The following is a 72089-nucleotide window of genomic DNA, read 5'->3' on the forward strand; positions in this document are numbered from 1 at the left end:
AACATAAATTCAATTAAGTCTAGGGTTGTACATCGAGTTGAGTCGAGGTGGACCAAGCTTGACTTAACTTGTCCGTGCTCTCTTCGATCTCAAGTTGGCCCTCGAGATTACCAATGGAGCTTGCTTTGACTCGTCCATGCTCCCCTTGATCTTGAGCTCGCTCTCGAACTTACCGTTCCGGCTCCTAGCTCCAACCCAACCCTCAAACCTTTCAATTTGCAAATCATAGAATTAAAATTCCAAATCTAAATTTTGGGATTTGGAGTTTTTCTATTTTTAAATAATTAAAATTAAAAATTAGATTTAGAGATATCTTACTGTTGAGAGAGAGAGAGAGAGAGAGAGAGAGAGAGAGAGAGAGAGAGAGAAGTGAATCTAGTGGGTGCAAGTTGTGCGGCTAAGATGCTGAGTTAGGCAGACGCTGCCGAGAGAGAGAGAGAGAGAGAGAGAGAGAGAGAGAGAGAGAGAGAGAGAGAGAGAGAGAGAGAGAGAGAGAGAGATGAGCTTGGGTGGGCACGGCGGGTTCGCTTTGTAAAGGAAAAGATAAAGAAAGTGAAGATAGGGCCTTTAGTTTTTTTTAAAAAATATATATTATATTCGAGCCAAGTTGAGCTAAGCTTGCGCTAACCAAGTTTGGAATCAAGCTTTGAGCTTCAAGCTGAGCCGAGTCAAATTCCACTTTTCTTAACATCGGCTCATTTTCAAATGAGCTGGGTCATATGAAGCTTGGCTCACCTCGAGTCACCGTTCAAGCCAAGTCAAACTGAGCTAGATCAATCTAAGCCAAGCGAGCTTTTCAAGCTAGCTTAACTCATGTACGGCTCTAATTAAGTCATTAATTTTCAACATTGGCCTCATTGAACTATTCAATTTTATTTGAACACAATCGGAGAATGCATCTTCAATATCGGTCCAATTAGATTGTTGACCTTCAATTTTAGGCTAATTATACATCATTTTCCTTTAATATATGTCTAATCTAACTATTCATCTTTAGCATCATTTGAATGGGACCATTTAGTTTCGACATTAGTCCATCAGTGAGTCAGGCTTTCATTATCAGCCTAGCTGAACTAAGCAATGACAAGGACTATGGATCAAATCGTGTGGTCCATATGGAGTTGGACTCCACCATGTAGACCCTACAATTGTCCAAAAATAGAGAAGTAAGCTTTAGAAGCTAAAAGTTGTTCGAAAGTATAATCTAATTTCAAAAGCTAGCCAAACAGTATGTTACCAATTGCTATATTCTATTCAAAAGTTGACAAGATATAAGGACTTTTGAACAAAAACTCACTTGATGAAGTTGCAACCAAAAATACCCAAAGCATTCCCCATATGTAACAAAAAATGTTACATATTCACCATATACGGTCATGATTTTAGGATTGGACCAAGTTGTATCAGGCTCAGTGGGACTCAATCCGGTTTGATACAATGAGTCACTCTAGCAAGTAGGGTTCGTTCAGCTTTCGTTCAGCCCGGACTCACGCAAGTCTCTTGATTACCTACCCCCCATAGACATGGAAGCAGGTATAAAGTGTAGGACTCCACAAATATTTGAATTGAAAGATCCTCCACATGTGGCACCTTTTTCAAAGTCATACGGCTTTAAGGAGCCAAGAACAGTATCTTACCTGATTTCGATCGTACGCGGCATATAATAGGGCAAAATCTGGATCATTTGCTTGTCATAAATAGGAGATTTTTGTTTGTTGCAATCTGACTAGGCCACATCATCACACATTACACTGAATGTAGCAATACTGACAATGTTAATGATGACATGGACTAATCTGGAGCAAGAAAACATGAATTTTCTGTTTATGATGAGTAGGAGATCTGACACAAGGATGAACATGATGAGGTCGATCACTGTCTTCCTCAAAGATAACTACTTCGAATCCACGGAGCTTCTCTAGACTCCTCGCAGAGACTTCTTGAATCCACTATGAAAAATAAAAACTAGAAATAATTCTAAAAAATTGAAATAAATTTATTGATAATTGATAGCTGAAATAAACGAGTCTATAACCCTTTAAATAGTGATACCAAGACTTGAAAGAAGTTTAAGAATTAAACTACAACTAAAACTCCCTAAAATTGGTAACTTAGTAAATTTACTATTTATATTAAGTGTCCTATTTGACTTGACCACATTATTCTCCTAATTATTCTAAGCACTTTTCATGTGACACAACTCCAAAAGCCCAACAGATGATAAGTTACAGTGAAACCAAAACTTATTAAAATTAGTACAAAAAGGTAAATAAAAGGGAAAATCGATTGTCGATTTGATGGAATCTCTCAAATTGGGCATGGGAAATACAGCATTACCAGGTTGGTTGGCTAAAGTAGCTTGTCCTTCCCCAAAATCAATATGGTACGTAGAGCAACTCATTCCAGTTAGCAAGATATGTCTGTTTTAAGGTTCTAATGGTCTTGATGACTTCCGCCTCCGATCGGGCCTTCTCTTGTCCATCTTGGTCATGAAAGTGTCCACGACCCGCTCTACATCAGAATCTAGATTCAACAAGGCATGACTTCATGAAATTGGACTAAGCCTTGTATGTGGGTCGATACAACGAAATCCTTTTTTGGCATCAAAACCTAATATCCCTTACTGGGTTACTTAAAGCTTACATGTTGCTTGAGGGCCTGGATTCATCACATGAAAAATGAGTGTGGGGATGTGTATGGCCCAGCCCCACAACATGTACCAATGGCATACATAGGAGAGGCCTTCCTGCCCTAAGGTAGGGTTGGGCTGAGCACTAAGGCCAATGGCTGGACCCAGGTCTGTGTTTTTGGCTCAATTACTAAATGGGACTGACTTGGGCGTGCACTGGCCTAAAAATCTGTTGATTATGCCTTCGATAACTTATCTTAGTTTCCACTTATTTAGCACTTATTTAGCATATATGCATGTTTGGTAAACAGCCTACTTATTAGCCAAAATGTAGAAAAGTTTATTGAAGGTTTCGACATCACATGATTAGTTTTTAGGTCTCTTATACTTTCAATCTTTTCTTTCAATTTATATTTTAAATATCGTTCATTAAAATCTCTTTTAATTTTTACGTATTCAAATAAGGTCTACCTTTAATATCCACCATCCATCCCGTGATAACAATCTTTGATGTGGACTATTTATTATGTTGGCCCTCCTTAGCCTTGTCTTCAATGTTATTCATCTGTTTTGTAGGGCCTACCTTCGATACGGATCATCCACCTTGCAAGGCCCACCTTCAATGTTGGCTATCTATCATGTGAGGCCACCTTGGATGTGAGTTGTCTATCATGTCAGACATTGGATATAAATAGTCCAACATGCGAGTCCCTCCTTTAATATGGATTGTCCATTATGCAGGACAAACTTTGAAGTGGTGCACCATCATGTAATGCCTACCTTGGATGTAGGTCATTAACAATAAGTGGCCAACTTTTAATATGGATTGCCCATTATTTTGGGGCTCACCTTGATGTGCGTCATCGATTATGTGGGGCCACTATCAATGTTAATTGTCCATCATGTGAGCCCACCTTCAATGTTCACCACCCATCATGTACCCACCTCTGATGTGGAGCATCCATCCTGTGGGCCCCACCTTCGAAGTGGGTTGTCCATCATCCAGATCCTGCCTTGGATGTGGAGTACCACTCATTATTAGAGGTTACCTTTTGATGTGGAGTTGTGGACTATATATTATGTGGCGCACACCCTAATGTGGGTCATTCATCATGTGGGGCCTAACTTCAATGTCCATTCTGATCATGTAGAGTCTACCATTGATGTCAGTCATCCATCATGCGGCCCCCACATTCGAAGCGGGCCGTCCATCATGTGGGCTTGCTTTAGAAGTGGGCCATTCAACATTAGGGGCCAACCTTTAATGTGGACCATCCATTATGTGGGCCCACCATGATATGGTGCCTGCATTTTGGGCATGATAATTAGTTGGGCTTGACTAGGGCTCTCATCTGATCAAAGGCCCAATAAGTAGGTCTGGCTGGGCCTATGTTCTTTAACGCTAACAAACTGATTATTTTGACGGTGGGCCTAAAACCGCCCATTGTGCTAGTTACATACCAGGGTTACTTGCGCAAACTGAGAACAATGACCGTGAAACTTTCATGAGTTCTAATCCGTCCATCAGGTATGCTGCTTCATGTTAACCATTGAACCCAAAAATATTGATAATCCGAAACTCAGGTAAGCCACAGTACAGAAAACAATTAGAATGGAAAGCCTACCATTAGTTTTTGATAAGGCCCACCATGGTGTTTATATGCCACCCAAAATCCATTCATCTGATGCGGCTCATCACAAAACTATCAAAAATCACAGTATTACAAAACTCAGGTGGGCCATACCATGTGAATTTAGACGTTTCAGGTATAACATTTCTGGAGTGGCCCACCTGGGTGTTGGTTCAGCCTGATTTTTGGGGATCAAGGCCAAAGAAGGGGTGGTGTATCTGATGGATGGAGTGGATTTCATAAATATAAAGTCGTGAGCCCCACATTATAGGAAGTTTCCCTGGTAGGGACCCAAGCCACGCAAGCATTTTCAGCAGGCCCAGCACAGCCCAAGAATGATTGGAGCTGGTTTGGGCCTGAACTCCTGTAATTAGCCTATTGTCTGGGCTTGGATCTAGCCCAGCCTGGCCATTGCTCCGAATGCAGGAAATGCTGAAATATTATTCTACTGTACAATGAGAACAAGGGTATTTGGGCATCAGCCTCATTATTCCTTACATTTGGAAGCAACACATGAATCAAGTTGATTTTGAGTTTCTATTCATCCCTTTTAAAGTCAACTTGATTCAAAACACAAGCTGACCACAACGTAAGTGAATTTACGTTTTTCCCCATGATAATGGTATTGCTCACATGAGTTTTGTGCTGGGCTGGGCTGACATCTACACATGGATGGAGTAGATGTCATATAAACGACATGGTGGGACCCCACAGTACTCAGGATGTTTTACCGGCTGCTTAGTACAAGTTAATTACAGAGGATTTGCTAGCAGCGCCCAGAATCAAATTTTGAACACGCATGGTCCAGAGGCCCACTGTGACCAGTTCAAAATCCAGGCCAAAAACAATAGCAGCCTTTTCTTTAGCTCAGGCCTCAAGTTTGAGCAGGTCGAGTGCCTCTGCCAAAAATATTGATTTTGCCTAGCCCAGGCCTGGCCCATTGACAGACTTACTTAGATGATGTAGAGCAAGTCGCGGACAGTTTCATGGCCAAGAAGGATCAGAAAAGGCCCAGTCGACGACAGAAGTGATCCGGACCGTCGGACCTTAGATCGGGCGTATCTCGCAATCTGGAATGAGTTACCTGACGTAAAATATATAATTTTAGAGTAGAACGAGCTACTTTAGCCAACCAACCCTGCTACGCCGGGTTATGCAACCCAGAATTGCGAAAAACCCCTGAATCGACGGTCGTTTCCCTGCTTTAATTTTGTTTTTACTATAAATAGTAAGTTTTAGTTTGATTATAACTCTTCATTTGTCGGGCTTTAGGAGTTGCATCCAACGTGAAAAGAGCTTAGAATAATTAGGGGAACGGTTTGGTGAAGCCAAATAAGACACTTACTATTTTTGGCCGAAAACCTTGCACACTAGTAGACATCACAACCGTCTATAAATAGTAAGCTTACTATTTATAGTAAGTCATGGATTCTAGGAGTTTTAGTTGTAGTTTGATTCTGATTTCTTTCTCATTGCTTGGTACCCCTATTTAAAGGGTTGTGAACTCATTTTTAGTCATCAATAAATCAATTTCGAATTTCTTAGAATTTATTTCTATTTTCTACTTTCTTTCCTCGTGGATTCGAGAAGTCTCTGGGATGAGTCCAGAGAAGCTCCGTGGATTCGGAGTAGTTATCTTCATCACATTCATCCCTACGTCATTAGACTAGAACAACAACACCAGTGCGTAAAACATATACATGGAATCCAACATTTTGTCTATTTAAAATCCACTCCATCCATCAGGTGAGGATCACTGTTGGGACTGTACATACAAAAAATAAGTCAGGTTAAAGACTCATATGGGCCACACCAATGAGAGAAATGAAAATTTTCTACCAAAACTACTATGTCGCAGTGTGGCCTGCCTGAATATCGTATCAGGCTGAATTTTTATCGTCTCTATCCTGGTGAGTTACACCTGGTTAATAGATTTGATGAAAGACCCACACCAGGTGGCCCCACATACAAACCCATGGTTGGCATCCCATCCCATCTCTATTGTTATATATGGTGGGCCAATCTAAGTTGTGAATCTATCCTATTGGCATTAGGGCCTAACTGCAAGTATAGAACCTGACAGATGAAATAATAGGTTTTATGCCCAAATATCGTATCAGGCTGAATTTTTATCGTCTCTATCCTGGTGAGTTACACCTGGTTAATAGATTTGATGAAAGACCCACACCAGGTGGCCCCACATACAAACCCATGGTTGGCATCCCATCCCATCTCTATTGTTATATATGGTGGGCCAATCTAAGTTGTGAATCTATCCTATTGGCATTACTGCATTAGGGCCTAACTGCAAGTATAGAACCTGACAGATGAAATAATAGGTTTTATGCCCACTTATTTGATTGAATATTTACCTAATAAAACAAGTGTTGTAGAGGATTTCCATCCATCCTAGCAGGACACGATCCACTACAGGAAAAGGCAGTTTTACTGGCGCAATGTTTACCCGCGGCCATCTATAACCGCCGGTGATAATGAGAATCACCGGCAGCCGTCCAAAAATGCCCCTGATTTTAGTGTGTGGCCGCCGGTTAATGTTAGTTATAAAAATAAAAATAAAAATAAAAAGAAGCATGATCGTTTTTCATTTCCCTCTATATATTCCTCTTTTGCAGCTCTCCCTTTCTCATCTCTCCCTCTCGTCTCGTGTGCTTCTCCCATCTTGGATTTGGACTTTCTATCTCCCATCTTACCTCCAAATCTCATTCTCGGGTTCTTAGATCAGATCTAGAGCTACTTGCGGACGTGGTCATCAATGGTGAAGAGAATAGAAGAAATCTGAGGAGGCACTTGAAGGTATTCTCTTTTTCTCTCTATTTTCCTCTTTTGATGGCCAGAAATTGGGCAGCAACCATGGCAGCGGCAGCCATGTCCGCCACTGTCCATGGCTCCCTACATGTTTGAAGAAATGCTTCAACCAATATTCTCGATTGGCAAAGCCACATTGGCTCATACATGTTTTGCTTCTTCAATAGTATATGCTCTTGTCAATACATTTACGATAGGTTGGCGATTGAGCATAATCCCTCCTGTTGAAAGTACACATTTATGATAGATAGCTTTAAGGCTAATGAATGAAAATAATGGAAGGAATTTGCTTCTATTCTCCAAGAGTTTTGGGCTGTCTATGGTTTGTATTTCACAAATTATATTTAAGCCTGTGAGTGGTAACTCAACCAAAATGCACCACAGATAGCTTGAAGATAACGGACCCTTTTTTAGATGGATATCTTAAAAACCTTATTGATTGGACTATCCTAAATATCCAGTTGGTGACCCGAACAAGCTGATTTTTGGGCTATATGGTCGAATTGTTTCTATATAATGGAAGACATTTCAAAAATCAAGTCTATATAGCGAGCCATGATAAGGATTATGCATGGACCAGCTGCTACACTGATCAGATGATTGTAGCCATGCATTTACTGGTCATCAAAAGGATGGCTGAAAAGAATTGACGCCTTTGATCCAATTTTACTGGTAAAATCTAATGGTTACGATCATTGACTCGGTGTGAATTCTGGGATGTTCTCCCAGTGCTATTATGACACATGCCAACTATTTTTTTTTGGTTTCTGAGCTTCCCCTCTACAATCTGGGCTCTTTTTTTTTCTTTTTCTTTTTTTTGTTATGAGGTGATTTTTCTCTGATGTTCAGTGACAGTTTAGAGGTAAAGAGTTGTAGAATGAGCTCCTTACAATGCACGTGTGCTGTATATACATACTTCTAAGCAATTTGAGTCGAGCTACCATCAGGATTTTGTCACTTGGTATGGGCAGATTTAAAGGATTTAAAGTTTTGTTTCAGATTTAAAGGATTTGCTGGACACATTCAATCTGAATGGATTGAGGGTATGATTATTTGTTGTTGTTGGAGATCTGGAACACTTTTGTCTGTTCTTTTGCTGCAGTGGATTGGAGCTCTTTTCAAGCTCATGGGCTGATTGATAGAGCTTGCTCTTTTTCAATCACCCTTGCATTGTTGTTGGTATGCCGTTTTTGCAGATTGTTTGAATTCTATAACAAGGGTATAGGGTTGATCAATGGAAGTTTTAGGGATATTTAAATGGTGTTGTTGCTTCTGTTCGAAGGACATTTTGTGAGCGGATTGGTTGTGGTTGCTCTGCAGGTTCAGGAAAAGAGGTTAAAGGTTAAAGCTCTTTTTGCATTTTCTAGGTAGAGCTTTAGTTGGGTTTTCCTATCTTCTGAAAATATCTTATGGGTCAGATGCTTGTGGTTTCATCCATCCAATCAGACAAGGTTGAAAGTATTGTCCGAAACCGGCATGTATGGCCTGATGCCTACGAGTTTCGTCTATCATTTATGATAAGGCTGTACCAATCTGATATGATGTGATAAGACCCAGTTTCTGTGCTCACTGATACAGTACACTGAAACCAAAATTTCAACCCTTGATTGTAAATGGGGACTGATACTCTTAACCTAAGTGCTACAGTGTAATGAGATTCCAGTAGTTTTCTTGCAGCCGTAGTGCTACAGTACACTAAAACCAAAATTTCAATCGTTTTTTTTTTTTTTTTTTGCATATGTACTTATCCAACTTTGTCATTAGTATTGGTGTTCTTATTTATCCCACGATGAGATGCATTGACCAATTGATATAATTATTGGTTGTCTGGTTATACTGCTCCATTTGGAATTAAATGTATTTTTATGCTATATTTTTTTTATTTACTTATGTGGAGATTATTTGTGAAAAATTAGCTACTTATGTTACTTTAATGAGAAGGGGCTTACTACATGAAGTCCACTTGTCTGAAGTGGTCTTCATGTATCATACAATGCTAAGACTGTTTTCAGTTTGTAGAAGTGTGGCCCATCATTCATTGTCTGAATCATTGAGATTTGGGGCCCTACTATAGCAAATATCTCCGGTTTCTATTTCCACATTTATTTATTGCTTTACATATAGGCTTCTTTAGTTTAAAAATAATTTTTTTTAATTGTTAAGTAATAAGAACTCATGTTTAAAAATATAATTGTTAATGAATATTGCTTACTTATATTTTTATTGCTTCATTTATAGTTGGTGGGATGATGAATATACTTGTGGTTGATAATAGAAAGAAACAACTTACAATATATATATATATATATATATATATATATATATATATGTTATCTCTGGAAGATTTATTTTTTAGGAGGACATGTTATTATTGTAGCTTATAGTATGGTGCCCCAATATTACTTGTATGTTACTAGTATGTACTAGATAGTACTAGGTTAATTATTTCAATTCTATTTGTGCAAATTTTGAAATTTATTTCTTCGGTTTAAACACATTCTGTTATTAGTTAGGTACATGATGAATATTTGTTGTGATTGATTATGGAATTGGAATTGCTTAAATATAGGACAATCAATTGTCCATTTAAGGATTTCTTTGTGGCCAAGCATAGATATAGTGTGCTTTTGGATATATCAAATTGTCCCACGTATGGACAGTTCAAGGTTGGATAGATTAAAATGTTTTCGGTTCCCTTATTTAAATGCACATGCTTGTTGTGGGTTGTATCTACCCATTTCTCTCTGGTTACGTTTCATACATTTATTTCTAATGTCAAAATCTTCACAATGTGTAAACAATTAGCATGGGAATCAAATGCAAGATTAACGTATCTAGAGAGACATGGGGAGATGCTGTCAGAATTTCAGCGTGGGCATTTAAATGGGAACTTGAAAGCATTAAAATCTATCTGGTCTTGGATGGGTGACTAATTTAGTCAGTTAGTTAGATATACCATTACTGATTCTTTAATATGCCTAAATCATTGTCGTTTAGGGGTAGGTCTGTCGTTGATTAGTATATAGGTAAGTCTCTCGTTTGTTACAGAGAATCCTGTTGTAAAAATAATCATCATGTAACTTAGCTTCCTTTGTAAAATAAACGGATGATAATGGTGCTTGTTTAAATTATATTAGGAAGCTTAGTCGGACCCAGAGTGTATTTTCACTAACCCGTCGGAGTGGCTAAGGAAGATAGTTATGGATAAGAGTTGGATTCATCTGCTAAGGTACCCATTTAGAAATTTCTCATTTCAGTTGTTGTGACTTAGTGGTCAAGATGCATTCTTTTAACATATTCTCCAATTTCATTAGATGATTTAGGGTGAGCTACGCATACTTAAATGGAGCTGCGAAATTTTTAAATTTTGCATTTGCAAATGCAAGTAATAGAGGGAGGATCCAATGTCCATGTAAGAACTGTAATAATAACTTCTAAGTGTCTCGAGATGTAGCATATGATCATATCGTGTGTGACGAATTTAATATGAGTTACGCCTACTGGCATTTCCATGGGGAAGTTACGTCTTCTTCCATGCCCGTTACCACGAATGTCGCAGGTGATAATCCTGATCCACACGATGATATGCACGGATTGTTACACGATGCGTTCTGTTTTTCAAATCTAAATATGAACCTAAAATCAATCGTGGTGCCTGAGAAAATTACCTCCTTCTGAAGCTTTTCTTTTAAAATTTTAAGATCTTCTCGTTTTATTCCTCGCAAACTGCATGAATCAGTATTCATTTTGAGGTTAGGGGACAAACTCGTATTAACCAATAACTACCGAAAAATCATTCAGCTTTTATGATTGCATTTGTCACTTAGCTAAGTAAAGAAAGCTAGAATGGACAAGATCAACAAACCCATGTTAAAATTGTATGGTATGGATATGACTCTGGTATGGTAACTGTTTGAGCCATAACAAAGAAAACAAATATTTTATTTCAATCAAATTGTCACGGTTCAACAAATAGAAATAACATACTTTTGCGAAATAAAGTGCATAGAAAGGATTATGAAACCATCTCTCTCTCTCTCTCTCTCTCTCTCTCTCTCTCTCTATAACATTAACGAAAAATCCGTACGAAGACCCGAGTACCACCTCAGGCAAAAATTACTAAAAACCGAATTCTGTGAAAATTAGATGGAAATTAATTAAGTACTAAACTAAACTAATCGGTGGATTAGCTTGAACTACTATCTATACAAACTGCAAGACCCAAAACTATTAAAATCACTAACTCAACATTACCTAAAAACCTCGAGAAAATTCCAACACCCAGTTGCTCTCGGGAGCACATTGAAACTCCTTATCGGACCTGGCCGCGCGTCAAAAGTCTGATGATCGCGAAACTATAAGGTTATGACTGCCTTATTGGGCTTGACAACCATCGCGGGAATCGAGTCCAAATAGTATCCAGAAAAGCAGAACTTGAGCCCTGAGCGAAGTGTGTGAGAAACGCGAATATCTTTAGAAAATGAACCCAAACTTAAGTTAATTAGACCGTTTGCTTACGGGTGAAATTGAAAACTTCAGACCATCAGATTCTGACCTAACTACACCTATGGATCAGGAAAATTTTCCTGCACATATCCGTATACTTGTGGCCCTGATCAAGTGATAACGATCGTTGATCTGATACGGGTCTGTCCCAGTTGATCGGTCTATCCAAATGCGTTGAAATCGCATCCTGGTGTAGATCCATGATCAGGGAACTTACTCCATGACGTATCTGGACAATGGACCTCTAGATAGGCCCCGTTCATCAGAAACAGGCACCCTTTGGCTATAACATAAGTATATCGTGGCCCTAAGGCCATTGACATCACTTCTGGGCCTATATAAGGACCTTAAACTACCCCTCTGTCATTCCATACAAATTTCTCTAACCCTAGGAAAGAGAAGAGAGAAAAGAAGAGAAAAGAGTAAGGAGGGAAGTGAGATTCCTGGAGATCGTTGCTGGGATCTTTACCCACAACTCCACACGTCGTTTCGCCTCCCCACCATCGCTACACGAACCTTTTTAACTACGATTTGAGTAAAGAATCCTAACCCTAATCTTGCTTTAGAAGTCCAGATAGAGTAATCAGTGAAGTGGTTAACCTATTTCATGATTTAGGTACCTGTTGTTCCGTTTACGGTAACGTAGGATTCGAACCGCGTCCGAATCAAGTATTCTGACGAAATGTGTGGACTATAAACGTTTAGGTTATGATTTTTAAGGCTTTCAATGTCAGTAATGATTTATGTCTGACTTGATTGTTGCCATAGAATCTTAGTTACGATGTATTCGATAAATTATACATGTGTGTAAACTATGTGAATATATAATACATTCCATGTGTTTGTTGAAATTTTTAAATGAAATTGAAATTATGATTTGTGCTTGACATGACTATTAACCGAGAATACGTGTTTGTTGTATGTATGACAACTCCTTTGTGAAAGGATTTTTCATAATATAAGTTGTAACTAAGTTAGTTCATGTATGTAGTAATGTGTAGCCTAAGTGTTTGACAAAATGTCTAAATGAGAAATTGTTTGATGAATTGTTTTTAATAAGGGTGTCGAGATAGGATTCTCAACTATCTTATCCATATTTTTAGTCTCCTTTATGTAATCTAGATTGGTACTATGTGATCTATGGATGAAATGCATATGTATAACAATATGTTCAGTGTGTTTGATAAAATGCTCAAATGGGATTTATATTTAAAATTATTTGTTAAATGATGTTATGAATATCACATGTATCCACATGCTGCATTTGAGTATGATTGGGACTATAATGTAGTCCAGGCAATCGGTAACGGTTCCCGATTGAGTGGCTGAATTATTCTCGCCACATTGGATACGCTCGATGAATCCGAGCCATACGATGATTGTCGATAGTGGTTAGGCCACGTGGAATGCTTATACGCTCCATGTCGATTAATTCAGCGTGCGCTCGTTCTAATCAAACTTATCAAATAACCCGATTAGCCTATTGTGTGTTTACCATGTATGGACATTACTATTTAATCTAAGGTACGACTTACCAATGTAAAGCCCATTTCAACCATGGTACCATGATCCGCTAAGACTCATGAGCCAGGCATGGTGGCATGGGACACCGTGGTCGAGCTGTAGGCCTACGCTAGGGTGACGAGCCTCCCTGTAGTGTCCAGTGATCAACCCAAATTCGTGAGCCAAAGACGGTGGTATGAGACACTGTGTTCGAGCTGTCGGCTTACGTTCAGATGACAAGCCTCACCGTAGTGTCGGCTTATGTGCTCCTGGAAAATGGATGGGGTCCCACATTTGAGGAAAATACGCATGCGAATGAAAGCACCATACGAGCCTTCTATGCTCATATACAAAACCCACTATTGGAGCCTCTTCAGTTTACTATCCATTTGGGAAGAGAGGAGGCCATAGTCAACGTAGATGTGGTGGCTTGTATCATGAGTATGGAACGTGGACTTGTACATACTAGCGAGACAAACCTTACTAGTGAACGAGAAAGAAATCCCTGCACACGTTTCCTTTACTGCCAACTTGAGCGATGGAGGCAAGGAAATAGCCTTGCATCGACCAAAATGACAAACGATTTCCGCCTGCTCCACCATATATTCACGTATAACGTGTATTTCAGGTGGAGTAATCGCACGGAATGCACTCGACTTATGGTGGATTTCTTATACAGAGCTGGTCAGGGAGACATATTGTGCCTGCCTACATTCGTTTTGTCTTAGATTGTAGGTACTGCACGATCTACACGGGGAGATGTCTCACTTCCCTTCGGTCGACTTATTTGTAAAATCGCCCGAAATTTCAGCTTCCGGATCCATATGGAGAACCATACCCCGATTCATATCATCAGTGACACTACGCTCAACAATATGGGCATAGGCCCCAGGTAGCAACAAGCAAGGCTTGATGAGTTCGGGGATGAGATAGAGGAAGAAAGTGAAGAGGATGATGGGAGTGAAGATGAAGAAGGTAGTGAAGAGGAAAGCGGTGAGGAAGAAGGAAGTGATGAAGAAGAGGTGTCCCGATACTCTGATGAGGGACCTCCTCTTGCTATACATGAAGACCGTCGTGATCAGGCCACCTCGGAAGCCCGCATGGCTCAGATTGAAGAAAATCAAGCCGCCCTGAGCCAGGAAATCAAGGAGACCCAGGCCGAATTGAAGCAACCCACATGCCTTAATCTATTATTTACGAAACTGCAGCATAAATTTGTCTTAGATTTGAGTGTTCCTTACATTTTTCATGTCATCGACGACATGGTCAGGGAGCGGTTCAAAAAGTACCGAGGAGAGTTACACCAGTGGTACTAGCGGTGAAAGACCCACGATGAGGTCGTACTGTCCGCACTGTCGCACATGACGATAGACGACTAGCTGATACTCTGCAAGAGATTTTCGTATGAGGCTTTTCAGGTAATATTTACATATTTACAATATCTTAGGGTAACAATTAAATTCGCAATTAATAACAATGTATTATGAATAATGTGTTCAGAAGATGAGCAGAATAAATTCTGCAAACAGGAAAAAGTTACAAGTAAACCACGTAGCTGGTTCAAAGTCATTTGTACGATATCGTTACGACATGGTAAGAAATTACTGGTGATTATTAAGTTGATATATTATTTCCATGCATTTATATTAACTCTATTGTCATTTCAATTGCGCAGTGAGATTCCGTCACCGGCCAGAAGCCTAGACCAGTAGACCTTTACAGAGGGACTCACTGTCGGCAGGCAACGGGATCTTGGGTTCATCCTAGAGTCAGCGAGAATTGGGTAAAAATTCTTATATTGTAAAATTTAATTGCATTAAATTATAATAATGTCATTCGTTATGAAAATTCATATGTTTTCATTATAGGCGGCGATGAACACCACACGTAGTCAGCCTACTCCCGATGGTAGACAATGGAGTGAGCCAAATATCCTGAGCGAGGTGCTTGGCACCCGTTCTAGATATGTGTGTGGGCTTAGCCATGGTGCAAAGCTCATGGCACCTGCTAGAGCTGCCTCCAGCCGATCTGTCGCTGGGGAGAGCGCCTTACGCCGAGCTGATATCACAGAGAGAGAGGTTCATTGGCTATAGGTCATTGTCGATAAGATCAAAGAGTAGCTGGAGAGGCAGAGGGAGGAGGAGCAATGGCATAGGGAGAAGGAGGAGTAGAGGCGAAGAGAGGAGAACGGGAGGAGCAGGAGAGGAGGATCGAGGAGATGCAGGTAGAGCATGAGCGACGGATGCAGGAGATGTTTCAAGCTCTCGTTGCACCCTTTGCCACCAATGCCCCACCACCTCCGCCTTCATCTTCATAATTATTTTATTTTATTTATAATTTGTTTTATATACAAATGTTAAACTTATATGTATTTGTGCGTGAATGAATGTGGATTGTATGTGGATGTGGATAGGATTTTTTTATTTTATTTATGATTTATTTTATATACGAATGTTAAACTTATATGTATTTGTGCGTGGATGAATGTGGGTTGTATGTATATGTGGATAGGATTGTTTGTGTATGGATGGATGTGGTTTGTGTTTGGATGGATGTAGTTTGTGTTTGCATGGATGTGGATGTGAATATGATGAAAATGTATTGTAACAAGTGTATTTACAGGTGTATATCAGGAATTTTTTTCCTGAATTTTGAAAATAAATTAAACCAGTAAGAAACAAACTATTACTGACGAAATATTTCGTTGGTAATAGTAGGTTGAAAACTTATACCGACGAAATATTTCGTATGTACAAATCAATACAAAATTTATACCAACGATCTATATATGAGCTATACTGACGAATTATTTCATCGGTAATAGCGGGCTTATACTGACGAACATAGTCCTCAGTAATATTGTTTTACTAACGAACATACTCGTCGATAATGTTGTTTATCCGGGCTTATGCCGACGAACATACTCGTCGGTATTATTGTTTTACCGACGAACGTACTCGTCGGTAATGTCGTTTATCCACAGTTTTACCGACAAAGATACTCGTCGGTATAAGCTGTGTTTACCAACGAAATATTTTATTTTTTCCTACCAAAAGTAACATGTTTGGCCAATGATTTTAGTCATTGGTATTTGTTTTATCATACTCATTTTTCCTTCCTTCTTTTTCTTCCCTGCCATGTCCAACAAGGACTGAGATTGTCCACCGCCCAGTCTCAACCTGGCTGAGTCGACACAGTGTGTCAACGACTCAGCTCAAGTCGAGCTAGAGTAGTAGACAAACAACACTCTCTGTCTTTCATTTCTCCTCTCTCTCTCTCTCTCTCTCTCTCTCTCTCTCTCTCTCTCTCTCTCTCCATTTGCAGTTTAGGGTTTTTTTGTTATGGGGTTCTAAGAACGATGACAATCGAAAGGGTTAGGTCCGTCGAGTTCTGTAATGGCATCAACGAATATCATCGCATAATTATTGCAATGCTTTATCAGTTTACATGGGTTTGGTTATGCTTCTTCTTCTTCTTCTTCTTTTCCTTCTTTAAGGTAAGATGGAAATAAAAACAAATTGTGTAAAACCGCATGAAATTGTGTAATCCGTCGACCTGTCGATTCGACCAATTGGAACGTGTCGATTGGTCGAGTCAACCTGTCAACCAGAATTTTCAACCTATCGAAAGCTCCAAAAACCATCCAGAGAGTTTTTTTTCAAAAAAACTAAATATTTCTGATATCACCTGTTAACCAATTGATGGCCCCTGTTTCAACATAGATTTGAGGCATCCAAATTTTAACAGACCATTCATTATTGAGGGTCAACTTTTGATGTGGATTATCCATTATGTGGGGCCACCTTGAAGTGTGAGTCATCTATCATGTGGGATCTACCTTCAATGTCCACTGTCCATCATGTAGAGCCTACCATGGATGTGGATTGTCCATCACATGGGCCCCATCTTCGATGTGGGACGTCCATCATGCTGCCCACGTTACATATGAATCATTCATCATTAGGAACAGAACTTCGAGGTGGATCGTCCACTTTGTGGGCCCACGTTGATGTGGGTCATACATCATGTGGGGCCCACCATCATGTTAATTGTCCATCATGTGGAGTCCACCTTCAATGTCCATTGTCCATTATCTGGAGCCCACCTTTGATATGGACCGTTCATTATGTGAGAGATGAGAAAGAGAGGGAAGAGTGAGAATGTGAGAGAGACAGTAAAAAAGGGGAAAAAGAAAAGCTATTTGCTGCCATAAGTTATAAATAAAAAATAAATAAAAAGAAGAAAGAAGAGCAGCAGCTACCCATAAGGGTGTATCCAAGAAGGCACAAAGTGCTTTTGTTTATTCTAGGGGAGCAAATGGGCTAGGTGATCTAGTCTGGCCATGTCCAACACCAGTTTGGCAAGAGCCTTGAAACTATTTGATGGATTGGCACTCGAGTTTTGTGCATGATAACTAGTTGGGCTTGACTGGGCTCTCATCTAGTCAAAGGCCCAATATGCAGATCTGGCCTCGCCCACGTTAGGGACTGATTATTTTGATGGTGGGCCTGAAACCGCCACTCCTGCTAGTTTCCTGCCAAGGTTACGTTTGCAAACTGAGAGCAACGAGGGTGGAACTTTCATCAGATCCACTCCGTTCATCATGCATGTTGCTTCATGCTAACCATTGAACTCAAAAATATTGATAATCCAAAACCCAGGTAGGCCACAACATAAGAAACGGTTGGAACAGAATGCTCACCATTAGTTTTCTACAGGACCTACCAAGGTGTTTATATGCCATCCAAAATCCGTTCACCTGATGTGGCTCATCAGAATGAAAGAATTACCAAAAAACACAGTATTACAAAATTTAGGTGAGCCATACAATGTGAATTTAGATATTTTAGGTTTTTTTTCTGGAGTGGCCCACCTGAGTGTTGACTCAGACTGATTTCTGGGATCAAGGCAAAAAAAGGAGTTCTGTACCTGATGGACAGCGTAGATTTCATAAACATTAAGTCGTGTCCCCCATGTTAGAGAAGTAACCCTGGTAGTGGCCCAATCAACGCAAGCATGCATTTTCCATGTACCCAGCACAGCCCATTGCCACGAATGCAGAAAATGCTGAAATACTATTTACTGTGCAACTAGGAAAAGGGTGTTTGGGTTTAAGCCTCATCATTCATTCCTGATACTTTGGAAACATCACATACAATACAAGGGTACGAAATTTTGGAAATGAAGTGTTCACAAGTACATAGGCCCAAGTCCTCTACAACCTCTGCTGTATGACAGCACGTGCAACGATAGAGCTCTATGAGACCACCGTGCTATATGTTGGAAATCCAATCTGGACATCTGGTGTGCTGCTCGATTTTAGGCCCTTTGGCCAAAATTCAGCTCGATCCAATAATGAAGTGGGGCACACTACAGGGAACAATGAAGAGTCCATGCCAACTTTAAGTTGTATGAGGGGGTCATGATGTGTATATTCCAACACATCGATCATCAGGTGATCCTCAACAGAATGAACAGACACCGAAAATCAGCTTGATTCAAACCTAAAGATGGCCACACAGTGTTCGTGAATTTACATTTTTCTCATGGCATTGCTCACATGAGTTTTGTACTAGGCTGGCTGCTGAGATGCATGGTGAAAAGAGAAGGCGCACCTGGTGGAGGGAGTGGATGTTATAGAAACAATGTGGTAGGCCCCACAGAACTTGAATGTTTTACCGACTGCTTAGAACAAGTTATAGAGAATTTGCTAGCTGGGGCTAGGCCAGCTAGAATTAAATTTTGAACATGCATGGTCCAGAGGGTCACCGTGACCAATTCAAAATCCAGGTCTAAAACAACGCTGGCCTAGCCGTTGGCTCAGGCCTGAAGTTTGAACAGGTTAAGTGGGTCTACTCAAAATATTGATTTTGCCCAAACCAGGCTGCCTATTGCCAGAGTCACCTAGACCAGAACTACAAACTAGCACATGAAACATCCAGGATTGACCGTTACATACCAAAGATAAGCCAATTTAAAAGTTCACATGGGCCACACCAATAGGAGCAATGCAAAATTGAAACCAAAACCACTAAGTCCAACTGTGTGGCCTACCTGAGTATTGTCTTAAGCTGATAGTTTTGTATCCTGTCGTCATCCTGATGGGTTACACCTGGCCCCACATACAAACTTTTGGGTGCCTGGGTATTGTATCAAGGATTTGACGATAGTTACACACACCATGGTGGCCCTACATACAAACTTATGGTTGGCATTCCATTCCCATTGTTCTATATGGTAGGCCTATTTAAGTTGTGGATTTAGCGGATTGGCCTTGGGAGCTAATTACAAGTATAGAATTTGATGGACAAAGTAGCTTTTAGGCCCATTCATTTGGGTATTTTAGGCAATAAAATAAGTTTGTTTAGGATTTCTTTACATCGTAATTGGAAATGAATTACTTGTAACCGGGAGCCTTATAATCCCTGATGTGGCTGAGGTAGAGAGGGTCGCGGATGATTTCATGACCAAGATGAACTAGAAAAGGCCTGATTGGAGGTAAAAGTGATCCGGACCATTACAACCTTAAAACAAACATATCTCGCAAATCAGAATTAGTTATCCGACATGCCATATATAATTTTGGGGTAGGATGATCTACTTTAGCCACCCAAAACTACTATGACGGATTGCCTGCCGAATTTACGAGATTCCATTAGATCGGTAGTCGAATTTTTAGTTTGATTATAACTCTTCATCTGTTAGGCTTTTAGAGTTTGTGTCCAACATGAAAAGTGCTTAGAATAATCAGGAGAATAGGATGGTTAAGCCAAATAGGACACTTACTATTTTTGGCTGAAAACCGTAATGTCTTGTAGGAATCATGACCTTCTATAAATAATAAGTTTACTATTTATAGTAAGTCACGATTTCTAGGAATTTTAGTTCTAGTTTAATTTTGAAATTTTTTTCGTAGATTTCATATCATTATTTAAGAGTATTGTAAGCTTGTTTTAATCATCAATCAATTTATTACAAATTTCTAGAAATTATTCTATTTTCTTATTTTCCTCGTGGATTCGAAATAACCCTATGAGGAGTCCAAAAAAGTTCCGTGGATTCAGAATAGTTATCTCCTGAGGAAGATGGTGCTCAACCTCAACACGTCCTCCCCTACATCAATGGCCCAATGAAAATTTGTCACCTATGCACGTCAAATGTGGCCCACAATAAAAAGGAAACATTATTATTTCCTATGGAGTTATTTGCTTTGCATGAATGTTATGTTGTGCGCTGTGAAACTCCGCTAATTAGGCATTGTTGTTACTTCACTCCTTAGATGGAGTGTTAAAGTCCCTTGATATACATCTATATACCATCATTTGACAGCTCAAGCTTTTAGACTTGATGTGAGAGCAAACGGTCTAGTGTTTTCTTGTGATAGCAGTGAATATGACTCCGTTAATATATTCTCCAGTGGGGTGCAGGTTGATGTCATGGTGCATCAGTTGAATCCATCACACATTTAAATATATATGTGTAGATATATATATAAAATAAAAATTTAAAAAAATTTTAAAAAAAAAAAAAAAGAAGAAGAAGAAGCAAATAGTCTTCTACATAAAATGACAATGCCACCTTTTTTACTTACTGCTCACATTTTTAGGCACACATGCAATGCTTTTTCACTGGGCACTTCAAGGTCCTGTAACCAGGGGACATGGATTACTTATAGCACTTGGCCAAGGGAACTCTTGCAACCCTATGCTCTGTGGGGGACCATTGTGATGTGTGTTATATCTATGTCGTCTATCCATTTCACTAGCCCATTTTAGGGCCCAAGCCCAAATATGAAGCAGCCCAAAGCTTAAGTGGACCACACCACAAGGAATAGCTAGATTAAATGAACACCTTTAAAACTTCTTAGGGGCCAAGAAACTTTAGATCAAGGTGACATTTGTATTTTCCCTTCATCAAGATTGGATTCACCTTATAAAGGGGTCAAATGATAAATAAACATCGAGGTGGGCCTTAGTAACGTTCCAACAATGGGCATCGATATTCCCAATATTTCCCATGGTGCTACTTGAGTAGAATGGATAGACGGCTTTAATATAAAACATACACCATGGTGTGCACCACAGAACTTAGGCATGCAGGAAGGAAGCGGAAGTGTGCTGAGTAAAGTCTGTGGGACCCACTGTCAATTATGCATTTTATCCACTTCGTCCATCTATTTTACCATATAATTGTAGGGCTTTAGCCCAAAAATGAAGCCTATCCAAATCTCAAGTGGACCACACCAACGGAAACATTGTGAATTGAACGTGTACTGTTGAAAAGTTTTGGGGCCACATAAGTTTTAGATCAAGCTGATATTTGTGTTTTCCATTTCATCCATGTCTTTGTGATCTTATGAACAGGTTGGATGACAAATAAACATCGATCGCTATAGGCCTTAGATAGGTTTCAACGGTGGAAATCAATACTTTCACTGTTTCCTGTGGTATGGTCCACTTGAGCTGCAGATATGCTTCAATTTTGATCTCAACGCCTAAAATGATATGTAAAAACAGATGGACGGTGTGGATAAACCACAGGCATTCACTGTGGGCTAAATAGAGTTTACTCAATACGATGAGAGCATTGTAACTCAGTACCCAATACCCAATCCGATTTCATACAGGAATGATGTCTGTGTTATATTCAAATTGTCCATATTATTTTAAGGCATGAGTTCAAAAATGAGACAAATCCAAAACTGATGTGGACCACACCAGAGAAAGCAGTAGATCCAATGATGCCACCATTGAAAACTTCTTAAGGCCCACCATAATGTTTATTTGCTTTCAAACTTGTTTATAAGGTCACAAACTTACGAAAAGAAAATAAAAATATTAGCTTTATCCAAAACTTTTGTGGGCTTAAAAAGTTTCTGATGGTATGCATTGAATCCCTACTTCTTTTGCAATGTGATCCACTGGAGCTATAGATCTACTTTATTTTTTTGGCTCATGCACTCAAATAATCTTGCAAAACGTCAATGTCAATACACCACCACGTCAGGCAGTGTGTGCTAGACCCATCTGCTTTGACGGCTCGTTTAGGGCATGATCCAAAAAAATGAAGCAGACTCAAAATCTGAAGTGAACCATACATCAGGAAACGGTGGTGATTGGCCGTTAAAATTTTGGTGGGCCACAAAGTTTTGGATCAAGGTGATATTTGTGCGGTCTCTTCATCCAGGTCTTGGTGACCTTATCAACAGGTTGGATGGCAAATAAACATGCATGTGGCCCGAGAAGTTTTTAATGGTGGGTATTCAATCACACATTCCTACGGTGTGAACTACCTAGGATTCAAATCTGCTTCATTTGTGGGATCATACCCTAAAATTAGCTCTCAAAATGAATGGACGGCATGGATTAAGGCACATACATCACGGTGGACCTCCGGATCTGGGCGGATCAAGGGCTACGGGCATTCCCGTCTGGAATGGCTATCCCCCAGTCATCCGATGACCAAGTACTATTGCTTACATCAGCACATTTACGGTCCACCTGTCTGTATGGAATCAGTTCGGTTGTGACCCGACCACCGACCTTCGGTGCTAAAAAAGCAGTGAGTCACTAATACATGGGTTTTATCCATGCCGTCCATCTAGATTTCTAGCTCATTTTAGGGCATGAGGTAGATCCAAGTCTCAGGTGGACCACACCATGAGGCCTACTATAATGCTAATTTGTCATCCAACCCGTTGATTAGCTCACACAAACATGGATGGAGGTAAAAGCAAATATCAGCTTAATCGACTTTCCCTGTTGAGTGGTACTCTTGAGATTTTAATCTTACTCATTTTTACGCTCATATCCTAAAATGAGCTGGATAAATGGATAGACAGCGTGGATACATACATCATGATCATAGGCCCAAATTGCACCGATAAGTACGACGTCACTGTAGGGATCACTACCGAATCCGTGCCTTTGTATATATTCCCTTGCATGTGATTTCAGGTGTGCCCACTAGCTCAGGAGAGACCACTTGTGGAAAACAGAGAAGGGATAGATTATTAGAAATTTTCAAATGAGAAATGATAACCCAATACGGATTCGGAGATAATGAAGTGGATATTCGCAGAAAAGGTGCCAATCTGCCAGGTGTAGTTCTGATCTGGACCATATATCTAGTCAGAGTACCACTGGGGGGGCGGGGGGGGTGGTCCATTTGATCATGACACATGAGGCACACTAGGTGTGATGCGAGAATTTAATTTCCACATATCCCACTTGCACCGTCCAAAGAGATTGTAAGATATGCAAGAACGACCAAAAGCCAGGAGATCAAAAGGCTTCATTCAGAAGGGCCCATGAAAATCCCTATATAAGTGGACGGCCACCCTTAAGAGTCTTGTGTACCAAAACAAACCTCTTACATAAGTTTCCTCATTAGCCTTTCTCTCTATATATTGAAATGGCACCCCAACCAGACCTTGCCAAGATAGGGAAGGAAGCATTTGATCTTCTTGAAGGGCATCTGGCGACAAAAAGAAAGCACCCTCTTCAAGCTCAAACCCACGGTCAGATCCAGCCCTGTGTTTACACTGTGGCCCAGGCACCCCTCATCAGAGAAACCTTACAATACAACACGCACACCTACCAGGTGCGCACATATTATGTTGAGGAAAAGCCTACCGAGGAAGTTCTTCATAAGGTATTTTAATTCCCTCAGCAGCTAGTGTGGAACGAAGACTCTCTTATTAGGTAGAGTCCTTTGCTTGTACAAATGCTATATGTGCCCACTTCCTTGTGGATATGTACCAGTCCTTATGCTTGTACAACGTTGTGTAAGCACATGTGAATGATATTATCAGTATCCTGTATAAGCTTTTTGTATCTCTCTCTCTCTCTCTCTCTCTCTCTCTCTCTCTCTCTGTGGACAGGCTGTGAAATGGGCGAGAGAAAAAAATTCGATGCTGACTCATCCTTCTAATATATGGCACTATCTATACCGTCCAAAGTGTGGGTCCCATGGTGGGTGTGGAGCTTATCTCTTAAACCTAGCTAGCTGACCAAGCAATCCTAATTATCCAATTAATGGTTACCAATGAACAGTTGAAAGTAATAATGAGTACTCCAAATTGGAAGGTAACATTTAGATGATTGGGTCAGCGTAATTTGTTTCGGTATGCTCCATCCACGGTTGATGAAGAGATTTGGACGGTTTGGATTACTTTATTTCTTCTTCTTTTTTGAGTACACTTCAAATTTTTTTTATTTTTTATTTTTAAAACTAAGAAACTTTCATTCCTATGGAATCTTTATTGCGCTGATCGTACATTTTTTGGATTCCCCCATGAGAAAAAAGACCTCGACGGAACCTATCATAAGAAGAAAAAACTAATAAATCCTTGAAGGACCAAAAGAAAGGTAGCTCTGGGCACTTCTTTTTTTTCACACACCACCACACACTCATGCCGTGGTAGGATTTCACCACCTATGGATACTTGAACCCTTGACCGGGTGTTGAAACTCTTGAGAGTCTACCACCCAAGCAAGAGTAAGGATCCAAGCTCCGGGCACTTAGCTCCTAGGTCCGATTGTCACCAAACCTACTCTATCGAGGAAGAGCTGCCCCCTGACAACACTGAGAAGATTGGCCTTGATGTTAATCAGGGCAGAGTTTTGAGTAACGCTACCCAATCTGGCCATCCCATCAGCTGGCCCATTCCCTTACCTAAGAATGTGCTCAAATTTTACATAACCTTTCTGCGGAAGCCTGTTAATCCTAGCCAACCCATACTTCTACTTCCATCCTGGCCTGTAAACCCAGAAAAGAAATTTACCACCAATTGGGAACTGGATTCAACAACTACGGTTTGGATTACCTTGCAATCATGTTGTGTATGTTGGAAGAGTCACCACCATTTAAATTGAAAGCCAGAAATCATAAGAAAAAATGTAAATGTAGGGAATGGTAAAATAAAAAAGTATATCCATGCTGCCAGATCATTTTATGGCATGATGCCAAAAATGAGCCAGGTCTATGGCTCAAGTGCACACTACAAGAAAAGGGTGCTTTAGCCTCGGTTCAAAACCATGGCTAAAAATATTAAAAACTGAAGCTAAAGCCTTTAGCCTCACCTTTGCCTCAGTTATCCAAACCAAGGTTGAAATCCTCGTGGTTAGAGGCTTTAACCTCAGTTTTAGCAATTGAGGCTAAAATGGCTTTTATAGCATCGGTTCTTCAGGTGAGACTAAATCCAAATTTTAGCCTCATTGCCTCCAATTGAAGCTAAATCTATTTAACCTCGGTTCTCAAGAACTGAGGCTAAAGCTTTTAGCCACAGTAATTTCAGCATTGGTTCTCAACAACCAAGGCTAAATCCAAGCAACTGAGGTTAAAAGGTAAACTTTTCGCCTCTGTTCCTATGCAATTGAGGCTAAAAGGTAGACTTTTCGCCTCGGTTCATATGCAATTGAGGCTAAAAGTTAGACTTTTGGCTTTAGTTCCTATATAATTAAGGCTAAAAGGTAGACTTTTCGCATTGGTTCCTATGCAATTGAGGGTAAAAAGTAGACTTTCGTCTCAGTTCTTATGCGACTGAGGTGAAAAATGAAATTTTAGCATCAGTTTCTTAGCAACTGAGGCTAAAAAACACATTTAGCCTCAATTTTTTCAACTGAGATTAAAAAATTGTAGCTAAAGGCCTATTTTCTTATAGTGGGACCATACCACATAAACTAAGAGGCGAATGACTTTGGTCGTGGGTTTGCTCCCCACAGACACGAGTTCGATTCCCATCCCCATGGATTACTCGATGCACGTGATGTAACTGGGGAAGTTTATATATATATATATATATATATATATATATATATATATATATATATATATATATATATATATATATGTGGGCATTCTCATGAGGTTTGAATTAGTTTCGTTATTAGGATTACATTATAGTCTTATGTAAAAGATGACGGACCACGTTTGATATACAATACTAAAGCTGGACGCTGAGCCGAACCCAGTTGAGCTTCGCACGAGTTTGGCTCGGCGTAGCCCTCAAGTTGTACCGGTCAGCTCCACTCACTCAACAGTTCACGCCAGGCGCCAGCTTAAGCCAAGTTCAATTTGGAACTTTCAAGCCAAGTTCAATTTCAGGAGACCCCACCCTTATATTTGGCAGGCCACTTTGATGCGCATGTACCGTCCAAATTGGAAGCTGAATGATCCCAAAAAATGAGCTAGGCATACAAGCATCTCCAGCGGACCACACCACAAGAAACCGTGGGATTGAATACTACCTATCATTGAAAACTTCTTTAGGGCTTAAGAAGTTTTGGATCAAGCTAATATTTTTGTTTTCCCATACTCCATATTGGCCATGGGATGGTTTCAACGGTGGACATCATTATCATACTGCTTTCTATGGTGTGGTCCATTTAACTTAGGATCGATCTCATTTTTGGCCTCATACCCTAAAATGACCCAGAAAATGAATGAACTGTGTGGATAAAACACATACATCATAGTGGGCCATAGAGTTTTGCCAAGTATACACTACCAACGATGGATGTTCCACTAGCAATCGGAGTCTCTTTTTAACAAGAATATCTCCCGTCCAAAAGTGTGGGACAGTAAGTTGCGGTCCAACCAACTGATAACTTCCAACCTTTTATGTGTATACAACATCCAACCTTTTCGATAGGTTTTTCCATGATGAGAATCACATCTTCGAAAGCTTAACAAGATGATCCACTCATTGAGTGAACCAAACTAATGTTTCACTATTTACCAACGGTTGGCCGATGTTTTCTATGATGTAATCTATTTAAATTGTATGTAGGACTGACCACTATAGTAGGCGTCCAAGGTTGTAAGGCAACTCGTTGCAAGCTATGGATTTCACATGCAATTAATACTTTCGAAGTCACCATATATCAAAGGACTATTACATGTGGTATAACCCATTAGACTTAAGAAAGTCAGTTTTGGGAATATTCCCCTTTGCCAGGACGGGATGAACGCCTGGCCTTGATTGTTGATGTGGGCCATCGTGATGTTTATGTGAGATCCGCTCCGACCATTAAATGTGTAAGCCTAGATTAGGGTTATGGACAAACAATCAGTTGACCAGTGATTTAGGTGGGCCACACCGAGGGAAACAGTTGGAAGAAGACATTCACCCTCAATTTTTACAGTGCCCACCATGATGATTATATGCAATCCACTCCAACCATTAGATAAACCAAAACTAAAACTTAGGCTTGGGGCCTAAAAATCAGGCCCATCCGATGATTCATGTGGGCCACAGCATGGGAAATAGTTTAGAGGGTGATCATTGCCCTCTATACTATTTCCAATAGTGTGGTACACCTAACTCACGAATGAGACTAAGTTGCTTGCCTTGGATCTAACATGAGATGGCTCACATGATGGTTGGGGTGGATTTCATATAAACACTACAGTGGGGCCCACCTGAGTGGGCAACTCTTTTTCTCTCTCCCATTCATTAGTATTAGCTGTTGTATGTGGTGTGGCCTCATAAACAACGATCATGAAGGCTTTAATAGATGAGTAACCCCTCTCAACTGTTGTATGTGGTGTGGCCCACCCAAATCATGGATTGACCTGATTTTTAATCCCGTATCCCACCATGGAATGGTGCATCTGGCTCATGGACCAGGTAGATGTTGGACCCACATCACAGTGGGGCCCACACAGCTCAACCTCATGGGAATTTTCATGAGGTTGACCTCATAGCACCAATTCCATATATATATATATATATATATATATATATATATATATATATATATATATAGGGAAATGCTCACCTGGGCACCCGTTCGCACGGAACTGGTGTGAACTTTTTTGAGAACCCATCATACTTGATGTGGATCCAAAATCTAAACCATTCATGTGAAGCAGCACCTCGTGAAACCCCTGGGCCCAAGTTGTACATTGATTTAAAACTTTGATGGGCCATCAAAAATGAAAACAGTTTTCTCCCTTGATTTGCATTTCTCTTTGCCATGGCCCACCAGACTTTTAGATCAACCCCTGACACGTGTGCAAAGGTGCGCACGTGCGTAGGTGGGCAAGTGAGCATGACTATACATATACATATACATATATATATATATATATATATATATATATATATCAATGACTGGGCCCACATGATGGTAGTCCGAGTCCATGTGGGCCACACATTTAATTGATAATTATAGGTGGAGCCACAACATGGCTGGCCTAGTCTTTGTCATTGATTGGTATATATCTAATTAATTAGGCCCATATTGAAAACCAATGATTTCGATTCGACCAATGTAGAAGCCCAATGTTCCAATTTAAATGATACTAATGGTGATCAGTCAAATTGAATGATACTAAAGGTGATAGGTCAAATTGGATGTATATGAAAGACAGATGATCTAATTAGACCAAAGTTGAAGATCAACGACTAGATTGGAATGATATTAAATATGAATGGTTCGTTTGTTTTGAAATTAGAGATGATAGAACCGATATTGAAAATAAACAGTTCAATTGAATCAATATCAAAGATGAATGGTCTAATTAGTCTAAAAATGAGGATCAATGGCCTAATTCGACTTATATTGAAGACCAACTGTTTGATTGCTTAAATTTGAGATCTATGAATTGACCATGCTAATATTGAAAATCAATGGTAACATAAGACCGATGTCAAAGCCCAATGGTCTTATTCAAATGATACAAAAGATGACCGGTCCAAATTGCACCGATATCGAAGATGAAGGATCCAATTAGTTCAAACTTGAATATTAAATAGTTTGATTAAACCAACAATGAAGACGAACACTAAGAATGTGATGAAATTGGACATGAATGGCCGTATTTGGCCAATATAAAAAAGAATGGCCAATTGGACCGACACCAAAATCAAATCTAATTTAAATAATAGTAAAGATCATGAATGGTCTCATCTTCGACATAAATTCAATTAAGTCTAGGGTTGTACATCGAGCTGAGTCGAGCCGAGTTGAGGTGGGCCAAGCTTGACTTCACTTGTCCGTGCTCTCTTCGATCTCCAGTTGGCCCTCGAGATTACCATTGGAGCTTGGTTTGACTCGTCCATGCTCCCCTTGAGCTCGAGCTCGCTCTCAAACTTACCATTCAAGCTCCCAGCCCTAACTCAACCCTCAAACCTTTCAATTTGCAAATCATAGAATTAAAATCCCAAATCTAAATTTTGGGATTTGGAGTTTTTCTATTTTAAAAAAATTAAAATTAAAAATTAGATTTAGAGATATCTTACTATTGAGAGAGAGAGAGAGAGGGAGAGAGAGAGGGAGAGAGAGAGAAGTGAATCTATAGTGAGTGCGAGTTGTGCGGCTAAGACGCTGAGTCGGGCAGACACTGAGTCAAGCTCGAGTGAGTGGCCGAGTGAGAGAGAGAGAGAGAGAGAGAGAGAGAGAGAGAGAGAGATGAGCTTGGGTGGCCATGGCAGGTTGGCTTTGTAAAGGAAAAAATAAAGAAAGTGACAGGTAGTATAGGGCCTTTAGATATATATATATATATATATATATATATTATATTTGAGCCAAGTTGAGCTGAGCTCGCGCTAACCAAGTTTGGAATCAAGCTTTGAGCTTCAAGTGTATATCAAAGGACTATGACATGTGGTGTAACCCATTAAACATTTGGACATAAGAAAGTCAGTTTTGGGAAAGATTCCGCTTTGCCCAGGACGGGATGAACGCCAAGCCTTGATTGTTGATGTGGGCCATCATGATGTTTATGTGAGATCCGCTTAGACCATAAAATGTGTAAGCCTAGATTAGGGTTATGGACAAACAATCAGGTTGACCAGTGATTCAGGTGGGCCACACTGAGGGAAACAGTTGGAAGAAGACATTCACCCTCAATTTCACAGGGCCCACCATGATGATTATATGCAATCCACCCCAACCATTAGATAAACAAAAACTAAAACTTAGGCTTGGGGCCTAAAAATTGGGCCCATCAGTGATTCATGTGGGCCACACCAAGGGAAACAGTTTGGAGGGTGATCGTTGCCCTCTATACTATTTCTAATAGTGTGGTCCACCAAACTCACGAATGAGGCTAAGTTGCTTGCCTTGGATCTAACATGAGATGGCCCACATGATGGTTGGGGTGGATTTCATATAAACACTACAGTGGGGCCCACCTGAGTGGGCAACTCTTTTTCTCTCTCCCATTCATTAGTATTAACTGTTGTATGTGGTGTGGCCCCATAAACAACGATCATGAAGGTTTTAATAGATGAGTAACCCCTCTTAACTGTTGTATGTGGTGGGGCCCACCCAAGTCATGGATTAATGTGATTTCTAAGCCCGTATCCCACCATGGAATGGTGCATCTGGCTGATGGACCAGGTAGATGTTCAACGCACATCACAGTGGGGGCCACACAGCTCAACCTCATGGGAAGTTTTCATGAGGTTGACCTTATAGCACCAATTTCATATATATATATATATATATATATATATATATATATATATATAGGGAAAAGGTACTATGCGCTCGACCTCACGATAAGCTCCCGTGAGGTCGAGCTGTGTGGGCCCCACCGTGATGCGTGTCGACCATCAACATCGTGCATTTGATGGGTCCCCTTTAAATTATGGGATATCCCAAAAATCAGCCGTATACGGAACTCAGGTGGGCCATACCATCTAAAATCATGTGAAGACACTGTTAAAACATATAAAAGCACTTGGTGGGGCCCACCTGAAATTTGCATGTGTCTGAAACTTGGTCTGAACCCTCATCCAAGTGAGACACACATAATGGATGGGCTGGATTTGCAAACCACATCTTGGTGGGCCCAAAAAATGATTATGAATGTTTTAATGGTGCACGGCCCCTCTCCACTTCTGTATGTGGTGTGGCCCACACAAGTCACGGATTGACTTGATTTTTGAGACATAGGCCCATGATGGAATGGTGCATCTGACTGATGGGGTAGATGTTTGAAACGCATCACGGTGGGGCCCACACAGCTCGACCTCATGGGACGAACTCGTGAGGTCGAGCGCATAGTACCTTTTCCCATATATATATATATATATATATATATATATATATATATATATATATATATATATATATATATATATCAATGACTGGGCCCACGTGATGGTAGTCCGAGTCCATGTGGGCCACACATTTAATTGATAATTATAGGTGGAGCCACAACATGGCTGGCCTAGTCTTTGTCATTGATTGGTATATATCTAATTAATTAGGCCCATATTGAAAACCAATGATTTCGATTCGACCAATGTAGAAGCCCAATGTTCCAATTTAAATGATACTAAAGGTGATCAGTCAAATTGAATGATACTAAAGGTGATAGGTCAAATTGGATGTATATGAAAGACAGATGATCTAATTAGACCAAAGTTGAAGATCAACGACTAGATTGGAATGATATTAAATATGAACGGTTCGTTTGTTTTGAAATTAGAGATGACAGAACCGATATTGAAAATAAACAGTTCACTTGAATCAATATCAAAGATGAATGGTCTAATTAGTCTAAAAATGAGGATCAATGGCCTAATTCGACTTATATTGAAGACTAACCGTTTTGATTACTTAAATTTGAGATATATGAATTGACCATGCTAATATTGAAAATCAATGGTAACATAAGACCAATGTCAAAGCCCAATGGTCTTATTCAAATGATACAAAAGATGAACGGTCCAAATTGCACCAATATCGAAGATGAAGGATCCAATTAGTTCAAAATTGAATATTAAATAGTTTGATTAAACCAACAATGAAGACGAACACTATGAATGTGATGAAATTGGACATGAATGGTCGTATTTGGCCAATATAAAAAAGAATGGCCCAATTAGACCGACGCCAAAATCAAATCTAATTTAAATAATACTAAAGATGAATGGTCCAATTGAACTAATATCAAAGATGAAGGGTCCAATTAGTCAAATTTTAATATCAATTGTCCAATGGGACTGATACTAAAGATAAATAGTCGGGTTTTGATAAAAGAGAAATGGTCCCAACTGGGCGAACATTAAAAATCAACGGCTCAAGTGGACGGATGCAAATTTGAATAGTGTGACTCCATCGATACTAAAGATGAACGAGTTCAATTAAACTGATACTGAAGAAAAACAATTAGATGGGTTTAAATTTGAAAATCAACTGTTGAAATGGACCCATACTGAATATTAGTGGTATGTTTCTACCAAAATTAAAAACCAGTGGTTCGATTGGGCTGATATTAAAAATCAATAGACCGATTTGATTGATGTTGAGAAAAATGATCCAATTAGAATTGTACTAAAAATGAACAGTCCAACTGGACAATATCAAAGATGAACAATTTGATTAATCTAAATTTTAAGATGAATGGTTAAATTGAACCGATATTGAAGATGACTGATTGGATCGAGTGGATATCAAAGATCAACTACTTGAGTGGATTTCTATCAAATAATATAATTTGCTTTTACCAAAATTGGAGATGAATGTATGATTGGTTCGGTATTGAAGACAAACAGTTTTTTTTTTTTTTTTTAGTCGATGATCAATGTTTAATACTGGAGATGAATAGCCAACTGGATAGGATCAAACTGTTCATCTCAATATCGGACATCATTAATACAATTGGACCATTTATATCTAACACCAATCCATTCAAACATCTACAAAATTAACCTAATCGATTGATCATCAATATCTACACAAACAGATGGTTCATATTTGATACAAATCCAATTTTACATTCATAGTTTTTTTTTTTTTTTTCAATTGGACCATTCAAATTCAACACTGGACCAATCAAACCATTTATTTTCAATATCAGTCTAATGAAACCAATCATCTCTAATTTTAACACAGCTGAATCGTTCATGTCTTAAATCTCAGTTCAATCGGATTGGTAGTTTTCATTTTTTGACTAATTGGTTCATTCATCTTTGATATCGATATGATTAGATCACATACTTTTATTATCATTAGAATCAGACTAATAATCTTCAACACTAGTCCAATTGGGCTATTGATTTTCAATATTGGTTTAATTGGACCATTCATCTCCAGTTTCAATACAAATATTGGACTGCTTATTTTCAACATCGGTTCAATCAAACAATTGATTTTCATTTTTGAACAAATTAGATTGATCATTTTTAATTTTTTATATTGATACAATCAAGTCGCTCATCTTTAATATCATAGGAAGTTGGACTATTCATCTTCAACATAAATTCAATTAAGTCTAGGGTTGTACATCGAGTTGAGTCGAGGTGGGCCAAGCTTGACTTAACTTGTTCGTGCTCTCTTCGATCTCAAGTTGGCCCTCGAGATTACCAATGGAGCTTGGTTTGACTCATCCATGCTCCCCTTGAGCTCGAGCTCGCTCTCGAACTTACCATTCAAGCTCCTAGCTCCAACCCAACCCTCAAACCTTTCAATTTGCAAATTATAGAATTAAAATCCCAAATCTAAATTTTGGGATTTGGGGTTTTTCTATTTTTAAACAATTAAAATTAAAAATTAGATTTAGATATATCTTACTGTTGAGAGAGAGAGAAAAAAAAAAGTGAATCTAGTGGGTGCGAGTTGTGTGGCTGAGACGCTGAGTCAGGCAGACGCTGCCGAGAGAGAGAGAGAGAGAGAGAGAGAGAGAGAGATGAGCTTAGGTGGGCATGGCGGGTTGGCTTTGTAAAGGAAAAGATAAAGAAAGTGAAGATAGGGCCTTTAGATTTTTTAAAAAATATATATTATATTTGAGCCAAGTTGAGCTGAGCTTGCGTTAACCAAGTTTGGAATCAAGTTTTGAGCTTCAAGCTGAGCCGAGTCAAATTCCACTTTTCTTAACATCGGCTCATTTTCAAATGAGCTGGGTCATATGAAGCTTGGCTCACCTCGAGTCACAATTCAAGCCAAGTCAAACTGAGCTAGATCGATTTAAGCCAAGCGATCTTTTCGAACTAGCTTAACTCATGTACGGCTCTAATTAAGTCATTAATTTTCAACATTGGCCTCATTGAACTATTCAATTTTATTTGAACACAATCGGAGAATGCATCTTCAATATCGGTCCAATTAGATTGTTGACCTTCAATTTTAGGCTAATTACATCATTATCCTTTAATATATGTCTAATCTAACTATTCATCTTTAGCATCATTTGAATGGGACCATTTAGTTTCGACATTAGTCCATCAGTGAGTCAAGCTTTCATTATTAGCCTAGTTGAACTAAGCAATGACAAGGACTATGGATCAAATCGTGTGGTCCATATGGAGTTGGACTCCACCATGTAGCCCCTACAATTGTCCAAAAATAGAGAAGCAAGCTTTAGAAGCTAAAAGTTGTTTGAAAGTAGAATCTAATTTCAAAAGCTAGCCAAACAGTATGTTACCAATTGCTATATTCTATTCAAAAGTTGATAAGATATAAGGACTTTTGAACAAAAACTCACTTGATGAAGTTGCAACCAAACATACCCAAAGCATTCCCCATATGTAACAAAAAATGTTACATATTCACCATATACGGTCATGATTTTAGGATTGGACAAAGTTGTATCAGGCTCAGTGGGACTCAATCCGGTTTGATATAATGAGTCACTCTAGCAAGTAGTGTTCATTCAGCATTTGTTCAGCCTTGACTCGCGCTCTTGATTACCTACCTCCCATAGACATGGAAGCAGGTATAAAGTGTAGAACTCCACAAATATTTGAATTGAAAGATCCTCCACATGTGGCACCTTTTTCAAAGTCATACGGCTTTAAGGAACCAAGAACAATATCTTACTTGATTTCGATCGTGCGCAGCATATAATAGGGCAGAATCCGGATCATTTGTTTGTCATAAACAGGAGATTTTTGTTTGTTGCAATCTGACTGGGCCACATCATCACACACTACATTTAATGCAGCAATACTGACAATGTTAATGATGACATGGACTAATCTGGAGCAAGAAAACATGAATTTTCTGTTTGTGATGAACAGGAGATCGGACACAAGGATGAACGTGATGAGGTCGATCACTGTCTTCCTCAAGGATAACTACTTCGAATCCATGGAGCTTCTCTAGACTCCTCGCAGAGACTTCTCGAATCCACTAGGAAAAATAAAAACTAGAAATAATTCTAAAAAATTGAAATAAATTTATTGATAATTGATAGCTGAAATAAACGAGTCTATAACCCTTTAAATAATGATACCAAGACTTGAAAGAAGTTTAGGAATTAAACTACAACTAAAACTCCCTAAAATTGGTAACTTAGTAATTTTACTATTTATATTAAGTGTCCTATTTGACTTGACCACATTATTCTCCTAATTATTCTAAGCACTTTTCATGTTGGACACAACTCCAAAAGCCCAACAGATGATAAGTTACAGTGAAACCAAAACTTACTAAAATTAGTATAAAAAGGCAAATAAAAGGGAAAATCGATTGTCGATTTGATGGAATCTCTCAAATTCGGCGTGGGAAACACGGCATTACCAGGTTGGTTGGCTAAAGTAGCTTGTCCTACCCCAAAATCAATATGGTACGTAGAGTAACTCATTCCAATTTGCAAGATATGCCTGTTTTAAGGTTCTAATGGTCTTGATGACTTCCGCCTCCGATCGGGCCTTCTCTTGTCCATCTTAGTCATGAAAGTATCCATGACCCACTCTACATCATAATCTAGATTCAGCAAGGCATGACTTCATGAAATTGGACTAAGCCTTGTATGTGGGTCGGCACAATGAAATCCTTTTTTGGCATCAAAACCTAATATCCCTTACTGGGTTACTTAAAGCTTACATGTTGCTTAAGGGCCTGGATTCGTCGCATGAAAAATGAGTGTGGGGATGCGTATGGCCCAACCCCACAACATGTACTAATGGCATACATATGAGAGGCCTTCCTGCCCTGTGGTAGGGCTGGGCTAAGTACTAAGGCCAATGGCTGGACCCAGGTCTGTGTTTTTGGCTCAATTACTAAATGGGATTGACCTGGGCTTGCACTGGCCTAAAAATCTGTTGATTATGCCTTCGATAAATTATCTTAGTTTCCACTTATTTAGCACTTATTTAGCATATATGCATGTTTGGTAAACAGCCTACTTATTAGCCAAAATATAGAAAAGTTTATTGAAGTTTTCAACATCACATGATTAGTTTTTAGGTCTCTTATACTTTCAATCTTTTCTTTCAATTTACATTTTAAATATCTTTCATTAAAATCTCTTTTAATTTTTACGTATTCAAATAAGGTCTACCTTTAATATCCACTATCCATCCCATGATAACAATCTTTGATGTGGACTATTTATTATGTTGGCCCTCCTTAGCCTTGTCTTCAATGTTATTCATCCATTTTGTAGGGCCTACCTTCGATACGGATCATCCACCTTGCAAGGCCCACCTTCAATGTGGGCTATCTATCATGCAAGGCCACCTTGGATGTGAGTTGTCTATCATGTCACACATTGGATATACATCGTCCATCATGCGAATCCCTCCTTTAATATGGATTGTCCATTATGCGGGACAAACTTTGAAGTGGTACTCCATCATGTAATGCCTACCTTGGATGTAGGTCATTAACCATAAGTGGCCAACTTTTAACGTGGATTGCCCATTATTTTGGGGCTCACCTTGATGTGTGTCATCGATTATGTGGGGCCACTATCAATGTTAATTGTCCATCATGTGGGCCCACCTTCAATGTTCACCACCCATCATGTACCCACCTCTGATGTGGAGCATCCATCCTGTGGGCCCCACCTTCGAAGTGGGTTGTCCATCATCCAGATCCTGCCTTGGATGTGGAGTACCATTCATTATTAGAGGTTAACTTTTGATGTGGAGTTGTGGACTATATATTATGTGGGGCACACCCTGATGTGGGTCATTTATCTTGTGGGGCCTACCTTCAATGTCCATTCTAATCATGTAGAGTCTACCGTTGATGTCAGTCATCCATCATGTGGGCCCCACATTTGAAGTGGGCTATCCATCATGTGGGCCTGCTTTAGATGTGGGCCATTCAACATTAGGGGCCAACCTTTAATATGGAACATCCATTATGTGGGCCCACCATGATATGGTGATGCATTTTGGGCATGATAATTAGTTGGGCTTGACTAGGGCTCTCATCTGATCAAAGGCCCAATAAGTAGGTCTGGTCGGGCCTATGTTCTTTGACGCTAACAAACTGATTATTTTGACGGTGGGCCTAAAACAGCCCATTGTGCTAGTTACCTACCAAGGTTACTTTCGTAAACTGAGAACAACGACCGTGAAACTTTCATGAGTTCTAAACCGTCCATCAGGTATGCTGCTTCATGTTAACCATTGAACCCAAAAACATTGATAATCCAAAACTCAGGTAAACCACAGTACAGGAAACAATTAGAATGGAATGCTCGCAAACTGAGAACAACGACCATGAAACTTTCATGAGTTCTAAACCGTCCATCAGGTATGCTGCTTCATGTTAACCATTGAACCCAAAAACATTGATAATCTAAAACTCAGGTAAGCCACAGTACATGAAACAATTAGAATGGAATGCCCACCATTAGTTTTCCATAAGGCCCACCATGGTGTTTATATGCCCCCCAAAATCCGTTCATCTGATGCGGCTCATCACAGAACTATCAAAAATCACAGTATTACAAAACTTAGGTGGGCCATACCATGTGAATTTAGACATTTCAGGTATAACATTTTTGGAGTGGCCCACCTGGGTGTTGGTTCAGCCTGATTTTTGGGGATAAAGGCCAAAGAAGGGGTGGTGTATCTGATGGGTGGAGTGGATTTCATAAATATTTAGTCGTGACCCCCACATTAGAGGAAGTTGCCCTGGTAGGGACCCAAGCCACACAAGCATTTCAGCAGGCCCAGCACAGCCCAAGAATGATGGGAGCTGGTTTGGGTCTGGACTCCTGTAATTAGCCTATAGTCTGGGGTTGGATCTAGCCCAACCTGGCATTAATTCAAACCACGGTTGATTTTAGGTCCCTCTCCTTCTGATATATAGGGCACAACACTCCACAGTGTCCAGTCTCAAAGGATAGCCTTGATGCTCAAAAGAGAGATGAACAATATGAGGGATTGCATGCCGAAATATATTCCCTAAGAGAAACTGTGGTTGAAAGAGATGTGCAAATATCTTCCCTAAGAGAAACTATGGCTGAAACGTCATCCTTGAAAGAAACTATGGTGACATTTATGTCTGCCATAACGAATCCAAGCATTAATCTAGCTACAATATTAGGTATTTCAGTTAATCCCAACTTGAACCAACCGTCCTCATCATCAAGCCTGTATATTTTTACGTGTAATATGTTTTCAATTATACATAGTTCAATCTGTATACGATGATTGACATTGATTTATCATTTGTAGAGAGACTTGGCGAATAAGGGGAATTGTATGAGTTGCACTAATGTGACTCAGGTTCTTCTTAAGAGTATTGTAAGGCCTGAGGATATTGTAGCTAAAGGAACTGTTTTGAGCACAGATCCACTGACAAAAGTAGGGGGCAAAAACTTGGAGTTGGTTTTTGGGAAGTATCTATTCAAGTGGCAATGGTACATGATGAGGATTTGATAAGGATCCATGGAAGATATAAAACAATTGGGGATGCAATTGAAACGAGTATTGCTTGGCCCACTATTTTATGTAGGGTAAGTCTTTTTTCTTTTTCTTTTTTAAAGCAATAGAACTTATTGTATGAGATTGTGAATACTAATTGACTTATTTTTGTTATTTTTTGTAGGTTGTAGACAAAAATGGACGATGGCTAAATGAGAGGATTTTTTATTAAGTATTTGGAACTATAAACATCATTTGTAAGTAGGGGAAGTAGGGATCCGTGGTTTCAAAATTTTGGATTGAATTAGACACATCTAAACAGTTTATTTTTATCTTAGTTTAATCATAGAGGGCACATTTAACTCATCTAATCTCTTTAGTTTAATCTTAGTTTTCTAAATTTATAATTTGTGATTTGAATTTTGCATTTTGATGTCTTTAATTTAATCTATCTTTGCATCTAACTTCTTAGATTTCATAGACAATTCAATATTTATACTAGCATCCACCTCTTATGTTTTATTTATGGTAGTTCTATTTACTGTAGTCTAGATATCATCATCGATCAGCTAATTTTGATCATCTAACCAATGTTTACCCACATTAAAGTTCACAACTATGAGAGTTGGGTCCACAGTTATAGACACCCATTACTCGGTTTTGAAATTTGCACAATATACTGGAGCTCATCCAATTGCAGGGCAGCACACACCAGGAACCTTCAGGTTCTATTTATGAACACAGGATCCATTTTGAAAAGGATAAAGCATTAGCTTGATGATTCCATCCTGTGTTGATAAACGATCCTAGCCAGGAAGCCTTTTGTTTATAATTTTTATCTATTTAATAACTTTTAATATTTCTACTTTCAAAGTTGTCAAATGAATATTGGCAAGAAATTAGAGTTGTTCAGGCAATGCATGAAGTGGTAATTGTCTTTGGGTCTTGCCTGATATTGCTTGAGATTTGTGATTTGGTTTGGAAATGTGTGACATTTGATTAAGCTGCTTGGACAACAACTATACATGAGGGCCCATCTTATGTTGATCTGAATTGTTCATATGGTGGGTCAATGGTCAACAGGGAATTACTGAAAAATCTCCAACTTTGGATATTCCGGCTTGTTGAACCCCCATTAAATATGGAACATGGGTTTTAATTGTTATGACTAGGGGGAGTAGCATTGCTGGATCAAACAGAAAATGCTATTTCTCTTGATCAACCATCATATAGTAATACCTCTTCATATTATGAAGGTGCTGGCAAATAAAATGAAATACTCCTTGAATGAAGGTAGTACAGATGGTGATGGTGATGCTAGCATAGAGGGTGACACCAAAGTCATCTCAGAGTCTGCGTTCCCTTCTTCACTAGAGGATGATGAGTACGATATACTGCAACTCAAGCTAACATTCATTTTAAGACTTAGATTACTATGTTGGTGTCAAAGAGGGACATGGTGTCTAATACTTCAATTTGGCCATACCTGGCATGGAGTCATGTCTACACGTGCGTTGTTATAAATCTTGGGTAGCTAGTGGCAAATAGCTAATTTCAAGTAACATGGATTTTTGGTGTCTGTCATTTTCTTTTTCCTTTTTTAATGAAAAATGACAGTGATTCTTATCAAGCCACAAGCTGCTACAACCGCCCATTCTCAGGTTTCATTCAAGTAAACAGTGAAATAGCAATGGAGGTTTTTGGGTTGTCTTTTACTTATATGCTTGTATGCTTGTCTTTTGCTCTTTCGTTGTCCTGTATATTACTTTTGTCTGCCCTTGAGGGCATATCACATTATTTGTTTCCCATGTTTGAACACACACACACACACACATGACAAATCACAATATGCCCTCCAGGTTAGGCAAATAATGCACATTGGAAGATAAAAACAAAGGAATTGGAGTCACATGTGTGTTCTTTTTTTAATGCCTCTGTTTTTCTCTTTCACATCCCAAAAGAATTACTTTCATACTTCCTATTTCTTGGGTTAGGTTAGAGGACTACTGGAAAGCCAGTCTCCTCTCCCTTGGAAGTACCTACTTTCATGCCTCCTATTTCTTGCATTTGTTGCACACAATCACATAAATGCTACCACAAATATTTAAAAATGGCATGTTTTATGCATAGTTTTGCGGACCCATTGATGATGGCTCCTTGAAGAACTCATTATCAAGTCATTTTGTCTGGTTATGGATGTTCTCATGGATACCAATCTTTGCATTTCTGTTCAACAGGATGATGATTTAGATGAATCGATTTACACTCCAGGTTTGTTGGTTCGAGCTAATCCTTTTTTTTTTCTTTTACTTTTCTCCATAATCTTTCAAAAAGGGACAAAATCTTCATAATTCATTATTTCTTTTTTCCATATAGATTGCTGATGTGTTGTTGGGAGCATGTCATCTCAAAATTACAAAAGATTACAGTTCTATTTTTTTCCACCGATGAATCTATTTTGGAGCAGTTCCATACTTTGTTTCATTTATTTTTCAAAAATAAAAAATAAAAAATGTAGTTCATCTATAAAAATCATGGTTCACAGTTCCATGTTCTATTTCTTGGAAGAGAACAGCTCCATAGTTCATAATAGTCACTTCTTGGGCTACAACAACCACGTTTTGATTTTTGAAGCTTAGAGTTTGTTAAATTAATGTAGGGGCATTTCACACTGGGCTCGAGTGGGGTAGCCAGTGGGATGCGGGGACATACTCGGGGTGGGAGGCCCATGTGATTTGGGGCCCACGAGGGGGGTTCAGCCGAGGTTATAACTCATGAGATGTGGGGGCTGGGCTATGAGATAAAGGGATTAACTCGCCATACTCTAACAATTTGAGGTTTTAGACCAAGTGGTTAATTGTCCTACATCAAATTGGTATCAAATTGGGAGGTCTCATGTTCAAGACACCTCATTGAGAGTGATTAATGCAGGGGCATTTCACACTATGCTCAAGTGGGGTAGCCCATGAGATGTAGGGACACACCTAGGGTGGGCGACCCATGTGATTTGGGGCCCACGGGCCCACGAGGGGGGTTCGGCCGAAGTCGTAACCCATGAGATGTGGGACCTGGGCTATGAGATAAAGGGATTAATTCACCATATTCTAACAGTTCGAGCTTTTAGAGCAACTGGTTAATTATCTTACATCATAAATCTTGCAAACACATGAAACATAAATGACTTCAGAAAAAGTGCTATTGATGTCACTTTTCTTGAGGAAATGAGTCTCATTACTAAAGTTTTGTTGCAGTTGAACTAGCTTTGATTTTTTCGCACACCAAAAAATATCCAGATGAACCACCACATCTGAATGTGAAAAGGTTGGTTACATCATCCTTCTTTTGAGAGAGAGAGAGAGAGAGAGAGAGAGAGAGAGATCGTTTCATCATCCTTTCTATGCACTTTATTTCGCAAAAGTATGTTATTTCAATTTGTTGAACCATGAGAGTTTGATTGAAATAAAATATTTGTTTTCTTTGTTATGGCTCAAACAATTACCATACCAAATTCATATCCATACCATACAATTATAACATGGGTTTGTTGATCTTGTCCATTCTTGCTTTCTTTACCCAGCTAAGTGACAAATACAATCATAAAAGCTGAATGATTTTTCGGTAGTTATTGGTTAATACAAGTTTGTCCCCTAACCTCAAAATGAATACTGATTCATGTAGTTTACGAGGAATAAAACCAGAAGATCTTAAAATTTTAAAAGAAAAGCTTCAGTAGGAGGTAATTTTCTAGGGCACCACGGTTGATTTTAGGTTCATATTCCATTTTGATTCTAATTCTGAACCTCTCTGTATCCAATTCCCTTACTATTGTCCAGATACAATTGCACCCTTATAGATAGTTTTAGTATGGATTCTTAGTGGTGAATTATTTGCTAAGCTATTTATTAAGGAGTATTTATTGTTTTTTATATTGATACACCAGGACGTAGCTACCTTGGAGCAGCAACCAAGCTGCACATTGTCCCTAGAAATATCCCTTTCAAAGCAAAATGTATATTCTGTAAAATCAAGATGGCGGTTTGCTCTTCGATGATTTAGTAGTTTATATGTGGCAAAGTATTGCTGCTAACAGTAAAACTAGGCAGAAATTCGTCAATTGTAAGATCTCATACCCCTTTTTTATACTTCTTTTTTAAAGTAAATCACATCATTGAGTGGGCCCTTCCTTTCATTGACTTGTATGAGAATGAACTCATTCTTACTAGGCCATTGAAAGTCATAGGATATGCTATCTAAATCCCAGAAAATTGTTGAAATGTAATTAATATATTTTTATTATTTTGTCTTGCAGGTTGCAAGCAGAGACAGATGATGGCTAGATGGAGGGATTTCTTTTATATGTATTCAGAACATTTTCAACATATTATTGTAAATATTATACGATTTTCATTGTAAAGTAATACAATTTATTTAGTATTCATTTTTAATTGTGTTGTGCAACATTTTTTAGGTTCCAAATATTTAAAAATAATACAGGTTTCAATTAGAAATAAACAATCAAATAGATTAAGAAAAAAAAAAATTAACTCACGGTCAGCACCTTTATAGGTGATCACAGTTTTTAAAGGTGCATATTTAAAGGTTTTCTAAGCATTTTTCATAGCATATATCGGTGTTTCATGACATTTGATAGATCTATCGGGAGCCTTTTACTAATACCTTGATAGATCTATATTGATGTATATCGGCGCTTAGATATGTCTAAACGACGCTTCGGCAAGCCTTTTCTGGCATTTCTGCATATATTTCCTAACATTTTAGCAACCTTTTTACGGCGCATAAATATATTTTTACCAACACTTCGCCAGTCCTTTTCTGGCGTTTCCGCATATATTTCCCAGCGTTTTGCCAACCATTTGGCAGCACTTAAAATACTTTTACCGGCGCTTAAATATACTTTCATCAGCGCTTTGATATGTCTAAATGACGCTTATACAAGCCTTTATCAGCATTTCTTTACCAGCATTGTGGCAACCTTTCGCGGCGTTTAAATTACCGGCGCTTTTTACAATTTTACCAGTGCTTTTTACAGGCTTTACCGGCAGTCAACATAAGCGCCGGTAAGGATAATAACTGCCAGTAAAAGTCTTCATTATAGCGGCGACCATAAAAAAAACCCCGATAAAAGATATAGCTACGCCCTCCTTTACCAGCACGTGGATGACCGCTGGTAAAAGAATTACCGGCAGTTTTTTAGACTTTTAGGGGAGTTTTTGGCCGCCGGCAAAACTCTATTTTCTTGTAGTTAGAATTACTTATAAGGCCTTATAATTTATAACCATGGCTCAATGAAAATTGCCATACATACGTGTCAATGAGGCCACGCGGTGAGAAGGTAACATCTTCATCTTATGTGGAAATGTTTTTACTTTTTCATTACCCTTTCATTGGGCTATATCAGGATTTAATGGGGCATGTGGGGCTATGAGCAATTCATGTCTGTCGTATCCCTAGGAAGGGCTGGATGCAAATTTCCCATGACTATTGGTTATTGGAGCCCTGATAACTGTTGACGTGGTCCACTGAAAAGCATGATAGAAGTGCGATAAATAAAAATCTCCTACCTAATGACAATGTCTACCTTTTACTTGGGGCTCACATCTTAGGTCCACAGTCGATCAGTGCATTTCCTATGGGCCACTTTACTTCAACGGTGACAGCCATGTAAGCAGGGGACATGGATTGCCTGTAGCAATTGGGCAAAGAGATTATTGCAACCCTATGGTATGTGGAGAATATCACGATGTATGTGTTATATATTTACATGATTATGATTTATCCATTTCACTGGCTCATTTTGGCCATACGTGATGCATGTGTCCTATTCATGCCATCCATCTATTTTACCAGCTTATAGGTCATAAGCCCTAAATTAAAACATGTCCAAAGCTCAAATAGACCACAACCTAAGTAAGAATGGGATAAAGATATCCATGTTGAAGCCTCCCTACTGCCCACAGTGATGTTTATTTGTCATCTATCCAACTCATAAGGTCATAGAGACATTGATGAAGGGAAAATACAAATATCAGCTTAATCCAAAACTTCTATTGCCCCCAGTAAGTTTTCAATGGTAGGCATTCAATTCCCACCGTTTCCTCTGGTGTGGTCCACCTGAGCTTTAGATATACTTCAATTTTGAGCTCATGCTCGAAAATAATCTAGATAAATGGATGGTTGGCATGGATAAGATACATACATGATAGTGCCCCCACAGAGTTTACTCAGTATACAATCTGCTATCTCTTTATGGTATGGACCTGAACATGAAGCAAAATCCAAAGCTTAAGTGGACCATACCACAGACAACAATAGAATTGAATGCCCATCATTAAAAACTTCTTATGGATCAAACTGATATTTTTGTTTTCCCTTCATCTTAGAGTTATGAATGGGTTGGATGATAAGTAAGCATCTACGTCAACCATTGAAAGGCACCCACAGTAGTTGTCACTATCCCCGTTGTTTCCTATGGCGCAGTCTACTTGAGCATTGGATCTGCCTTATGTTTGAATTCATGTCCACCTGGCGGAAGGGATGCCAGCATGGACATAATACATACATCATGATGGCGCCACAGAGCTTATGGCTGCAGGAATCTCGTGTAGCTGAGCCCTGTAGGCAATCCACGGAAACGGATTGGCTACTCCCCCTGCACCAGCCAATGGCTGATGGTCCGTACTCTGTGGGCTCCACCATGATGTATTTGTTTCACCCATGCCATCCATCTATTTTTCCAGATAATTTTATAGTATGAAACCAAAAATGAGGTATATCCCAATCTCATCTGGACCACATTATCGGAAACAGTACTGAATAAGCCTTCACCATTAAATACCTTTTGGGGGCCATAAAAGTTTTAGATGAAGATTATATTTGTTTTTTCCCTTCATCTGGGACTGTATGACCTAATCAACTGGATGTCAAATAATGGGCCTTAGGAGGATTTTAATGGTGGATATCCAATCGTTATTGTTTTCCTATTGTGTAGTCCACCTGAGTTTATATCCCTCTAATTTTTGGTATAAAGCCATAAAATGATCTGTAAAAATGGATGAACGGAATGGATGAAACACATACACCATGGTGGGGCCCAGAGAGCACCGACCACCAGCAACCGGGCTGGTCGCAGGGGGAGTAGCCAATCCGTTTCCGCAATCCACTGTATTAACCAAGGGTTACAGGCATTCGCCTCTGGAATGGATATTCTTCAGACAATGATGCAGCTCGCTTACATCAGCAGATATACGGTCGACCTTGTCTCAATTCCCTTGCACGTGATTTCACGTGCCCACTAGCTAGCTAGACAGACCACTTGTGGAAAGTGGAGAATGGTTGGCTGAGCAGGAATTTTCAAGTGAGAGATGATAGCCCAGTACAGACAATATTGAAGTGGTTATTCGCAGAACACATGCCAATCTGTCACTCGTAGTCCTGATCTGAGCCATTCATCTAGTCAGAATACCACCATGGGCATACGACCCCACCTGGCCTCAGGCAGATCCACTGACCCGTAAGAATAAGGAAAATGAATCGTTAGGAAATAGACGATCAGGGATTTGATTTCAATATAGATGAGATCATCTTGATTCTTCTACAAGAGCATAGTGCTGGTATCTTATGAACGGCCCGGATCCTTCACACATGGCCAATATAGCACATATGAATTATGTCTTCACTCTCACTAATTGCCTCAGCACTTCCACAAGATATTTATTTATAAATAAATATCTGCCCGCGGGAAAGTATCTACAATTGTAGGGGGGACTCTTCGGTACCCACTAAGTTTGGAATCTTGGTGATGTAGAGCGACCATAGGTACATTCTTAGTATAGCTAGACCGAAAGAATCCCGAATGAAAGCAAAAGTAATCCATTATTACTAGGCCCAATCCTACGTAGGGCAGAATGTAACTTAGATCAGGTACGTCCAGTATAAAGAGATTTATTTCGGATATAGAGAAATTACGATTTGAAGTATGGACTATAAAATAATTGTAATTTTTGATCCAAGCATCATCACAGAGCGCACGATATATTGATCTTTATATAATAGTGCGTTTGGTTTCAACTAACCTACAATGCTAAACAATTTCATCCATCTTCGTGTATAAATTGAGATTTTAGAAAAAATTTACTATTTTTGATCATTTTTGTTTTCATTGTATTTTCGTATTCTTGTAATTTTATAATTATCAACTTTTTTTTTAAAAGGTGCCTATGATGATGCTGGGAATGTTCCTATAAAGTTTAATTAGACATTTCTATTTTTGACAAATTTAATCTTTAGAAAATATTCTATTATTTCAAATAATTTCTATTCAAATTAAGAATTTTTTAGCCTTCCATATAAGTGATGCAGGGAAATCTAAGATTTTCGTTATGCAATAACATCACTCAAATTTTCTCTCTTACTTTCCGTGGACTCAAGAACTCACCTTGTGGTTTCAAGATTTTGATTACTTCAGGAACACAATGATCTTCTTCATTGTTATTTCAATCTTTTCCCTGCATCACTGCCAATGAGGTGGGGCCAACCCATGGGCCGACTGGCAATGAGGTCAGGCTCTTGTTATAAAATGTGCCATGGTTAGGTATATGGGTGACCCATATAGCTGATCAATGAGCTGCACCAAATGACCTGACCCGAACATGCCAACCTTATAATAAATAAATGGACATCTAATCTATGCATGTTTATATGCTTGTACTAATTGGACATACGTTCGCCCCATATCCCATTTTTAAACCATCTTTCAGTGTAATTAAATTGGTTGGGTCAGGTTAGGCATGAGCTTGTTGAATTTTAAGAGTGCTAGGATGAGCCATGGGATAATGAGCTGGCTGCAGGTTTTGGGCTTGAATTCTTGGCTAGTTTAGTGAATGAGTTGGCCTTTAGTTGACAATAATGCAGCCCATTGGCACTGTAAGGACTAACTAAACCAATGGTGGAGAAGACAAGTAAAATAGTACATGTTCCTTGGTCCCACTAATAATCGAAATTCGGGTTAGAGAGAGAGAGAGACATCTCAAGTCCATCCATCCATCCATCTTACTTTATCATCAATTAATGGTTTGATCAAAATGGAACATGTTCCATTTGATCATGACAAATGGGACACACTAGGTATGATGCCAGAATATTCCACCTACCTCCTTAGCTTAGCCCTCTCGCACCCTCCAAAGTGACTATAAGATCTTCAAGAACCTCTGAAAACCAAGCAATCAAAAAGCTTTCATTCAGAAGTGGGGCCCATGAAAATCCTTATAAAAGTGGACGGCCACCCTTAGAAACTAGGGCTGAAAGTCGGGCGGGTTGGGCCGGGTTGGTGCTCAACCCTAACCCAACCCAAGGTTCCTATACCTCTACCCAAACTCAACCCAACCCAATCTCAGGTTGGGAATTCTCAACCCAAGCCCAACCCAAGCGGGCTCGGTCGGGTTGATCGGGTTGGTCGGGTATATACATGCTAATATTTTCGTTATTACATTAGTTTATTATATTTCAATATACGACTTATTTTTTGTATCTATAATTTTACTAATTATATATGTGATTATTCATTATAAAGAACTTCATTTAAAAAAAAAAAAAAAAAAGCTAAAATATAAGACAACTACTCCGTTAAAAGTCATGTAGCATAGCACGAAGTCTATTTGGGAGAGAAAAATTTGGCATATCATGTTAGCTTTAGTCCTTGGAAATGACGTGGACAAATGAGACTCGACATCACGAGTGTGCCTTCGATACAAACGATCCACACTCAATTATAATTTATAAGTAACTTATATATTGATCAGGTTCGGGTTGGGTCGGGCAACCCGAGACCTCAACCCGAGCCCAACCCAAGTTTTATCGGGTTGGTGTTTGTATAGCCTAAGCTTAAGATCGGACCCGAAATATCCTGTCCGAGCCCAACCCAATGTCGAATCGGTCACGGGTTGGTCGGGTTGAACCCGCCCAACTTTCAGCCCTATTAGAAACTTGTGTATCAAAACAAACCTCTTATACATAAGTTTTTCCTCATTAGCCTCTATCTGTCTATTGAAATGGCATGCCAATCAGACCTTACCAATATAGGGAGGGAAGCATTTGATCTGCTTGAAGGGCATCTGGCTGCAAAAAGAAGGCCCCCTCATCAAGTTCAAATCCACAGTCAGATCCAACCCCGTGTTTACACTGTATAGCCCAGACACCCCCCATACAAAACGCACACCTACCTGGTGCACACTTATTATGTTGTGGAAAGGCCTACCAAGGAAGCACTTCGCAAGGTATTTTAGCTCCCTCAGCTTGTATGGAATGAAGACTCTTGCTATCAAGGAAGCACTTCACAAGGTATTGTAGATCCCTCAGCTTGTATGGAATGAAGACTCTTGCTATCAAGGAAGCACTTCGTAAGGTTTTTTAGATCCCTCGGCTTGTATGGAATGAAGACTCTTACTTAGGTAGGAGTCTTTTGCTTGTACCAATGCTCTATGTACCCACTTTTTTTTATGGAATAGTGGTCTTTATGTTTGTATATGTAAGCATATGTGAATGATATTACCAGTCTCCTATGTAACCACCCCTCTCTCTCTCTGAATGATATTACTAGCAGTCTTTCTTATGTAACCAAAATTGAAGATCAGGAGCCAAATTATAACGATATTGAAGACGAATGGTTTAATTATGTTGAAATTATAGATGCGCAGGCGATATTGAAAATCGGCAGCCAAACTGAACCAATATTAACAAATGGCTGAATTCAAATGATACTAACAATGAACGGTCTTATTGGACCGATATCAAAGACGAATGGTGCAATTAGTCGAAAATTGGAAATCAATGGTCCGACTGAACTACTATTGAAGACTAATTGTTAGATTTCTTGAGTGAATGGTTTAGCTGTGCCAATATTGAAAATCAAGGGTCCAATGGGACCAATGTTGAAGCGAAAAGGTCTACTTCAAACAATAAAGATGAACAGTCTAATTGAATCGATAATATATGCAACTAGTTCAAAATTCAACAATAATGGTCTGATTGGACCAACATTGAAGATGAACAATCTGATTGTGATAAATTTGGATATGAATGGTCTTATTTGGTTAATATTGAAAAGAACAGCCCGATTGGATCAATGTAAAAATTAAACTATCTGATTCAAACAATACTAAAAATGTAATATCCGATTGGATTAGTATCAAATAAAAATATTCTAATTAGTCCAACATTGAATATCAATTGTCCAATCGGATCATTAGGTGAATAACTTCAACCCTAGTGAGAGCGATACATTTTGTCTTTTGGTTTTGAATTTCATAGAGCTTTTAAGTTGGAACTTAAAACTAGTGCGCTAAGCATGTCAATTTTGATAGTTTAGAAAAAATAATAATAAACAAATAAACAAGTGTTGTGGTGAGAAATGTGTACTGCCTACCGACTCAGTCTTGAATAAGATTAGCCAGGCTGACAGGGAATCAAATTAGGAGTTGTAAAAAGGACAGAAGATACTTTGTACGTATCCAGATGTATCATTAGTCTATGAGTGCTCAGAGGCATTATTGGATGGGTGATTAGCTCTTATAGAATAAAGTTGAAAATGAAAGAAAAAAATTTCTTTGATAACCCCACCAAGAATGTAAGGGTGTCTCCTGATTGTTTCACAGAAGCAGAGAATGAAGATAAATATTCTGGTTTTGACAAACGATCATGAATGGTCCGACTGGGCCAATATTAATTCAACAACCCAATTGGACCAATAAACCGATTTAATTGATGTTATGAAAAATGATTTGATTAGAATGGTAATAAAGATTAATGGTTTAATTGAACCAACATTAAAGATGAACATTCAATTAAAATCTAAAATTTAAGATGAACAATTAGATTGAACCAATCTTGAAGATGAATGGTGGAACCGAGTCCATATTAATGATCAACAACCTGATAGGATTGTTATCTATGAATAATAGTCTGGTTTGGCCAAAATTGGATATGAATGATATGATTGTTTTGATGTTGAAGACGTCTGTTTGGTCGATATTGAATATTAACAATTAGATTGGATGGATATCCAAGATGAGCAATCTGCTAGGTTGAAATTAGATATGAATGTCCGATGATGAAAAAGAGTCAAATAGGCCAATACTGATTATCAAGGTTTAATGTTGAAGATGAATCGTCAATTAGATTCGATCAAACTTTTCATCTCAGTATCAGACAACATTAATCCAATTGGACAATTAATATCTAACAACAGTCAAATCAAACATCTTCAATATCAACCTAATCGGTTTATCATTAACATTTGTCTAATTAGACAGCTCATCTCTAATATCAGCCCAATTTCATGTTCATATTTATTTATTTTTCAATCAGACCATGCACATTCAACACTGGACCAATCAAGCTGTTATTTTCAATATTATCCTAATCAAACCATCCTTTTCCTATTTTAACACAATTGGATCGTTCATCTTTAATATCAGTCCAATTGGATCATTAATTGTCACTTTTGAACTAATTGGACCGTTCATCTTTGATACCAGTATAATCAGTCACTTATCTTTATTATCATCGAAATCAGACTACTAATCTTCAACACCAGTCCAGTTGGAAAGTTGATTTTCAATATTACCCCGATCTAACTATTCATCTTCTATTTCAACCTGATTATTGGTCCGATCGAGCTGTTGATTTTCATTTTTGGACTAATTGGATTACTCATCTTTGATATTGGTACTGGAAATGGGACCATTCGTACCGCTTTGAGATCAATCCAATTGAGCCATTAATTTTCAATATCGTCCCATTTGAACCATTCATTTTTTTTTCAACACAATTAAACAATTCATCTTTAATAACGGTCCAACTGGGCTGTTGATTCTCAATTTTAAACTAATTACATTATCAGTCCTTGATATATGTCTAATCTAACTGTTCATTTTTAGTATCATTCAAATCAGACCACTCACTTTCGATATTGATCCATCATGCCATCAACTTTCAATATCAGACTGCTAGTTGAACTAATCAATGACAAAGATTATTAGACCAACCATCTTTGTATACACAACTATGATTATAGATCAAAGGTGTGGCCCATATGAAGTTGGACTCCATGTGTACTTGACAATTGTCTAGAGAGAGAGAGAGAAGAAGAAAAAGAAGAAGAAAGCTTTATAAGATAGAAGTGTGAATGCTTCCATCAAAAGCTAACCCATACCTGGGCCCATGAGTGTGAATGGCCATCATTGTCATTCTAAGTCTTACTTAAAGCCCACAAGTCACTCAAGGGCCTGACATCCTCACATGAACATGTACCAATGGCATCAGTAGGAGAGGCCTTCCTGCCTTAAGCTAGGCTTGGGCTGACCTATAAGGCCAATGGGTTGGACCTAGATCTAAGTTTTTGGCTCAATTACTAAATGGGTCTGACTTGGTCTTGCACTAGCCTAAACATCCTACAAGTAGGTATACTGCAGCCTTTCCTTAACATTGTTGGGCTAATTATTCAGCTCGTGCACCCAACCCGCGGACTGAGAGTAACTACTTAGCTCAGAGGGCTAGCTGAGCCTGGACTTAGGTCCTTTCTTGCTACATATGATGCACATCAAAGGGTTATGTACTATTCATATGTGGGGCCAATGGATGGGCCATATACAAAGATACACCAGATGAATAGTCCAGCTGCTAATTGAAGGACTTTTGATGATTAGAGATGGATGCTTGAAAAAGATCAACAAGCCCCTATTGCTACCCTAAGAAAAAGAAGAAGAAAAAAAAAAAAAGATGGCATATAGAACCCTTTCTACTGAGATTCAATTAACACCTTCCATTGTGTGTTCTCTTTGAGAACATTTTTTATTTAATATTGGGTCAAAAACCATCCCATGGTTAAGATTTGTTAGCAGAAAATGGAAAATAATAATAATAATAATAATTTGCCACAACCGTTGTGGTTGACTGTTGATCACATAGTTCTATAATTCATTGACTCAACTAGACACTTAGCCAAGTCAAGTAAGATTTTGAGCCGAGTAACCACAAAAGTCATTAGGAAGCTCGACATGGTCGAGACTTGGCAAGACTTGTGAAGTCAGTGATGTAGAGTGGGTTGCGGATGCTTTCATGTCCAAGATAGACTAGAGAAGGCCCAATCGGAACCGGAAGTGATCAAGACCATCTAAACCCTAAAACAGGCATATCTTGCAAACTGGAATGAGTTATTCGATATAATATATTTGATTTTGGGGTAGGAGAAGCTACTTTAGCCACCCAACCTGCTATGTCAGGTTACCCACCTCGAATTTGCGAGATTACATCAGATCGATGATCAAAACTCCTTTTTAATTTCATTTTTACTATTTATAGTAAGTTTTAATTCAATCATAACTCTTTATCCTTTGAGAGTCATGCCCAACATGAAAAGGGCTTAGAAAATTTAGGATAATAAAGTGGTTAGGCCAAATTGGACACTTACTATTTTTGGCCAAAAACCATGAAGTCTAGTAAAAATCATGACCACCTATAAATAGAAAGTTTACTATTTATGGTAAGTCACGAATTTTAGGGAGTTTGATTCTAAAACTTCTTCATGGGTTTGGTATTACTATTTAAAGGGTTGTAAATTCTTTTTTTTATCATCAATCAATTAATTTTCGAATTTCTTAGAATTTATTTTCATTTTTCCTTGTAGATTCGAGGAATCTCTATTAGGAGTCCAAAGAACCTTCATGGATTCAGAGTAATTATCCCCTGAGGAAGACAGTCCTCAACCTCATCATGTAAGACCCGTATCCTAGCCCGTACCATTTTGTAAGCTTCCGCGGTCCCCCCGATCGAATTCTGGCGACCCGCAATCTTTTATCAGCAGTTGCGCGTGAGTCTGAGTCGTACCCCATATTTCAGAGTCAGCTCGACTCGAAACTTGTACTCTAGCGATCCCGTCGTCGTCGCGGTTCCAACGCCGCAACTCGCGAATCGATCCGATACTCGGGCCAGGAGATGTGGGCTCACGTATTTCTCCGATGAAATGCCGCACGTTGCAGATTCCGAGAGAATCTCTACGATAGGTCACATCAATCCTTCAATAAATGTTAAGTACCTAACCTTACCAAGTCCATCCTTCTCCCATTCCCCAAGTCAACTCTTTCTTACATAACCCATACCCATCTCATTCATTTCTTACCTCAAGTCAACAAACACCATACCGTCTCATCCCATCACTCCACCTCACCACTTCTCTCTCTCTCTCATTTCCAAGAAAACCTCATGAGGCTCCAACGTCCAAGCAAGCTCCATAGATAGAGCTTTTGTGGCCCACCTTCTTATCTCCCATCTTCACCATCCTAAGTCGATCTCAACCGTTGAAGTCCATTCATTTGATCTCTAGCATGCATTGATGGAAGAAAAAGTCCAAGAAGATTAAAGGTAGGTGCTTATTAGGCTAGATCTGTAAGACCCGTGTCCTAGTCTGTACCGTTCCGTTAACTTCCGTGGTTCTTCCGGTCGAATTTCGGCAATCCTCGACCCATATTCGACGTTTACGCACGATCCTAAGCCAAGTCTCGCATACCAAAGTCAGATCGAACCAAAACCTATACCTTGGCTAACGCGCCGTCGCCACGGTTCCAATGTCGTGACTCGCGCACCGAACCGATACCCGTGGTAGAAGATGTAGGCCCACATTCAATTCAAAGAAAACGTCGCCCGTACGAATTCTGAGAGAATTTCTACGACCTATCCTATCAATCAATCAATCAATCCCATCAATCAAGTACACATCACACATCAAGTCAAGTATAAGCAACTCATACCCTATCCTTACCTCTCTCTTACATAAGCTACCCAAAGTCAGCTCTCTCTCTCTCTCCACCCATCCCTTTCTTACAACCCATCACTCCACCCATCACCCATCACACCTCACCCATCCTTTTCACCCATCACTTCTCTCTCTTCCTCATTTTCTCAAAAATCTCTCCAAGCAACAACTCTCACACGTCCAAGCTTCTCCCTCCCAAATGTCAAGTGTGGCCCACTTTCCCTACTCTCTCATCTCCCATCTCAACCATTGATCCATCATCTAACACCATCAAAAGTGAAGGCAAGGAGCTTAGGAGCCTAAGGGAGCAAGGAGAAGGCCTAGAGGTGGGTGATCTACCATTATTTCTTATCTTAGGGCCCACTTGTTGATGTTTGTGATTTAATCCTTGTTGATGTATGTGATTTAATCAAGAGGGGCCCATAGTGGCGGGGTCCCTCTCTCTCTCTCTCTCTCTCTCTCTCTCTCTCTCTCTCTCTCTCTCTCTTTTGTTATGGGTGTGGTCTACTAGATCCACACCGAACGTGGACCCACCATGATGGATGTATTCTATCGACGCCGTCCATCTGCTTTTTCCATGCCATCCAGTGGGCCTGACCCGGATGATGGAAAAACACAAATATTAGACTGATCTGGTGGGCCACGTGCATGTGGGACCCACCGTGTTGTCCATCCCGTCCAGCGTCTCTGGACGCTCGCTGGACGAAATAGGGGTGGCTAACGTGGAGTGCATGTACTAGCATGGGTGTGTACTAACAAAGCAAAAAAAGAAAAAAATTGCTTTTAGGGTGGGCCGCTCATGTAGGCCCCACCTTGATGTATGTATACAATCCAAGCCGTCCATCCTTCTCCTCAAATCATTTTAGGCGTTGAGCCAAATTTTGGGACCAATCTGATTCTCGGGCAGGCCATACCATAGGAAATAGCGGTAATACCGTTTAAACCCACCTTGAATCTTCTATCCGCCGAGAATATATCGCATATTGGCCTCATTTGGATGATCATGGACCGTAGAACCCAGTGGTCGGGTTGGATTTTTTGTACGCGGGCCCCACCTAAGAAAATCTGTAGAAAAAATAGATTTTAAAAAAATGATGAAGTCGTTGCTACTGTTGCTGAGGACGCAGCAGCGTCCTGCGCTGGCAAGGGGCAGACGGACGGGCTGGGCCTCACGGCCCCAGCTGTGGACCCCACCGTGATGCGTTTTGAACATCAACTCCGTGCATTTGCTGCGTCCCCTTTAAATTATAAGATATCCTAAAAATTAGTCGTATACGGAACTCAGGTGGGCCATGCCATCTAAAATTATGTGAAGACATGCCTAAAACATATAAAATCACTTGGTGGGGCCTACCTGAAATTTGAATGTAGCTGAAACCTGATCTGAACCCTCAGCCAAGTGGGACGCACATAATGGGTGGGCTGGATTTGTGAACCGCATCAGCGTGCACTCCCTGTCCACGTGACCCTATCAATAGGTTGTATGGCAAATGAACATTTCGGTGCGCCCCAGTCCCACCCCAGGTCCACGTGACCCTATCAACAGGTTGGTTGAAAAATAAACATCACCATGGGCCCCCTGGTCCACGTGACCTTATGAACAGATTGGATGCAAATAAACAGTACAGTGGGCCCAAGGTCCAAGTGACCTTATGAACAGTTTGGATGGTGCATAAACATTATGGTGGGCCCCAAGTTGGACAGAAAATAAACATTTTAGTGGGCCCTAGGTCCTTGTGACCTCATCAGTGGGTTGGGTGAAAAATAAACATTGTGGTGGGCCCCACTTATGTATGTATTATGTCCACACCTTTCATCAGTGTGGACCTCCACCATGAAGTATATATGTGATTTATCTATGCCTTCCATCCTTATGGGACCTACCGTGATGCATGAGTTTCATCCAAATTGTCCAACCATTTTGGAGATTTTTTAAGGGCCATGTGTTGAGGCCCATCTTGGTGTATTTGTGGGCCGTCCATTGAGGTCCACTTTGATTTGTATAAAGCCATTGGTTAAGGCCCATCTTAATGTATTTGTGGCCGCCCACTAAGGCCCACTTGAGATATATGAGTTCATGGTTTAAGGCCCATTTGATGTATTTGGGCCCTTGGGTTGAGGCCCAACAAGATCTATACAAGGCCCATTGCAATGTGTGATTCATGGCAGGCCATGCATTGGGAGCAATGATGGTTTGATGTCCACATTGTAAGGATAATGTTGGTTAAATGTCCGCATTGTCACTCTCTCCCTATGGCCCATTAATAGGCCCATACCTGTAGCATATAGGCCGTCTAGGCCCATCTTCGTTTTGATCAGAGCCCATTACCACATAACATGTATAGTATAGATTCATGATTCATGATCATACGCATCATATGTATGCCTGATATAAGAAGTGACTGATCATAGCTTATGCATTCGGGCAGTTAGTTTATGGGCTCCCTGATAGGCGGAGTTACCCCACATGAGCGCTTGGTATGCGTAGGATTGTTGCATGTCTGATAGTATGATTCATGCACTTGCATTAATGTGATTGTGATTATTGTATGCCCTAGTGACATCAGGGTCATAGCCTCCACAGACACATCGTGGGTGGCTGGACTGGATACCAAAAATATTGTTATTAAGCATCGGGGCGCCATAGATGTCCCTGGGTGAAAATTTCTAAACCCGATGGTACCAGAGGATGACTCCAACGTCGAGACTGAGTGGATATATGAGCGCACGAGGGCGAATACCAGGAGGCCGCATCTCCTACTGTGTCGTGGTCGGTTAGAAAAGGGTGTGGCCTTACTCGCCCGAGGGTAGGGGGCAATACTAGGCTAAGTTTGACCAGCTCGTGAATGGGTCTGCTATCGTCATGCCATATAGGTATTGGCAGACTATTGGCCAGGCAGATAGTGAGGTTTCTTACGCTCACTTGGACTATGCGGCTAGGAGAGAGGCAGTGCCACTTGGAGTGTACTAAACCCCGGTGATTATTCAGAATGAGAACTGTACAGATATATGATGAGGATTGGCATGCTTGAGTTGCATCTCGCATCGCATGGTCATGTTATGGCCGATAGCATTCTTATCTTGCATCGCATAACCTTGGTACGGCTGATTGCATTCATGTACTCATCACCATGATTCCACATTCTCTGACCTTATATTCTGAGCACGCTTATATTGCGCACATACTTACACCACCCTTTAAGCTTTCTATAAGCTTATACACGATTGATGTGTGTAAGTGACGTTAGGACGCAGCCGTAGCATAGTAGCAGCAGGAGCGTGTAGATGAGCTTTTGGAGTTTCTATCTTTTGCATTATCTTGTATTCCCTTCAGATGCATTATACTTAAAAGTTTTGATCATAATGGATTTTGTGATGGTGTTCTTATGGTTATTGTTCGTGAGTTATGCATATGGTTATGCTCATTATGAATTAAATTGATATTAGAAATTCTCCTTGTAGGATCCCAGGATCGGAACCTAGTAAATGGGTGCCTGGAGCCGAGAATGGAGTTTTACGAAAGCTGTCGGCGCCGGATTCAGCGATCGAAAATTTTGTAAGCCCGATTTTTGAGTTCGGGGCGTGACAAGATCTTTTCATGTTTTGATGATGGGCCAAGTGAGCCCTACGGATTGATGGTATGGATCTCACTTGGGACCCTAGATGTGGCTGATGGCCCATCTTAATTTTTATTGTCATTCCATGATGGGGCCATTCTCCATGGACCCCATCATGATGTTTGCTTTCTAGTCTAAAAAGGGGTCATCTAGACTTTACATCTTAGTGGAGAAGGGATCTCAACCGTTGATCTTTGATTTGGTGGGCCCACATGCAATAGGACCCACTTGATGTATGATTAGATGCTTGAAACAGAGGGCCCATAGTGCCGGGGTCCCTCCATCACGCGTGTCCCTCTTTCTCTCTTTCTCTCTCCCTCTCTTTTTATGTATTTATTTTTGTATGTGTGATGATATGGCCGTGTGGCCCACTTGGATGGACCCTACCATGAAGCATGTATTGGATCCAAGTCATTTGTAGGTGAGGCCCACTTTATATGTATTGTATCCACACCATCCATCATTTGGTGGCCTACTTGAGCAAAGCCCACCTTGCAACCTGTGTTATGCACAGACCGTCCATGTCCAGCGACGTCCCTGGACGTGAAATGAAAACACAAATATGAGCTTATTTCAAAGCTTTGGGAAGGGCCATTTGTATAGGCCCCACCTTGATGTATGTATTCAATCCATGCCGTATATTCCATTCCTCAGCCCGTTTTAGGCGTTAAGCTGAAAAATGAAGTCAATCTAGCTTTCGGGTGGGCCATAGCATAGTAAATGACGTTTTCATCATTGAAAAACCACCTGATATTTCTATACTCCAAAACACCTCTAATATGGAGCTTGTTTGGCTTGTCTAGGGCCATGGGAGCCAGTGGATGGGGTGGATCTACCTGATGTGGGGCCCACATATGAAAAAACCCTGAAAACCAGGTTTTCCAAAATATATATATATAAGGCAGCACCTGACGTAGCAGCAGACCGCTGCTGCGTGTAGCAGGCGGATGGCAGGGACCCACGGTTCTAGGTGTGGGCCCCACCCTGATGTATATTATGTATCCACCCCGTTCATTTGGTGGGACCCTCCCTGAAGTGGGACCCCTCCAAAGATCAGGCCGATATGACGCTCAGGTGGCCCCCATCACTGGAAATAGTGGAGATTTAACGTCTGTCATTGGAACCCTTTTGGTCAGCACAGAGGTTTTAAATCAATATGAAATTTTTTTTAACTCTTCATCCAGGTCTGCATGACCTTATGACCAGATTGGATGGCTTATAAACATTATGGTGGGCCCCACGTGGAGCCCACAGTGATGTATGTGTTTTATTCACACCGTCCACTGCCGTGGACGGTGGAGCCCACCTAGATGTATGTGTTTTATCTATGCCGTCCAGCCATTTTAGCTGGCTGCTGGACGGCAGGGGGACCCCACCATGAGGTATATGTTTCATCCATGCCGTCCATCTATATGGGACCCACCCCACGTGTGGGGGCTGCACCTCGTGTGTGTGCATGTATATATATATATATATATATATATATATATATATATATATATATATATATATATATATATATATATGATGGTGATCTATCTACAGTGTACAGCAATTTGAACAGTTTTAATTTGTATGCCACATTTCGTGGCATGACTAAAGAATGAGTCAGATCCATGGTTCGAGTGGATCCCCATCACTGTTATTTGAAGTGAGGATCAGTTAATCTTTTGATATGATTCATATATATATATATATATATATATATATATGTGTGTGTGTGTGTGTGTGTGTGTGTGTACTTGTGGCCATCCGTTGAGGCCCACCTTGATATTTATAAGGCCTATTTGAGGAGGCCCATCTTAATGTAGTTATGGCCGATCCATTGAGGCCCACCTTGGTATATATATGAGGCCCATGTGATTAGGCCCCCCTTGATGTATTTGTGGCCTGCTATTGAGGCCCACCTTGATATACATGAGGCCCATGTTGTGAGGCCCATTTGATGTATTGGCGACCCATGGGTCGAGGCCCAATGGGATGTACATAAGGTCCATTGTATGTGTGATTCCACCATGGTTTGTGAAATAATGTTTATGGTAGACCATGTCTTGTAAGCAATGTTGGTTTGACGTCCACATTGTAAGATTAATGTTGGTTAAATGCCCGCATTGTCACTCTCCCTAGGGCCCATTGATAAGCCCAACTTGTTGTGTATGAGGCCCATGCGCAAGGCCCATCTGTGATGTATATTAGACCCAGGTGTAAGGCCCACCCATTGTGCATTAAGGCCCATGGGTTGTGGCCCATTATCATGTATTTCCAGCCCAGATGGCAAGGCTCGATGTTATGTATTCAAGGCCCGTGGGTGAGGCCCATTATGATGCATTCGAGGCCCATGGGCATGGCCCAATGTGATGCATATGTGGCCCATGAGTGAGGCCCATAGCGATGTATGTTAGGCCCTTGTGTAGGGCTATGGGCCCACTATACGTATGGCTCTATGTGGACTACTCCTTGGGGAGCGATGTCAGTTAAATGTCCATATTGATGGGTAATGGTGGTTGAATGTCTTCATCGTGACCGATTTACTGTTTCTAATTATCGATCGATTCCGATTGACGTGACCGATTTACCGATTATGATTATCGATCGATTCCGATTGACGTGACCGATTTACTGATTCTAATTATCGATCGATTCTGATTGTCATGACCAATTGCTGAATCCGATTGGCATGACCGATTTGCTGATTTTGATTATCGATCGATCTCGATTGCCGTGGCCGATTGTCAATTCTGATTAACGTGACCGATTTGCCGATTCTGATTGTCAAGGCCAAGTATCTTGGCCGAGTCAGATTGTCAAGGCCTAATGTAATGTATATAAGGCTTGGAGCCCTTTGTGATGTATATTAGGCCCGTGTTAGAGGCCCATTGTGATGTATATGTGGCCTGTGTTAGAGGCCCATTGTGATGTATATATGGCCCATGTGATGCGACTCAATTGATGTATATAAGGCCCAATGTGATGTATCTATAGCCATCCATTGAGGCCCATCCTGATGTGATGCATAATGGACCCATGTGAGAGGCCCATTGCGATGTACTTGGGACCCATGGGTTGTGGCCCATTGTGATGTATTCAGGGCCCATGGGACGTGGCTCATCCGATGTATATAGGCCCATGTGATGCGTATTAGACCCATGTGACGTAGCCCATTATGATTGTATGAGGCTCATTGTGGTGTATTTGAGGGCTAGGCTATGGAGCCCATTGTGATGTATGTTAGGCCCATGTGAAAGGCCCATCGTGATGTGTATTAAGCTCTTGAGTAAGGCCATGGTGTTGTACATTTGGCCCTTGTGTGAGGTCATGGGTCCACTATATGTTAGGATCTATGTGGGTCATTCCTTGGAGGCAATGTTGGTTAAATGTCCACATTGTCGAGGTCGATTGTCGATGTCGGTTATTGATACCAATTATGAGTATGTGACAGTATAGCATCATGATACATACCCACACACATCATTTGCATATTTGTTATGAGATGTGGTTGATCATTGCTCATCGAGCATGTTGTTATGAGACTTCCTGATAGGCGGAGGTTATCTCGCATGAGCGCACGGTATGCGCAGGATTGATGCATGATTGGATTGTATGACTCATGCACCTTGCATTATGATTACTATATGCCTTAGCGACATCAGGGCCGTAGCCTCCACAGGCATATCGTGGATGGCCAAACGGGACACCGAAAATTTATTCTAGCATCAAGCTGTCATAGATGGCCCTAAGTAAAAATCCCTAAACCCTCTTGGTACTAGAGGACGCCCCAACGTCGAGACCGAGTGGATACATGAGCGCCCGAGTGCCGAATACCAGGAGGCCGCGTCTCCCACTGTGTCGTGGTTGGTTGGGAGAGGGTGTGGCCTTACCCGCCCGAGCGTAGGGGGCATTACCAGGCTGAGTTTGACCAGCTCATGAATAGGTCCGCTATCGACGTGCCGGATAGGTATTGGCAGACTATTGGCCAGGCGGATTGTGAGGTTTCTTACGCTCACTTGGACTGTGCAGCTGGGAGAGCGGCAGTGCCATTTAGAATGTACTAAACTCCGGTGATGATCCTAAAGATGAACCGTACTGATATGTGGACTTATTGAGCAGAAGTTGCATACTCATTCAATCATTCACTATCCACTCAGGCTAGTAGTGCACAACTATTTGTTACGTGTACCTTCGCATGGCCAAGATTTCGATTGGGCGCGCGACTAACCTGAGATCGGGAGTTTACCACGGTGAGTCTGACTATCCAAATTTAGGTATGGAACTGGTTTGAATAGGAGTCCTTTGTGATGGACCCCGTAGCCTGCGATACTGCGTATTATCATCCCGACTTCACACTCCAACATAGTCATTCCATTCGCACCGCATATTGCATTACATCCGTGGCATATGACATTTTGGGTTACTGTGTTTCTGCATTATATGGTCTAGATATGACTGATGTTATTCGTGGACTCATTAGGAATTGAATATTGCATCGCATCCTCGGCATCTGATATCTAGCTCTTTATGACTCCTCATTTGTATAGCTGTTCTATATTGCGTATTCTAATATTGATTAACTCATGAAATTGTCCGTATTTTCGCTTACTCTGTTATCGTATGATTTATGATCTTGTCAGTATTTCTGTTTACCCTGATAATTCATGATCTTATCAGTATTTCTATTTATTCCGATATTGTATGATTTATGGATTACCAGTATTTTCGGTATTGTATGATGACAACATTGTATTGAATACTTGACACTTACCTTGTGCACACACTTACACCACCCTCTAAGCTTTCTATAAGCTTATGCACGATAGATGCGTGCAGGTAATGTTAGCTTGCAGCAGTGTTGAGCTTGAAGCGTGCAGCGGTCTTCTGGAGCATGATTTTCGATTGATGTATTTTCCTTTCAGCATTGTACTCAAATGATTATATTAGTGGATATGTGATGATGATGTTACCTTTATGATTTGAATATACGTGTGGTTATGCTACTTATGAGACAAATGTACGTTGGAAAATCCTCCTTGTAGGATCCCAGGATCAGAACCTGGCATATGTACGCCGGGGGCCGAGAATGGGGTACTACGGAGGCTGTCGACACCGGGTTCAGTGATCAGGATTCCTGTGAATCCGATTTCCGAGTTTGGGGCATGACACATCACGTCCATCCCTATGTCAGCCACCACCAAAGTCACTGGCAAGCTCAACCTAGTTGAGATTAAGCAAGACCCAAGCTTGGCATAACTTTATGTCATAACTTGAACCGAGCAACTCAGTGGGTTCTTTCTCATAATAAAACAAAGGTAGCAAAGCATGCGATTTAAACCCCAAAATTGCATTAGAGATTCTAATGACTTTACTAACAAGCCATGCACTTGGTTTATGGCCATTTTTTATGTCAATTTTTATATTCATATCTTATTAAATAATCATTGGGTGTTACTAACATTCCCACCTTCATGGTGTTGATGGGAACAATCCCAAACCTTTTTAAATGTTGCACAAGGTAATTTATTGTTGATCTGAACCATTCATTAATTCATACAACTAGGAGCCATGGTGCAAAAATCATGCCAATTGGAGGTGGTTTTTGTCATAGTGCGAAAAAGAGTTTCCTAAACTATAAATAGGAGGTCCCTAGGGCTTTTCTAGGGTATGTAAGGGTGCTTCCTAAAGCTTTACAAGGATTTACTAAAGGGTTTAGGGCTATTAAAGGGTGAGAGAAAGAGAAAAAGAGAGAGAGGAAGCTTGTGGAGGGGAGGTTCTACTCGTAGAGGTGATCTACTTCGCAGTCGACGTCTCAGCGCTTTTACGTCCTCGTAATCGATGAGATCTCTCTGTTTTTTATTATTTTCTTATTGTTTATCCACTCCTGCGTGAGTGAAAAGGGTTTGATCCAAGCAGTGTGTGCTTATGATCGGTTGTAACATTCTACTTCATAGTGAATTGTTGCTATGGACGAGGTCCCATGGTTTTTACCTCTTTGAGGGTTTTCCACATAAAAATCTCTTGTGTCGTGTGGTTCGTGCTTTGATTTATTTCATTGCTTTATTATCTGATAATTCTGGTGTTTTTGGGAGGCTAGATCCTAAGGTTTTGTGCCCCCAACAAAGTGGTATCAGAGAGTTCAGGTTGGTTAAACGGAGTAGGATCGGTTCTGAATTATGGAAGGTGGCTCATTAAGGATGATCAATCTCAATGGTTCTAACTGGACATATGGAAAGTTAAGATGGAGGACTTGCTTTATTGTAAGGACTTGTATGCTCCAATCTTAGGCATATCAGCAAAAACAAAGGATATGACAGATGACGATTGGAAGAAATTGGACCGAAAGTCGGTGGGGTTTATTTGACAATGGCTAGACGATTTCGTATTCCACAATGTGTTTATGGAGACCTTAGCTGCTAGCATATGGCTGAAACTACAAGGGTTGTATGAGAGGAAGACAGCTGACAATAAAATTTTTCTGATAAGACGACTTGTGAATCTCAAGTTCAAAGATGGTGGTTCTGTGGCTGAGCACATGAATGAAGTCAACAATATATTGAACCAGCTCTCCGCTATGAAAATGGTCATGGACGATGAATTACAGGCTTTGTTATTGCTTAGCTCATTGCCTGATAGTTGGGAGACATTGGTGGTGTCTCTGGGTAACTCCGCGCCTGACAGAAAGGTGTCCATGGAACAAGTAACCGGTTGTCTCTTCAATGAGGAGACAAGGAGGAAGTCTCAGAGATCTACTCAACAAGAGACCCTTGTGACACAAGATCGGGGGAGAGGAAAGAACAGAAAGGGCAGGAAGGCCTAAGATAAATCAAGTGGTAAGTTGAGTACCAGAAAGGATGTTGAATGCTGGAATTATGGCAAGAAGGGTCACTACAAGCATGAATGTCATAAGAAGAATAATGACAAGAAAGGAAAAGGAAAAGAGAAAGAAGATGAATCAGACTCCACTACGGTCGCTTCAGATGCCGACGTTGTAATTATTCTTTCAGCAGATCACGATGTTTGTCTCATGGCTACGAGTTAGGACACCGACCAGGTGATAAACTCGGGAACCTCGTTTCATGCGACACCACGTAGGGATTTCTTCATAAGCTACAAGTTAGGTGACTTTGGAACTGTGAAAATGAGAAATTCTGTCATATCGAAGATCGTAGGGGTCGGTGATATTTGTGTGAAGATCGATGTGGGCTGCATATTGGTTCTCAGGGATGTGAGGCACATTCCTGACCTTTACCTCAACTTGATGTCAACGGAAAGGTTAGATGATGATGACTATGAAAGCTTATTTATTGGTAGGTGCTGGAAGCTCATCACGGGTTCATTGATCGCAACCAGAGGAAAGAAGTGTTACACCCTTTACAAGACAAGTGTCAGTATGTGTAAGAGTGGATTGAACGCAGCAAAAGATTCAGTTATTGATATGTGGCACAGGCGTCTAGGCCACATGAGTGAAAAAGGACTTCAGCTACTGGCAAAAAAGTGACTCCTTCCAGACGTGACAGGTATACCTCTCAAAACCTATATTAATTGTTTATCAGGAAAATAGCATAGAATTTCATTTGTTAAATCTGTTTCTCATGTTAATAAAGTGCATGCATTAGATTTGGTTTATTCTGATATTTGTGGTCCTATGAGGACAAAAACCTTTGGTGGGGCATTATATGTTGTTACTTTTATAGATGATGTATCTAGGAGGGTTTGGGTTTATGCTTTGAAATCCAAGGACGAGGTCTTTGGTGTGTTTAAAATTTTTCGTGCTATAGTTGAAATCGAAACGGGTAGATCATTAAAGTGTATCCGCACTGACAATGGTGGTGAATACATTGGTGACTTCCATGAGTATTGTAAGTCCCTGGGTATACGGCATGAACAGATAGTTCCCAAGACCCCCCAGCATAATGGTATGGCTGAGCGAATGAATCACACCATTGTAGAGAGAATCAAATGCATGTTATCCCATGCAAAGTTGCCCAAGACGTTCTAGGGAGAAGCAATGTATACGGCAGTATATTTGATAAACAGGTCTCCATCAGCCTCATTGAATGAAGAAGTACCTGAGAAGGTGTGGCCTGGACAAGATCAATCGTACAGTCATCTCAGGGTGTTTTGATGCAAGGCATTCGTTCACATACCAAAGGATGAGAGGTCCAAGCTCGATATGAAGATCAGGCAATGTGTGTTCTTAGGGTACGGTGATGAAAAGTTCAACTATAGATTATGGGATCCGACTGATAAGAAGCACATCAGGAGTAGAGATGTGGTTTTCTTTAAAGACCAATGTATTGAAGATATTTGTAAGCCAGAAAAGACACAGCTTACTTTAGGAGAGCTAGAGGATATGGATCCGGTTATTCCTCCCGTGGTGCCTAATGACAGGAGAGTACAGCAAGGTGCATAGGACGAGGGAGTTCCTACAGAAGATGGATCAAGGGAGCAGCCCCCACCTGATCCACCTGTTAAGCCACAGGTGAGGAGGTCATCTAGGGACAGACAGCCGCCCAAGAGTTACTCGCTGCATGAGTACAGTATGCTCACTGATGGGAGAGAGACAGAAGATTATTCTAAGGCCCTAGCCGACGATCATAAGGGGGAGTAGTTGAAAGCTATACAAGAGGAGATGGAATCTTTGCATAAGAACCACACCTATGATATGATGAATTGCCTAAGGGCAAGAAAGCTCTAAGTAATAAGTGGATGTTCAGAAAGAACATTGAGCATGAGAATTCACAAACGAGGTTCAAGGCCAGACTTGTAGTGAAAGGGTTCGGTCAGAGGAAAGGTATATACGTCGAGGAGATATTCTCACCAGTGGTGAAGATGAGATCCATACGGGTGTTGCTTGGGTTGGCGGATAGCTTGGATCTGGAGATAGAGTAGTTAGATGTTAAAACTGTCTTTCTCCATGGTGACCTAGAAGAAGAGATCTATATGCACCAACTAGAGGGGTTCGAAGTCAAGGGCAAAGAGCATATGATGTGTAGGCTAAGGAAGAGCTTGTATGGGCTGAAACAAGCTCCAAGGCAATGGTATAAGAAATTCGACTCATTCATGTTAAAGCATGGATATGACAGAATAGAGTCCGACCACTGTGTGTTCACACACAAGTTCTCAGATGGTAATTTTTTAGTTTTATTGCTATACGTTGATGACATGCTCATCATGGGAAAAGACATCAAGAAGATTAACAAGTTGAAGTTGGGCAAGTCGTTTGCGATGAAAGACTTGGGCCCGGCTAAACAGATCCTAGGAATGGAGATAACTCGTCATAGAAGCAGTAAAAAGCTTTGGCTATGACAAGAGCGGTATATTAAGAAAGTCTTAGAGCGATTGAATATGAATGCAGTGAAGCTGGTCAGTATTCCACTGGATGGTCACTTCAGATTGAGCAACAGACAGTGTTCCAAGACGAAGGCAGAGGTGGATGAGATACATAAGATACCCTACGCGTTAGCAGTAGGAAGTTTGATGTATGTTATGGTGTGTATGCACTCAGACATAGCATATGTGGTTGGTGTTGTCAGCCGGTATCTTGCCAATCCTAGCAAAGAACATTGGGCAGCGATGAAATAGATATTACATATCTAAGAGGCTCATCCAGGTTGAGCCTATACTATGGTGACAGAAAACTTGTGTTAGAGGGCTACACAGATGCAGATATGGCAGGTGACATAGACTCCGGGAAGTCTATATTGGGGTTCATGTTCGCGTTTGCAGGGGGAGCGATCTCTTGGCAGAACAAGGTACAGAAGATCGTAGCATTGTCGACGACAAAGGCCGAGTACATTGCAATCACAGAAGCATGTAAAGAGATGCTTTAGATGAAGAGGTTCCTACAGGAACTTAGCCAGAAGCAGGAGCATCACGTGGTCTATTGTGATGATCAAAGTGCTATACACTTGACCAATAATCCAAGTCAACACTCTAAGTAGAAGCACATAAAGATTTGATATCACTAGATCAGGGATACTTTATAATAGAAGGTGTTACAGCTTGAAAAGGTCCACACGGATGATAATGGGTCAGACGTGATGACCAAGGCATTAGTAAAGGGCAAGTTTGAGGTTTGTAGAAACCTGGTCAGCTCGAAGATGGCAGATTTCTCCTGAGTCGAAAAGAGAGAGATTTTATCGAGATTTTCTCCTCAAGCTTGACCAATCGAGTGCCTCGCTCGATCGGTCGAGGATGGTGCTTGACCAGTCGAGGCCTGGCTTGACTCAAAGTCCAGCAACCAATTGTGTTAATTCTTCAGCACTGCTCGACCAGTTGAGGAGTCTGCTCGACCGGTCGAGGTTCCGCTTGACCAGTCGAGGTTACGTAGATTCAATCCAATTTTATGTGGGATGCGAAAATTTGAGGCGATTTTCACCGTAATGCGAAAAAGAGTTTCCTAAACTATAAATAGGAGGTCCCTAAGGCTTTTCTAGGGTATGCAAGGGTGTTTCCTAAAGCTTTACAAGGTTTACAAGGGTTTGTTAAAGGGTTTAAGGCTATCAAAAGGTGAGAGAAAGAGAAAAAGAGAGAGGAGGCTTGTGGAAGGGAAGTTCTACTCGTATATGTGATCTACTTCGCAGTTAACATCTCAGCACTTCTATATCCTCATAATCAGTGAGATCTCTCCATTTTTCATTATTCTCTTATTGTTTATCCACTCGTATGTGAGTAAAGAAAGTTTGATCCAAGTGGTGTGTGCTTGTGATCGGTTGTAACATTCTACTTCATAGTGAATTGTTGCTCTGGACGAGGTCCCATGGGTTTTTCACGTAAAAATCTCTTGTGTCGTGTGGTTTGTAGTTTGATTTATTTCATTGCTTTATTATCCCATAATTCTAGTGTTTTGGGAGGCTAGATCCTAAGGTTTTATGCAACGGCCTCCAACATATATATATATATATATATATATATATATATATATATATATATATATATACATGCACACACACATGAAAAAGGTACTACGCGGTCGAGCTCATGGGAACTTCCCATGAGGTCGAGCTGTGTGGGCCCCACCGTGATGCTTGTCGAACATCTACCCCATCAGTCAGATGCACCATTCCATGGTGGGCCTAGGTTTCAAAAATCAAGTCAATCTGTGACTTGTGTGGGCCACACCACATACAGAAGTTGAGAGGGGCTACCCTCCATTAAAAAATTCATAATCATTTGTTGGGCCCACCGAGATGTGGTTTGCAAATCCAGCCCATCCATTATGTGTGTCCCACTTGGATGAGGGTTAAGACCAAGTTTCAGACGCATCCAAATTTCAGGTGGGCCCCACCAAGTGCTTTTATATGTTTTAGGCATGTCTTCACATGCTTTTAGATGGTATGGCCCACCTGAGTTCCGTATACGGCTGATTTTTGGGATATCCCATAATTTAAAGGGGACCCATCAAATGCACGGTGTTGATGGTCGACAAGCATCACGGTGGGGCCCACACAGCTCGACCTCATGGGAAGTTCCCATGAGCACGACCGCATAGTACCTTTTCCCATATATATATATATATATATATATATAACCTTGCTGTAGCATTTCCAACATTATTACAAGCAACTTTAAAAAAGACAAAATTTCTAAATCTGCAATAATATGGAGATGAAATGAAAATAATAAAATTTTAAAATAATAAAATTTTCCTAAAATCATAATTTTGAACCGAGGCATGCATCTTATGGTGAACAGATGAATTCAACCAACATAGTCGGCTGGTTAACCTCAAAAGCATAGATAGGTCATGTATTTTGTGACGATGCCCGAATCGAAAGCTACAGTTGTTTATGGTTTAACTTTGAACAACAATTTCTCCCCCTCTGGAACGAATTTCTTTGATCTGGACAACTTGGGGCCTAATTATGTCACGCCCTATATAAGACTGAGCCCAGTTCTAATGGACTACTTCCGCTTTCATTTAAGCTTCTTCTTTTTTTTCCTTTTTTCTTTTTTGTCTACTTTGTGTTAAGAATGCATATGTGGCATGCTCTACATCAATAACAGTATTTGGAAAAGTTTCCTTGTCAAGAAATATTTCTCTAAAGAAGCCAAAATAGGCTAGAAGTGAGTCTCTCAATAACTAGGGAGACCTCTCTCTCTCTCTCTCTCAATGATGGTGCCATGTGGGCCACACATTTAATCAGTAACATGAAGCCACTGTATGGTTGGTCTAGTCTTTGTCATTGATTGGTAGAATTGGGCTAATATTGAAAATTAATGACTTGATTAGATCAATATCGAATCCCAATGGCCTGATTTGAACAATATTAAAAATAAATGATCAAATTGAACATGTATAAAAAAACAAATGATCTCTAATTAGACTAAAATTAAAGATTAGATTAGAATGATATTGAAAATGAATAATTCAATTGTGTCGAAACTACATATGGATGGGCCGATATTGAAAATCAACCGCCCAATTGGACCAAAGTTGAAAACAAATAGCTAAATTCAAAAGATACTAAAGATGAATGATCTGATTAGACCAATATCAAAGATGAATGGTCCAATTAGTCCAAATTGAAAAATTAATGGCCTGATTGGATCGTTATTGAAGAATAATCATTCAATTGCTTAAAATTGAGAGGAATGGTTAACTATGTTTATCTTGAAAATCAACAGTGATGTCAAAGCCAAATGGTCTTATTGATATGATGCAAAAGATAAACGGTCCAATTGTGTCAATATCAAAGATGAAGAATTCAATTAGTTCATAATTGAATATTAATGGTCTGATTGGACCAACATTGAAGATGAACAGACCAATTGTGATGAAATTGGATTTGGCAATAAGGGATGGTGGTTACATGCCTCTTTACCTTAAAATGACATCAAGTTGTTTGATGGGGTATTATGGTGGGCATCGACGATTTGCCTTTGTTTGGATTAATTGGTGATGTAGAGCGGGTCGCGAACAGTTTCATGGCCAAGATGGATCAGAAAAGGGCCAGTCAATGACAAAAGTGATCCGGGCCGTCGGACCTTAGATCGGGCGTATCTCGCAATCAAGAATGAGTTATCTGACGTAAAATATATGATCTTGGGGTAGAACGAGCTACTTTAGCCAACTAACCCAGCTATGCTGGGTTGCACAGCCCAGAATTGTGAAAAACCCCTGGATCGACGGTCGTTTCCCTGTTTTAATTTCGTTTTTACTATAAATAGTAAGTTTTAGTTTGATTATAACTCTTCATCCTTCGGGCTTTAGGAGTTGCGCCCAACATGAAAAGAGCTTAGAATAATTAGGAGAATGGTTTGGTGAAGCCAAATAGGACACTTACTATTTTTGGCCGAAAACTTTGCGCACTAGTAGACATCCCGACCGTCTATAAATAGTAAGTTTACTATTTATAGTAAGTCGCGAATTCTAGGAGTTTTATTTGTAGTTTGATTATGATTTCTTTCCCATTGGTTGGTACCCCTATTTAAAGGGTTGTGAACTCGTTTTTATTCATTCATTAATCAAATTTGAATTTATTAGAATTTATTTCTATTTCCTGCTTTCTTTCCTCGTGGATTCGAGAAGTCTCTGTGAGGAGTCCAGAGAAGTTCCGTGCATTCGAAATAGTTATCCTCTTGAGGAAGACGGTGCTCGACCTCATGTCCTCCCTTGCGTCAATTGGAGGGGTTCTAGTGGAATGAAAAAATGGATTTAGTGGACTAAGGGTCCATTCCCCAAACTAAACACAACCAACTCTCTTTCGGTATGTGTCGTGCTTTGTTAGTTCTAAGAGTAGGTGACTCCGACTCTTCGATTAGTGGGCCGGTGTGCCAGTGTATTAAAAATCATTTGAAATTCTACCTTTCACGACACAAGCGAGGTGGACAAAAAATGAGGATTTCGACAGTTTTGGTGTTGTAGCTAACGCATTAAGTATCTCGCCTGGGGAGTACGTTCGCAAGAATGAAACTCAAAGAAATTAACAGGGGCCATTTCAGTCCTCTTAGTCATTGATGTTAGTTCACGTTTTATGGCATTTTTACT

General features: G+C 40.1%; 3 long non-coding RNA genes across 3 annotated transcripts; all 3 read left to right on the plus strand.

The window, feature by feature from the left end:
• The first annotated feature begins 14493 nt into the window (after positions 1 to 14493).
• Positions 14494 to 15172, plus strand: LOC131225637 (uncharacterized). Its single transcript, XR_009161441.1, has 3 exons — positions 14494 to 14688; positions 14771 to 14878; positions 14964 to 15172. It is a non-coding gene; the product is annotated as an uncharacterized LOC131225637 (long non-coding RNA).
• Positions 15173 to 39520: 24348 nt separating this feature from the next.
• LOC131225636 (uncharacterized) lies at positions 39521 to 43107 on the plus strand. Its single transcript, XR_009161440.1, has 5 exons — positions 39521 to 39590; positions 39919 to 40933; positions 41914 to 41983; positions 42341 to 42398; positions 42603 to 43107. It is a non-coding gene; the product is annotated as an uncharacterized LOC131225636 (long non-coding RNA).
• A 5573-nt stretch (positions 43108 to 48680) lies between these two features.
• Positions 48681 to 49204, plus strand: LOC131225324 (uncharacterized). Its single transcript, XR_009161304.1, has 2 exons — positions 48681 to 49018; positions 49083 to 49204. It is a non-coding gene; the product is annotated as an uncharacterized LOC131225324 (long non-coding RNA).
• Positions 49205 to 72089: the final 22885 nt, after the last annotated feature.

Source organism: Magnolia sinica, chromosome 14 (assembly GCF_029962835.1).
Source record: "Magnolia sinica isolate HGM2019 chromosome 14, MsV1, whole genome shotgun sequence".
In the NCBI taxonomy this organism is placed as follows: Eukaryota; Viridiplantae; Streptophyta; class Magnoliopsida; order Magnoliales; family Magnoliaceae; genus Magnolia; species Magnolia sinica.